This window comes from Dermacentor variabilis, chromosome 2, assembly GCF_050947875.1.
Source record: "Dermacentor variabilis isolate Ectoservices chromosome 2, ASM5094787v1, whole genome shotgun sequence".
NCBI lineage: Eukaryota > Metazoa > Arthropoda > Arachnida > Ixodida > Ixodidae > Dermacentor > Dermacentor variabilis.
Genome location: NC_134569.1, coordinates 137,009,536 through 137,081,624, shown reverse-complemented (window position 1 = coordinate 137,081,624; position 72,089 = coordinate 137,009,536). Strand labels below are relative to the sequence as shown.

Sequence of the window (72,089 nt, the reverse complement as noted above, 5' to 3'; positions counted from 1 at the left end):
GGCGCTTGGATGTTTCGGGGTCGCATTAGGTGGGCCGTGCACAAAGACTCGTGTGTTTTAGTTCTCACGCCAACTCCATTTACAATTCACGCTGGCAATTCAAAGACGTCGCTGCTCTTCATCGAGTAGAAACTGGCAGAGCCAAAAAATTTCACAACACAAACATAGACGCCACAGCTGATGATGCGCGTCGAATGCTTGCTAAGCCAAGAGAAATTTCCGCATACTATATAGTTACCGCTGCACCGACAGCTTACACAATGGTTGTTCGACAACCTCGTATGAACTGACATCACGTAAATTTCACAGAGAACGAGCTAAGACATCTTCAAATCGCTCCGCAGCGCACGCTGGCAACACATTAGAGAGTTTTCAGTTAGGGACGCAAACGGCTTGCGTACGCAAGAACTAGGGATGATGGTACTACGCATGCGCAGGCCCAGACGTAGGAGTCTGCGCATGCGCAGTACCGTGGCCCCTAGCTCTTGCGTACGCAAGCCGCTTGCGTCCCCTCATCTAAAACTATCTATTCAAGCAGCGCCGCGCCGTGACGAGATCTAGTGCTATAATAGGAAAAAATGTCTCACCTCTTCGCCCTTTCCTCCTGGCCCGATGAAAGATGCCTTTAACTGTTAGCGCAACACACTAAGAAACGCGACACGCCGCTGCCGCATTTATGTCAACGCGGCCTATCATCGGCTTAGCGTCACGTTTCCCGCGCGCCTTACCAGAAGTTAGAGTTACCAAACTTAGCGTTGCAAAACTGACGCGTTGGGCCTTGCGGGGTTTAACTGCTATAAGCCGCCGATTCAGTGCGTCCTTTTGTCCATGTGATATCCCTCGAGAAGTACTTCAACGCGTCTCTCGGCGCTCCCTGCTTCGGTGCCGCAGTGCGCCGACACCGTCGCCTCGTCCATAGCCGTGGTGGCGGACGCGGGCGGCGTGAGCGGCGCGGCGCGTGCGGCCAGCGGGGCGGCCATCTGCCTGTCCGCCTTCGCGTCCTCGTACCGCTGCTCGACGCCCGTGCGGCCCGAGCACTGCACGGCGCACGCGTTCCTCTCCTTCGGAACCACCTTGGCCACGGCGGGAGACCTCACGCCGCCCTGGCACCGCAGCGCGCTGGCGGGCAAGTCTCGATCGGCTCCGTTCCAAGCGGTATACGTTATACGGGCCGTGGAGGAAGGAAAAAAAAAAAGAACTAAGAGGGAGGCGTCACATGACAGTCCGGAAACGTATAGTGGGTATGCACGGATGTCATCGCGCGGTCGCCATGTTGTGGTGCAGCCCGCGCGGTCGTTAATTACCTATATGGTTCAACTTATCTCCTGCAGCACATTGGAAGGTGTGAAAATGGTTACAAAATGGCATATGGGCACGCCATGTGAATATTCTCTATAGTCATAAAAACGCAATATGAAGGAAAGGATCACGGAAAACAGACCCTCACCGCGTGATATACAAGCGGTAATTTCTAGCCGCCCACGCTTGAAAAGCACGAGTGAAAGCAGAGGCGAGAGAGCGCAGCGAGGGTTGATCTGGAAAATCTAACGGAAATGCTAAACAAATAAGGCAGTCGTCGAGGGCCCGGCAGCCAAGGCCTACATACCAAGAGTCAATGCGCAGATGGACCCCGAATAGAATGAAGGGCGGCGTCAGGGGAGATCGGCTTTGCTAGGTGCTTGAGAAAGCGATGAGTTGGGCTAGTTGGTGCGCATTCATTTTCCTGTTTTTACTTGCGCTATTTACTAAGACACCAACGGGGACGGAATAGGGTGCGGAGTGACACGGGGTAGCGCAAACTACCGGCTGATTCGTTGTCAGGACAAAGCACAGTTCTAAATGAACGCAACGCTTCCCCGCGTCACTCGGTGTCCCTTTTACAGACAGCGTTCGTTTCGTCCTTGTCTGTGACTTCTAGTACATAGCGCATGGAAAGTGATTGCTGCTTGAAGCTAGCTGCCGGACGTCCTGCACCCATCTGATATCTTTATTTTTTCCTTCCTTACAATATGTCGTGGACGCCATACCGGAGCCGGCAGTGGTCCGGAGGATAAGCGCATTCAGCTGAGGAGCAGCCTTTCGTCAAGTGTTGATTGCAGAAGCAATAATTATTCCTGAAATATTGTTCGTGAAGTCAGTAATCGTATATATTTATGACCGGGCTTGCAGACGGTTAGTCATGGATTACAGCATTTAAACTGCTCAAATTGTGGCATCTGAAATTCTTGAACGTGTAGAGCTATCGACAGCCCTGGGACGTAACAATATTGTTGGTTTATATACCTGAAAGACCAGCGCCATCTAGACAAAGCCTTTGCACTCTGATCTATGGGGTCACACAAATGATATCGTGCAAACAGCAGGGGTTCCACTTTGCCCCGCCGTAGGTTTTGTCACGCCATGTTCTAGTCACAACACGCTAGACCCGCTTGTGTAACCTTGCGCCTACGACAGGGTAGCATCTGCGCATATATCTATCAGGTGGCGTCAGAAAAACCGTTTTCGGGCGAGGCCGTACGTTCGGGGCAAGACACTGCCGGGGGAAGACACTGCCGGACAGACTACAGGATTTCCCGAACGGCCGTGTTGCTCGAAAACCCGCCTTTCTCGTGTGGTCGAGGCCGCAGAGTTTTAAACAATTAATACTAGGGGTAAATTTAGCGCTAGTGTCTGCTTGCGTTGCCAGTACAACAGCACGTCAAACGTGGGAACTATGCATTTGCTAAACATCGTCTCTTTTAGTTCGAGCAGAAGTTTTTATTTCTTAACCGAATTTGTGATCGCAGACTTGCTGTATGACAACGTTCACGTTAATTTAGCTTCTAATTTGAATTGTCTTATTGTTTTCGGAACATTACAAATGAAGATTATGTTAAGCGTTTTACAAATCAGGAATAATTACCAATTAAGGTTGAGTTACTACCCGAATGCCATCTGTGCCGCGCAACACGTAATTATGCTCTGGAACTTAAGTTAGGATGAATTAGTCGTGAACGTAAAATGCCTGACTGCTCTAAGGAAACAAATAAGTGTTACGTGGCTGCCACGCAGGATAGCTGAACCACAAGCAACAATAAAAGAAGCCGCAGTGTACCTTTTCAAGGAAGTCATGCCAAGGCGGAGATAAATACAGTCCTTATCATTACCATTATTATTACGGTGGTTGAACTACTGCGGCACCATATTTTCTTCTAGTGATCTTAGTATATGAATCTCCAATGCTCATGGTATGGCCTCTGCGATTGGACGAGGCGCGCCGCCGGATCTCGGATGAGACGTTCCCGGCCGTCTGTTGTGACAATGGATATGGAACGGGCAATGGATATGGTAATGCAGTACGCTGGTCAATAGACAGCAAATAACGCGACGTGTCACCATGTTACTTCAACCACTTTGGTTTGAACTGCACTGGAGAAAAACAAATCGAAGCTGCGGTTATGACATTTAGAACGAAAACCGCCCAAACTAGCACCCGGTTAGTTTGAGCTGTTTTAAAGCGAAGTGTTCTTTGTCTCAGCAGCAGCAGCAGCAGGTGCTGCTGCTGATACTGGTGGTATACTTGAAGATGATGCACCCCGTATATACTGCGGTTCTTATTGTTTACACGCAGGGCTGTTGGCGACAGGGATCCTGTTGTGGCCTCGCGACGACCCCGAGGCCGAGCTCGCCATAATCGTGGGTTGGATGTCATCCCTAACCGTCATGGCCTTCTCGATTGTGGTTACGGGCTTTGTGTTGTCCTACTGGTGTCCCACCATTGTTGATCGCAGGCCAAAACCTTTGTGGAGGCTATATTGACAGTTCTTAAGGACGCGCCTAACCCGTCAGTGACGTTGTTGACAAAAAGGGACCTGGTCGGGCGACGTCGATTGCTGTGAAGTTTCTTCATCTTTAAGGTTACTTGCTTAAGAAATAATTCAGGACCAACTTCGTTGCTTTTCTTTTTACAGTGTTGTTGACTTTCATTTCAGGAGGCGCATTTGCTATTTGATCATTCATCTTACCAGCACATCTTGTCTGAAGCAGGGCATGTTGAGGACGCCCTTGGCTTTGATTTCTCATAACTATATAGACAGACTTTCATTCGAACGAGTGTCACCAGCATTCAGGATTCTGCCTATCACCATATCCTTCAGGCTGGAAGCATTCAACAGTATATGCTGCCTCGTTGCTGAATAACTGCACATTCCTTCTGACTTGTAGGACTTTAGGCATATGTTACGAAATGCTAATGCCAAGAGGAGCGCGCAACGCAATCTACATTTACAGGAAGGATTTCAGCAACTGTATGGAGCTCGATCGCGCTACAACACCTACACAGACATTCAGAAAGTATCAATGCGTTAGCATTAGGAGTGCCACAGGGGGAAAAAGCGTATGTGCGTGAAGGGCGGCAAGCAGGTGTCGTGGTTTAGGTAGAGAGGGGCTGGGAGAGCTTAGAAGAGCGTGTATGCGTGTATATGTGTGTGTGTGTATAATATATAGTGCAGCTGACGGTAGTCTGCTCCGTACCACCCTCAGTTGCACTTTGTGCTCGTGGGTGTGTTCTGATAGGACTGCACAAAAGGCGAACCGAGCTATTTTTACTTTTCACCGAATTTTTTTTTCTGAGCTGGGAAAATGTCTTTGTAGCAAGGAATGAACCTTCACCTTGCGAAGCTTAGCGCGGATTTCTCGAAAAAAAATTCATATTCCACTAAAGGAAGAAAAGAGCGTTTTAACGACTTGCAGATTTTACGAATTCGATAGCCTATCACTATAAAATTAACGCATTGTATCACGCCAAACCTTTTTTTTGTCAAGCATGCACCACTAGCACTATCGACGCAGGGGAAGTTAAATTTGTGTCACCCACCGTATGTTATTTTTTGGAAAATTGCGAAACATTGTTTTTTGAGCAGCTGCCTCTGACTGACTCCCGAAATCGGGGGTCCTTTTGGGCAACTTTACCTATGGCGATGAAGCTGGAAAATATTTCTGACAAATATTCAAAAGGTTTCTCTGAAACTAACAAAACATATGCACCTACACGACGTACTTATTTCTTTACAACATCCCATAAATGCCAAAACTGCAGAAATAGCGAAAATTGCTACATTTTAAAGACGTTTTAAAAACACCATCATCTCGGATATTTTATCAATATTTAATAGAGTACCCACCCTGGACTGGTAAATGTAGTACTGCAAAAACATGTTGCGTTATTATTATTATTATTATTATTATTATTATTATTATTATTATTATTATTTTAAGTGAGAAAACTGAGCCTATTTTAAGACCCGTGTACTGGTCATCCCCAAAACGAGTCTCGTTATATTGATAAAATAAATACCTCACTCATATGGAATTCTGAACTCATTCTTTTTGTTGCAGTAAAGAAGAGTTACTCATGTTGTGTCTTTCTTCCCTCTTTTTAGCCATGAAATGAGTTGAGCTTGGATTTTCAGTGCACCTGCGCCCGTGTTTCGACGACGGTGTTGAGGTAGCGCGCACGGGAGAGCGCGTACAGCAACATTTTTGAGACTATTCGGGGGGAAACTACTTCTGGCATTTATATCTAATTACATCTGATATCTGAAATGCTTCTCGCGTAGATGAGGACAGGACGCATGTCGAGTGAACTCCCGAATAACACTTTTCAATTTTCTGAACCATATTCGCTCTCTAAAGGGCTCCATGTGTGAGACCGATCCCGTGCCGTGTCATGCGTAATAGACCATATATGAAGCAAACAGAAAATGAGACCAGGAATGATATATGGGAAATTAACTGGTATCTTAGCTGAAGTGTAGAAACAATCGTGAAAAGGGAATTGAAAGGGGTCTAAAGAAAACACAACCAGCCGCAGGTGGGAGCCGAGCCAACATCTTTCACATTACGCATGCGGTGCTTTACCAATATGAAGTAGGAGACCGCTTGCTTGCTTGCTTGTTTCTTCACTTGTGGCACTTGCCCAGTGCGGGAGATTGGCCTGGCAACCGGCTATAGTTTCTATATAAATGCCCTAGAGCTAAACGTAGTGGTATAGTAACAGAGCTGCTTGAGCTGGTTGGTGAAACACCCTTGAGCAACACTCTAAAAAGAGTGTCCCTTACTCCTTTCGAAGAGTCTGGACTCGTCGCTTGTACGACACACTTTGGGGGAGACAGCCAAACTATTTTTCGGCAGAGAGTCCTGAGACTATTATCTGTGTTGTATGCAAGGTGGTTACATAATTCCTTGCACAATAGTCATGCACTCTCTTTTCTAGTTGTCTCCTGGATCCTCTCAAAGGGGCTGCAAGACTACTGCTGAGTGAGCCTGTTAACTAGTCTAGATAAGTCATATGACCCAAGATAATTGGTCACATGACCAATGCTGATATATTCAGGTTACTATACTTGATGAATCTGATTACTCTAGCAGTGCGTGTCAAGTTACCCTGAGTGCGTGGGCCAGGATTCATGCAAAGGTAGTAAATTAGCTAATCCAAGTAAGTAATTAATCCATGGTGAACAGGAATGTATGGTGGCTGAATTTGTCCCAACCGTCTGTATGCGAATTCCAAGCTATTCCAACGGACACACGAGACGCGTTCGGGTCGTCGTCGCCGCCACCGTCGTGCTGCCCTGAGCGCGACGGCGCATGCGCGGGCGCGCGTCGTGTGTTGGAGGTCACGTGCTGAGGGTGCAAAGCCGACAATGAGGGCGAGCCAAGAAGGCTGGTGCTTTGATGCACGATGTGCTCGCAGGCGTCCTGTGTTTGATTTCGTGGGATGAGCTCAGCTTCGGAGTCACGGCATGGTGAAACGGTGAAGCGGCAGCGCGGAACGTTCGCTATGAGACGAGCGCGCGCTCTCTGCTGCCGGCGCTCCTCCTCGCGCCAGCATTGTGACCGCGAGTGCTCGCAGTCATCAAGGGAAATCTGTTCATTTGTGTGCATATGCGATTTTTCGCGCGGGACACCTTGCATGTTTAATGCGTTATCGAATGTTTGCTGCAATTTACACTTGGAGTAAAATTACGAGCCTTACTTCATGTAGAATTTGAATACCTCTCTATTACTGTGAATGCTTCACCCTTCGGGGCGATTATGATGATGGTGGTGATGATAATAATGATAATAAATTACGGTAGAAACCTATCTCGCGATCACTTTCGACGATAATGCGATTAGCATTCAACCGGTGTAGCGACACACTATGTTGTTAAAGAAGACGCCGTTATTGCGAATATGCAGTGGTCATTCTGACATTTATATTGCTTCTGCTATATGCGACATAAGCTGTCACCGGTATCGGCCCACTTTGTTATGGCACTTGCTTGCCAAGGTCGGTCATGAGTATGACGGCATGACGACGAAGGAATGACGTCAATGGAACGACAACGGCGGTATAACGATAACGGCATGACGACAATTAGACCACGATGGTTTAATAACGAAAGTGTGCACGGACAACGGCAGGATGACAAAGAGATGAAGGCGTGCATAACGATGATGGCGTTGCGACGACAGTATGACGATAATCGAAGGACAAAGCTGGAATGACAACGGTGGTACGAACACAGCGGCACGACGACGATGGTATGACAGGGGATGAATGACAACCAATGCCTGACGATGACGCACTGACGGCCATACGGAAACGAAATGCGAAAACACCCATGTACTTAGATTTACGTGCACAGTAAAGAACGCCTGGTGGTCCAGATTATTCCGGAGTGCCCCATTACGGAGTGCCTCATAATCAAATTATGGTTTCGGCAAGTGAAGTACCCCACAATTATTTTCTTCTATACCATGACAAAGGCGGCATAATCGCTATTTAATGACGAAGAAAGAATGACGTCGAAGAAATGACGAAGGCGGTATAACGACGATGGCATGACGATAATGAGATGACGCTTCTAAAGTGATGACTGTGCCATCAGCGGTAGCATGTGACATCAGTTGGTAGCAAATTGTCGTTATTGTCAAAAAGCGACCATTTCACAGTATCAAAGCCAGTCAGACGGTCGCGAAATTCCTGAACCAATCAGACGCGCAGGAACAGGACGTCTGTATACGCTGATACTTTACGTGGCGATGCAATTGTTAGCAGATGGCGACTGGCCTGTCGCACTTGCCAGTGGGAGCGTTGGACGCCTTCAGTCGCTTTTTTTCGTCAGTCGCAAATGGTCACGCGACCTCCTCAAGACGCCGGTGTGATTTAGCCATAAAGGGGGCTTTTAAATGCATAAACATTTCTATGCATACCCAGCGAGAAAAAAATTGGCTGAAGGCTTAGCTTGGTTAAGCCTGGAAGATTGCGAAAACAATACCCTTGGCTGCGCCTTGGTTCGGCTGATGGTGTAGACATGGTTGCCCTTTGTTAAACTTATGGCTATACATCACCCGACATAGCGCAAGGCAGCGCGCCAACCACTGCGAGGAGCCGAGCTGTAGCCCCATTTATCCTCCTAGCGTGACGTCACACCAGTGAGCGCCCTCTCTCGGTAGCGCCGCAGCAGCGGCGCGCAAGGCTTCGCCTCCACCATCGATGCCGCGAGCTGCGGCCCCGTCTCTCGGTCTAGTGTGACGTCACACGGTCACGTGACGCGCAGCTGTGGAAGGAGGCGCCACGACCACCGATGGGCCGGAAGTGCGAGCAGTATTGCTTTCGCAATAAAAGCGTCCGTCCGCCCGTCCGGCGGTCCCGTATAGGCCCGCAGCAGCGAGCGAATTCACCTTCGTGTTGCCTCTCGCTTCAGCGACGGGAACGCAGCGCTCGCGACGCTACCAGCACTCGCCGCACTCTCTGCCCCCATCGCAGAACGCTTTCCATGGGGGCGCTCGCGCGTCTGGCTTTAACGCGAACTATATTCCATTCCATACATAGCAGTCAACGCTGTGGAAGGTACGCAAGAAGTTCGGTCAAGAAAAGTTATCACTCCGCGCGTTCCGTCCCCCCATCGCTGCGCCGCCAACAGCGTTCGTTCGCCCGCGCGAGCATGCACGTGAGGTTCCTCGCGACGCATTGCACATGAAAAACCCGAAAAGAACAATAAAGATCTAAAACAGCGCATTAGCAGTCGTATTCCACAATGCGTTTCTTTCTAAAGATTAAAGCTTGTTTCATTCAATACTGAGCTTATATAAAAAACTGTTGCTTACATTGCGGTCAAAAAACATCTATATCGAAGTCGATGTTTTATATATCGTGATGACGTTCCGATATATATATCGGAACGTCGTCAGTGCACCTGGCGCCGCCGCCTTCAGTGGTTTGCTTGCGTCGATTCACCTTGCGCCACCGCCCGCAGCAGTTGTGTCGCCGCAGCGCTGTCGTTTATACTGGCCGCGGATCAAGTTCCATAACGTTCACAATGACACCGGGTGGCGTGGAGATGAGCAAGTGGCACAACGCTTACGCATACTTAGACAACTCCCAGAAGAGTTTCTGCCTGACTTTTTTTTTTTTTTTGGGGGGGGGGGGGCTACAGCTGCGTCGGTTCTTTGTGCGTGCTCGGCCGCCCAGGTGCGGATGCGACAATGACGACTGTAAGACTGCAGTGTGATGACGGTGGCGTGACGACAATGGGGTGAAGACGACTGTGTGACGATGTTGGTTTGACGACAGCCGGATGACGAAGCTATAAGGAAGACTGTGGAACGAAAACAGCGACACGACGGAAGCAGTATGATAACGAATGCATGACGATGACTGCATGACGACGACGCAATGACGACGGAGGCATGACTACGACTGTATCAGAATACTTTATGACGATGATGGCGTGACAACAACCGCGTGACGAGAATCCGATGACAAAGCTGACGTCACGACGATGGACCGATCACGATGGCATCACGACGGTGGTATGACAATGAATGACGACGACGGTGTGACGACGACGGCATGGCGAGAGTCAGATGACGACGATGCAAAGACCATGATGGTATCGCAAGCAAGAATGCATATGTAGTCAACATGGGCCACTGGATCGGAGTAGAAGGCGTGACGTAACGCCATGACGAGAGTCTTGTGATGAAACTCGAATGACGACTATGGAGCGACCACGACGGCAACACGACAACGGCACTTGGCCGGTGTAAGAGGATAGATAGATAGATAGATAGATAGATAGATAGATAGATAGATAGATAGATAGATACATAGATAGATAGATAGATAGATAGATAGATAGATAGATAGATAGATAGATAGATAGATAGATAGATAGATAGATAGATAGATTCAAGGCGCCAGAAGTAGGCAAAGAATGCTCACCGTAATAATAATGACACGTGTACTTGTTTATTCTCGTTTTGTTGCTGTGTTCTCGGGTGACCGCTTTTTCACCGGCTAGCAAAGGTTAAACGTTATCGTTCAGCGCAAAGCGCGCCTGCATGTATCGGACGTTTCTCTTATGTTATCGATGGTTGTCACTGAGCCTTGTGTAATCTGATTGTATGCGTGACGCCAGTTGTGTAGTACATTCCGGAAGACACGCGGGCACCAGCTATTATTCTGGAACCTTCGATGACTCATGTATAAAAGCCGACGCGCTCGCCCCGCAGATCAGATTCCGACGGTCGCCGACTGTGTTCACCGCTATAGCTGTACTTTGAGTGTAAGTTGCTTTTATGGGCATAAGTTCGCCCAATAAAAGTCAGTTTCGTTATGCAGTTTTGTTACTGCGTTCCTGATGGTTACTACCGCGTGACAACAACAACAACAACAACAACAACAACAACAACAACAACAACAACAACAACAACAACAACAACAACAACAACAACAACAACAACAACAACAACAACAATAATAATAATAATAATAATAATAATAATAATGCTGTTGCTCTTCGTAGCATTAATTAACGCATTTACCCTTATTTTTGTTGTACCACCTGCTTCTTGGCGAATTCCCAGTTGTGGACATGTGTTAGGGATCATCATCATCACCATAACAATAAAGATAATCATCAGCGCCACGGAAATCTAGTGCGAAGCGACAGCGAATAACGCGAAGCCTAAAGCCTTGACGGTCCGACAGGCAAGCAGACGGCGCAGCCTTGTTAGGCGCAAGCGTTGAGCGGAGGAAGGAAGCTTCGGCGGCGTCAAAGCTCCTTTGCGGCCATGGTCTGCTTAGCCATGTACGTGGTGATGGGCCTCATGGTCTTCTTCATATTGCTAGTCTTCCTCGGTTCCTTCACAGGATGGCCTGCCCCTTCTCCGATGGCAGCCATGCCAGTCGACAATAAGACTGCAGGTGCGAAGCGCCCACCGTATTACCTTCTCGTCGATGGCCAAGATGAAGCAGCTGCCCGACCGCCGATCTTCAGGCGTGCTGCGCGACGCCGTGGCGTTGGACCAGCGAAAGCCGCCTCCAAAGCCGGTGGTCACAGGGACGAGGAGGCGTCGTCAGGAGGTTGAAAACACGGATGTTCCATATAGAACGTTTTTAAGCACACTTCTAGATAGCATTATAAAAGGCAAAAAAGCGTTTGTTGTGTAGCTTCTAACATTTTCTATCTCTTTTATTTTTATTTTCGCACAGCAGTAGATGGTCTAGTTGCCGTGCTGCAACCTTTAGACCTTAAAACGCGACCGGTGTCGTGGTGCTGGCCTTTCGCAAGCTTTCCTTAAGCGGGTGTCGATCAATCTGCAGTGAATTAGGCTAGACTGTGGTGACCGTGCTGCTGATCGTCTCTCATCAACATGTATATCCAAGAAGTGGAAGAGGCGAAACATATATACACCACTTCCATACTCTGCACTACCTAATTTGCAAGGTTTTCTTGTTGCAAGGCGGCAACGATGCCTTCAACGCGAAACTAATTCATGGTTTTTATCAACAGCGTTAGGGTAACTTCACATTTTTAGTGCTATAGATTATTGTTTGTAAATAAATGTCGCATGTCAAAACTAAACTAATTGAAATTGCTCCCGTTTATGAAGTTGTATAGCCCGGTCGCGGATTTACGCCTTTTGAACGATTAACGTTTACAGTTTGTATAATTTTGTCGTGGAGTTCGAGAGGGAGGTAAATTGTCCACTAGTCATTAACGCTTATTGCGTCCGGCATAGATATATACATCTGCATGCTTATTCTTTCATATGTAAGCTGCAAACATATGCGACTTAAAGGGGTCGCGATTAAAAAAAATATATGAAAGAGAAAACCACGAAACTGATAGAAAACAATGTTTATGGTTACTCTCATCGAACTCGATCTCGAAGGAATACAGGTACTTGAATTGACGTTGCCGGAGATGTTATCGCCATTGTCGTTACCGACGATCATGTGTTTCCGGCTCTTCCACGTGTTTGTAGCCATAAATATACCAAGATGGTGATAATGCCACACCGTCGGTGGTCAGTTAACGGTGGCGGCCGGGACACGTCATACCCTTGCGAAGGTGCTTGCGCGTGTGTATAGATAAGGCCCACTCGGGTCCATCCGATAAGGTGTGTGTGCACAGTATACTCCGTATTTCTTCTGCACATAGTTTACGTCGGCGCCTCGTTCAAAATGCGCGGCACCGAAAGTGCTGAAATGTCGTGAAACGATGTCGCCTAAAGTGCGATTTAGTCTACCATCTTATCGTTGCGATAATTCGGTAGAACACAACTGCAACCTGTCAGCCGAATTTAAATATTTGAAGTGATACGAAGAGAAATCCGTTAATCTATTTGTGTGAGGTTTGTTATTTGGCCTGCACTCGGGAAGTGACAAATGATTACACAAGTGGCCGACATTTACTTCATGACATTTATTACACATACTTGAGAAGGACGATCACAATAGACAAGTCATGAAATACATGTAATTGACTTCCGCTTTCTTTGGCATTGTCTGGATTTATAATGAGAAACGGTGACATGACTGAAACGCGTGAACATAGATGACTGTCAATGCAAGCGCATTTTTGTGTGAAGACAAAACATCTGTCTGACCCTCCACGTTTCTTATGGACGCGTGCGCTTCCTTGGATCCACAGTAACGTGTGCGTCACACGATTTTTTTTTTCGTTTCTGGATTTTAGAGGATGCGTAACTACAAGTACAGCCTATTGTCAAAAGGTTCGAAGCATGGGCTCGTGTGACCACGCAGCTGTTCTTGGGTTGCGTACCGGAGCCCTTGCGAAACTTTCTTGCCTCCACACTCACGAAAATGAGAGCGGCAGTGCTTCTCACACTACCGAGTTTAGTGGGTCAGGTTGGACGGGCGTGCTCGGGCAGCCTCGCAACGGCGACGAGCGGCAGGTCGTCACTCGCGAAATCGCTTCGAAGCATTTAACAAAGACTGTGCGAAAAATTATAGACCGATCAGCTTACTGTCCGTTGCCTACAAACTATTTACTAAGGTAATAGCAAATAGAATCAGGAACACCTTCGACTTCTGTGAACCAAAGTACCAGGCAGGATTCCGTAAAGGCTACTCAACAATAGACCATATTCACACAGTCAATCAAGTGATAGAGAAATGTGCGGAATTTAACCAACCCTTATATATAGCTTTCATTGATTACGAAAAAGCGTTTGATTCAGTCGAAACCTCAGCAGTCATGGAGGCATTACGGAATCAGGGTGTAGACGAGCCGTATGTAAAAATACTGAAAGATATCTATAGCGGCTCCACAGCCACCGTAGTCCTCCATAAAGAAAGCAACAATATCCCAAAAAAGAAAGGAGTCAGGCAGGGAGATACGATCTCTCCAATGCTATTCACAGCGTGTTTACAGGAGGTATTCAGAGACCTGGAGTGAGAAGAATTGGGGATAAGAGTTAATGGAGAATACCTCAGTAACTTGCAATTCGCTGATGATATTGCCTTGCTTAGTAACTCAGGGAAGCAACTGCAATGCATGCTCACTGATCTGGACAGGCAAAGCAGAAGGGTGGGTCTAAAAATTAATCTGCAGAAAACTAATGTTTAACAGTCTCGGAAGAGAACAGCAATTTACGATAGGTAGCGATGCACTGGAAGTGTTAAGGGAATACATCTACTTAGGACAGGTAGTGACTGCGGATCCCGGATCATGAGACTGAAATAATCAGAAGAATAAGAATGGGCTGGGGTGCGTTTGGCAGGCATTCTCAGATCATGAACAGCAGGTTGCCATTATCCCTCAGGAGAAAAGTGTATAATAGCTGTGTCTTACCAGTACTCACGTATGGGGCAGAAGCCTGGAGGGTTACGAAAAGGGTTCTGCTTAAATTTAGGACGACGCAACGAGCTATGGAAAGAAGAATGATGGGTGCACGTTAAGGGATAAGAAAAGAGCAGATTGGGTGAGGGAACAAACGCGGATTAATGACATCTTAGTTGAAATCAAGAAAAAGAAATGGGCATGGGCAGGACATGTAATGAGGAGGGAAGATAACCGATGGTCATTAAGGGTTACGGATTGGATTCCAAGGGAAGGGAAGCGTAGCAGAGGGCGGCAGAAAGTTAGGGTGGGCGGATGACATTAAGAAGTTTGCAGGGACAACATGGCCACAATTAGTACATGACCGGGGTACTTGGAGAAGTATGGGAGAGGCCTTTGCCCTGCAGTGGGCGTAACCAGGCTGATGATGATGATGATGTGTGAATGTGCGCTTCGACCGAGCCTTACGAGCATATAGCATCGTAGGCAGCGAAGGTTACGTTGGTGTCGGTATAAATGCTAGGCCGAAGGCAGCTTGACCAAGTTCCAAGAAATCGTTTTTCGACAAACCGTCTGCAATTATCTAAACCTGCCGCACAGTGATGGCAACTTCATGAAAGAATAGACGCTGTAATGAAACTGAAGCGATAAACCTCACTAACGGACGCCGTTTACAATACCTCAGTGTAGTGAGCTGAAAACTCCTAAATATGAAGAGCGCCTCCCACGTTAATGATAAAATGCACAGTTTGCCCTGGTAAATGTCCAGTTAAATGTCATGCCTTCCTCGTTGTGCCCGGAGTTGTGTTTCACCACCACACCTTATCTGCTCGCTAACTTTGCCATATATCCTACCAATCAAATGCTTGATTTAACCTCAGGGATTTTTTTTTCTCTGTGTGTGTGTGATGCACGTGACCTTGGTGCAGCTGCTTCTACGTCGACATGCAAGTCTAAGGTCCATTGAAATATTGGGCAGCAAATGCAAATGTCCGCACAGTGGTTGGCACTTGACAGTAGGGAAGCAGGAGTAAATTGTATCCGGGTACCTAGCATACATGCAGGGTGTTCTCCGACATATGTACAATTTACACAAATGCAACGAATCTTGTGCTTACAATGTTGCACGTGTATCCTAGCGTCGCGACATGGATTTCTGCGATCATAACAATGAACATTTAGCCATGACAAAGTGGTGCATCTTTCAGCACAATTTCCGTTTCCACAGAATTTGCAGGAATAGCTCAATTGACCATTGAAGTAGCATAATTTGCACGAATATCGCGCGATTATGAATATAAAAAAAAGATGTCGTGAGGCGGCTCGGTGGGCGTTTGTCGCTGTTGTAGGTCGGGCTATTAGAGCTGAACTTGCGAGGACACCTTTCTTACTGTAGCCAGACCAATTCGTGCCATCCACACCATTCCTTTGCATAGCGCCGAGTTCCCCTGTCGCCGTTTGAAAACCTGTTCTCCGCAATATTGTTTGATGTTAGCTTTCGTGCAGAGTTCATTCGCCTAATGGCAGTTTGTTTCAGGCTTGAGCGACAGTATGGGGGGAGGGGGGGGCAAACGTAATATAGCGGTGTTTTCGAAGCATTGCTCTGAATTTAGGGTGAAGTTCATTTTTTTTGTTCTGAAATTCCGAAAAATAACAAGGAATTTACGTGATATTCGTGCAAATATGGTACATTCATGCGCCATCAAACAGCAGCGATACATCACTGAGCGCATCACGACCTCAGCCGAAACACTTGTGGTCCTTTTCGTGCCCCAATTCCCAGACGAGCGCAGTGCTAGGTAGACTTTTACTTTGTGTTCCTTTGCCTGCACTGGTCTGATATATACTGCAAGATCACTGAGGCCACTTTGTTCGACTCATTGTAACCATTTATCTATGACTAGCTTTTGTCTCTTTGTCAAAACCTTGAAACGCCGTCTCGTGAAAAAGAACAAAAAGAAAATGGCTGTGAACTATGAAAGTGGCGACGAGATGAAAAACGTACTCTTCTCCTTGGATCGAGATCGGTACAAAACAAAAGGGCAAGAATGACGCACCATAATACAGAAAATAATTAAACCGAACCAACGCTAGTACAAGGGAACAAATATGAGCACAGGTTGATCACAAGTTCCATCTTATAGACTAGGTGCAATGGCGAGGCACATAAGAAGGAAAACGACACTTGGCCGCCCCACAGACGACACCTGTGCGTCGTCTTATGTCATCCGTGTATTGCTGTTGGTTCTAGGCTCAGCCCTGCACCAACTCGCTCGGTAGAAACAGCCGTTGTCGGGCGCAACCTTTGTCGTAACCGCAAGACAACACCGGCCACACCTTGCCTTGCGGTTCCTGCTGGTCTCTCTTTGGCACTGAGAGCACGGTTCTCGCTCCTGCCGTGCTAACTAATGTGACACTCGTGACTTGTGTGGGAGACGGGCAACCCTCATAAATGCTCGCTGTCGCACGCGCGGAATGCTGAGTTGTGCGCGATGCGCTGAGCCGCGGTGGCCTCGAGCGAGCTGCGCATCAGCGGGTACTGGAGCAGCACCTCGTTGAAGTTCTCCACGGACAGAGAGAAGAGGTCGCAGTAGGTGTCCGCTATGACGCTCGCGTTCCTCGTCGTCTTCGTCAGCAGGCAGATCTCTGCGCGGACAGGACGAATGAAGTTAGAATTGTGTACAGCCGGAAAATAAATAATTAAGGTAAAACACCGTGGTTTGTCTATAGCATCCAGAGATTGATCTTTACGTCTATACTTCGCCTATAGCAAGTCGTTCCGATAAAGCAATTATTTTTTATTGTTATGAACTGCTCCTTTGCTGCAAATGTCGCGCCAGCGGCGCTCACACAAGGCATGCCGTCAAGAGGAGGGGAAAGCAAAATATTGTCAATCACATGTCCGTGTCCGAGGACACAAATCCGTTTTAATGGTCGACATGTACTTAAGAGGCTCTTCCGTGCACTTTGCTTTGATGAAATAACTTATACTATAGTGGTTTGCTACTTTCAAAGGAACCGAAGTAGTGCTATGTTATATTTAAAGAGGCCAAAGCAGATACATTGCCTGTCGTGAGTAAATAGTGCATATGGAAATACAGTAGTTATATAAAATGGTCTCATCCGCGTAACATTTTTATAACTTGCATGGTAATTTACGCAGTTACGTGCTTGGTGTCCTGGCGAGCTTTCAAACAATGGCCTTGTGCAAATTGTCTGCATAAACCCGTTAAGTCATACGAATAAGCACTTCAGTGATGAACTCGCCGAAAAAAAGGGAAAAAGCGAGGTTGGTATGCAGTTTCACAGTTTCAGAAACACGAAGTACAACCTTAGGGACAGTCACAATTTATTGTATGTACCCTGCTAGAATAGACCGCTTAAAAATTTTCAAGCCAAGAATTTCAGTGCACCCTCGTGTCAATGGCCCAAATCTAGTTCACGTCACCGTTAAGGTCCTCGTGTTCGCCGACAATTTTGCAACTATTTGTGGAACCGCTAATAAATTTCACGCAATTGGACATGCCGTACAATAAGAAGGGTACGAAAAACATGCATGAAATGGCAAGCAACGTATGACTCTGTTCTACAATGTGGACGGTATGCGTATGTCCTGTAGAGTATTTCCTTAAGTGCCACTCCCTTTCTGTGGCAAAAAAAAAATGAATAACAAAGGAAAGCAATCACGTAGCTCACTGTTCACTGTGCGCTATTTCTTAGAGTCTCTAGTGACTCGAGCAAAGCATAGGATTGCTACCGAAGTGATGGAGAGTTGTCCGACGTGAATGGCTTCGCTTCGCATGTACTAACGTGCATGTGGTACGCACGCGTGCGTCTTGCAGGATGTGTTCACACGCACCTCCGAAGTAGCTGCCCTCGGACAGTGTGCCGAGGAACCGCGAGCCGTCGAGAAGCAGCTTGACGGTGCCAGACTGGATGAAGTACATCTTGCGACCCACGGACCCCTGCTGTATGATGACGTCGCCAGGTTGGAAGAACTCATAGCGCAGCCTCGTCACCAGGTCACTCACAAAGCCCGGGTCCACATGCGACAGGAACGGCACCGCTCGAAGCGTGGCCCGGCAGTTGTGCTTCATCACGTCCTGTGCCACGGAGAGTCACGTTATACACGAACACGAACGTGGACAGCACAGTGATCGTCCGAGCAAGCAATTCCTTTGCCCTGAATAATTTTCAGCATTCTAGCCCCACAGAACGTTGCCGTACATCAGATGCATTTTAGAGCGGAGCACTTAGGCACCCACTCCTGCGAAGAGCGTCGGCGTCGGCGGCGTAACCGAGCGAACGAGCACAGCGGAAGATGAAAGCGAACCTGGAGCACAGCGGGGGATGAAAGAGGCGAGGAGGAAAGTGGAGAGGAGGGTGCAGTGGAACCGTGAGGCAGAAAGTGGAGGAGGTTATGGTGAAAGCGTGAGAAGAAAAGCGTAGTGCGGCGACGATGTCTAAGAGATGCGCCAGAGGAGCGCGCGTCGCCTGGGAGGTCTGTCGATGGCGGCTGCTGTGAATCGCGCCCACGCGTCACCCGCGTGCTGACTCTCGCGACTTCCAGGTTAGCGATGCAGTGGCACCGCAATTCGCTCCATTCGCAACGTGCCGCACGAGACAGATTGTCCGCGCCGCCAAAATATCGCGGAAAAAAGATACGTATAGAGCTGCACTGAAATTTCGCATTAGGGAGTATCGTTATCGTCGGCGAATTCTTTTATCACGTGTAAAGCAGCAGAACATGACGTCACTTAAGAGTGCTGACATTTGAAGGGTGCAAATCTGCTCGACATAGCGAAGTCATACAAGACCGTTTTATAATAGCACGAGGCTTGCGTCGCGCAACAGCAGTCACACAGCGTGCATTCGCGGAATGTATTCGCGCATTGCAACCCGCTGTTTTACTGCGTGCACAAGACTACTGCACACGTTGTGCGAACTGTTGCTCTCCTACTCTCCAAAGGTGGGGGGCGAAGCAAGCGATGATAGCAGTGGGGAGACGAAAAAAAAAGAATCGAAACAGGCGAAATATTTGAGATGAAGTAGGTGGGAAAAATCGTATAATGCAGCAGGAAGAGTTTCGCTGAAAATTAACAGAAGATCAGGCCTTTGATGTCCCCAGAAAAACGTAAAGCACGTCTACCTCCATTTAATGAGCTCTTGTACTCAAACGAATACGTTGTGCAAGTGTGCACTGGCACTCTACGTGTAAAGCAGTGCTCACCTCTTTGAGGGGCTGCGAAAGTTCAGCCAGTATGGCATCTTCGTCGAAAGCCTTTCCTTCGTGCCGATGCTCGAAGTAATTGCGCACGCGGAAACGAAGCTCCTTGGGCATGCGCCGGTACTGCATGTACTCTTCCACGCGCTCCATCTGCGTGGAAACGACAGAAGATAATGCATCAGCTGGAGGACACTGATAGCGACGTTATCGCCTTCGTCATCCTTTAACATGCTATTCACATCACCAAATATGCACGCAACATTCGACACTTCGTGTAAGCCAAGAGGCATATCTCTTTAGACGTTTACATTCCGCCACTTTACCATCATTTCCCTTCCACACGCGCATTATAAAACTTGACAGAACGGGACGAGTGCTCAAAGACTTGTCATACCGGTATAGAAAGTGTTGTCGTGCGTTAAAAAAAACGGTTATAATGCCTGGTTTCAATATAGAAAGTTAAGAGCGCTTTAAACACACAGGGACGTAGAAAAAGCAACACACCCCATACGTGCCCGCGCGTGTGGTGTCTGTTTCTTTTTCTACGTCCTTCTGTTTTTATAGCGCTCTAAGTTTCTATATAAATTCGTTACCAACTAGCTCACCTATCCATCCTTCTGCAATGTCTGGCTTCGTCGTTCGCTTACATCCGCATCTCTCTAAGCATAAGGATGCATCGATATCCAAAAGACATTTGCCCCATTGCAGCTCTAAGCCTACTTGTCCTTTGAAATTTCGCAAGACTGTCGAGAACTTCAGCAAAGCACGCGTATACAGACTCGATGCTTTGAACACAGACTACTTGCGAATGTTTACAGCTCATTTGGTATCCCTTGAATCAGCGAAGTGGCGTTGTCGATGCCTTATTGTGCGCACAGTTGAGACAATAGCTATGCTCCAGTAATCGCTATAGATCTCTAAACGGACAGCTGAGTGGACAGCGACCATTTTAAGTTCAATATTTACAAAGACCGCAAAAGATACAGCTTCGCGTAGGCAGCATTAAAGTGGGAAATAAAAGACGTGCAGCCTACTTCGTGGTCCAACCAAGATGATGATCGAGCAGAATGCTTGCGAACTCCCCGGTAATGTCCGCTGCGCGCAAGAAAACCTATTCACGCTCTTTTTTATGCGGTTAATGTAAGCCCATGTTTTGTTTTTCATATTCTCGCACACGAAAAGCTTCAAAACACAGCGATAACATGTGCTCCTATGGCGAGGTGGCGTCAAGTCCCAGAAACTTCTTCCAAATATGTTCTGTTACTTTGGCTTAAAGCTGTATTCTTAGCAGTCAAAGCAGATTGTCCTCAATGCTGACCAGAATTAGAACGCACCCGATGACACACGGTTAAAGACGAGCTAAGTAGGCTTGATGGCTTTGCTGAACACCATGCAAGTGAAGCTCTCGCGTTTATGCCTTCATACATATATTAAGTGAGGTCGCACCTTCTCCCGGTGCAACCGCTTGGTGTAATCCAGGCTCTGGATGAGCGTTGTGGCGTGGCCAATCAGGAGCGCGTAGCCAGTGGCACCGGTGACCATGCCAACAGTGACGAGCCACATATCGACGACTGTGGCCGGTGCGTTCTGTCCATACCCGATGGATAGCATTTGAGACAGCGCATTGAACAGGGACCAGGAGTACTGCTCAAATATAGGTCGGTGCTGCAAAACAAATGTAAACACACATATTAGTTTGCACTTTACCGATAACTGGGTTCAGTATGGACAGTCTTTAGAGGAATAACACAGAGTCAGGCAGATTGATACGTTATGAAATGGTTATGATTGAGTGTGCAAGAAAGTTTACCCGTTTTGAAGCACGGGATAGAATATATCCTTCTCAATAACTCAATTAATTGCATCGAAAGCAACGCGTCAGGGAAAGGAGGGCTCGCCTATCACCTGCCAATTCATCTGTGATTATTCCATTGAAATGGTGTCCTGGACAGGAGGATAGGCAGCACAGCCCTTAGCATGGGCGTAACCGACACACACACACACACACACACACACACACACACACACACACACACACACACACACACACACACACACACACACACACACACACACACACACACACACACACACACACACACACACACACACACACACACACACACACACACACACACACACACACACACACACACACACACACACACACACACACACACACACACACACACACACACACACACACACACACACACACACACACACACACACACACACACACACACACACACACACACACACACACACACACACACACACATGCACACGCACACACGCATGCACACGCACGCACGCGCGCACACACACACACACGCACACACACACACACATGCACACACATTCACGCACGCATGCACACGCACGCACACACATGCACGCACGCACACACACACACATGCACGCACGCATGCACACTCACGCACACGCGCGCACACACACACGTACGCACACACGCACACACATGCACACACACATGCACGCACATACACACACATGCACACATGCACGCACGCACGCGCGCACACACACACACACACACACACACACACACACACACACACACACACACACACACACACACACACACACGCACGCACGCACGCACGCACGCATGCACGCACACACACACATGCACGCACGCATGCACACGCACACATACACATGCGCGCACGCATGTACACGCACGCACGCACACGCACACGCATGCACACATGCACGCACGCACACGCACGCACACGCACACACACACACACACAGGCCATGTGCCCTATTTCCTAATTGGTCACATTTCCTATTTTGTCATCATTTCTAACGCTGTCGTTAGATCTGTGTTAGTTATCTGGTATAATGCATTGATCTTACTTATGTAAGCATGTTGTTTCGAAGAAGGGCTGAAAGTAAGCCCCGAGTGTACCCCACACGGGTACACTCGGGGCTTTTCTCTCTGTTTCTTTTCTTTCTGTTCTTCGTATCTATTGGTGATGTTCAAATCAATATGCTTCATAACTATCCCACGTCCTAACGTTTTCAATACCCTGTTATAGGTGGGCTCTATGAACAGAGCTGTACCATTGTATTGCTCCCCAAAACACGTACCTGGATGCCATTTCTCTGTACCCAGCTGCCCTCGGGAAATCCCTGCATCATGGCTACGAAGAACTGCAGGCAGCCGTTCCAGTGGGCAATGAGCAGCATCAGGCCGACCATGTTTGTCAGGCTCAGGTATACCGTTGAGCAGAACGAAAACTGCGCATTCAGGCACACATGTGGATGCGGTTGCTGCGTGACGCATAATTCCCGAGCAAGAAACAAGCTGGTTCCGCGTCAGCGCTCATCTAATCAACCTGAATCAATGATACGTTGATTTAACTGCGAGCGACGAGCGATGACACAAAACATGCGTCTATAGGTGGGCTATATGAAGTAAAATGTGGACGCACTTCGCAAGTCTGACTTGTTGGCAGACGAGCAGTGTATGGTTCCGCAAAAGCCAGCGCTGAAATTCAGTAAACATTCTGATGGCTCGTAATTTCTCAGCAGCCGTTAGGCTGGAAGCACATTTTAAAGGGCACATGGATTGCTATTTCACCATAAGACAATACTGTATATCAAATGCTGCTATACCCCTGAATACTGTTACATATAATGAATAAACGGCAGCTTGTGACGCTCAAGCTATAGCAATAGCTTTTGCGTTTTCTGCTAACCTGACCGCGCACTAACGTGCTCAGCGGGAGGAACGCGTGCTTTGTGCGGATTGGCCTAAATAGAGAGAGAAATAGAAGACAGGAAAAGTAGGGAGGTTAACCAGACGCACGTCCGGTTTGCTACCCTGCCCTGGGGGAAGGGAGTATGGGGATGAAGAGAGAGAGAGGATAGAGAGAACACAGTTTCGCGCACAGTAGAAGGTTCGCACCGACTCAGGATAGGCCTAAAGGCATTGCTTATACGCACCGTGTGCTCTTGGAGACTGCTGATGTACCTGCACAGTCTGGACAGCCTGAGCAGCTTGAGCAAGCACAGCAGTTTGGCGAGGTGCAGCAGACGGATGGCGGACAGGGCACCCGGCTGCCGCAGGCTTTTGAACGTGCTCTCCACCAGCACGCAGATGTAGTCGAACGGCACCGTGCTTAGGAAGTCTAGCAGGAACCAGGTCCGAAGGTAATGACGCGCAATGTACTTCGGGTCCAGGTTCACTCGCTCTACGCCTTCGGTGGTGATCACGCCTGCACCAGCAAGCCTCCGTCAATGTTGTCGCGAGTGACAACCGTCCGACTCCGATTTGGGTTTAAAGCTACGAATCAGCTATGACGGACGCCGAGGGGGCTCGTTTATATGTGCGTATGGAGGGTTCATGCTGAGGGGCCACGAATTAAATTTGCCCCCTCGTTGTTTCATGCGAGTTGAAATATCAATACCCTATCGTTTCCGTAATCCTATGTTGGAACAAGGTCACTGCGGTAAGGGATCGATTCTGCGGTTTCTTCATATGCATACCCGCACGTCCGACCACACTGCACGCGATTCACACTTGGTTGTTTCTAAACGCCCACCGCTAGCATTTGAGAGGTGCAGTATATTTGAGCATTGCGCGCGTACCGGTGCGAAAGTTGAAGACGATGTCCACGAAGAAGATTGCGTCTGACGTCAGGTGAAAAGCCATCCAGTAGAGATCGCCGGGGTCGGCAAAGAATGCCACGTCCACAGGAATGAGCACCAGGTTGGCCACCAGAAGTACCGTCAGGCACAGGTCCCAATACATCCTGCACATGCGCACATGGTTTCTCTAATACTCGTTCATTCATTCTTTGAGTTCATCTACAACAAATGGATGACGCCGAGGTTAAAGTTGCTGTAACGCAGCTCTAAAAGCCCTCGGGGTCGTTTTACAACGTTATCACTATGCAGCGCGCATAAAGAAAGTGGAAAGAAGGAAAAGAAAAAAAGAACCCAGTGGTAATTTCATACAGGCGAAATCGCTGTTAACTACAACTTGCACAGAAACATGCACTGCTAAAGTAAATAAGAAAATTACAACTTTCATAGACATATGATTCCCATTACCGAAGTGGGAAACACTGGCTATGATACAAAAGTGAAACCAGCTCCACTTCTGTCATGGCCTTAGCGTCAATACCAAATTCAAGGGACGAGCTTACTAACTAGAATCTGATCATTTGGTGTCCGTAGCCAGTTCTAGAGCAAGGTATGCACCAACGCTCAGGTGTCGTTTGTTGCATATACGTATGTTTTGTAGTAAGTTTGCCGTTTCAATCACTAAATTATCCCACATTCCATGAGAGATTGTCGACGAGGGTTCAGATAGGAATATGGGTGTCGTATTCACGTTTTTTACCTGTTTTTCGTTTGTATATTTTTAAAATTTACTAAGGTAGCTTTAGAATGTTTCTTAGTCACTCGTTCGCGCTGTCACATCATCAAGGGGAAAATATACCCGTTTAGATTGCAGTGGCAAAGGTATCTGCAAGTTAGCCATCGAGTATAAACATTCTCACTCAATTTTTTTATGCGCTTTTATATCTGCTTGCTGTAGTGCTCATTAGCTTCGATTACAATATAATCTGTCACTGATGAGATTCACTTAGGCAACGATGGTCTATATGACGTCGTTCCAGTGGTTACCAGCAGAAAAATAGAAGAATAATAATGGGGTCAATTCACAAGCATTAAAGCGCGCATGCGGTTGAACATATACTTGATTTATCCAGGTGTCATACTTAATTGACATCCAAACTACCGTGTTGATACACTGATAAATATCTAACGTTTCGTAGAGTTATCATAGCTGCTTGATGCTAAACGTAAGATTTTCCGCTGTAGTATCCCGACAGCAAAAGGGATAGCGACGGAGAGATATTTATTTTTAATGGGTGGCGAAGGACTTTTGCCTGGAAATACGCCTAACACGTCACTCCAGATGACAAAATGGCCCACTCGTACATAAAGCGCCTAACACACAAGCACATGCAAAGACACAAACACGCAATACGACATTGTGTGGCTGCAGCACCTGATCCATGCTGAGCCTGTGCGCACCTGAAGACGCTGCAGGGGTGTATGACGCAGTGGCCCGATGACTCCTGGCGGCTGCGCTCGCGGTTGAGCTCTTCGGTGCTGCCAAAGAAGCTGGCATTGCGGCGCCTTCTGGACGGCAGGCACACCGAGCTGGGGTCGCAGCAGTCGGACCAAGTGCTGGCCCGCCGGTCGGGCTCCCCCGCTTCCTTCACTGACTCGTGCGTGTACAGCCATGGATCCGGGTGTGTGACGGTGGCGCCGTTTTGTTGGTTGGACGGCGACTTGCCGTTTGACACGGCTTGCACCGGCTCCACTGCATGCAAGAGAGGATGCGAGTGAGCGCTATATGCTCCCGGGGGGCCGCACTCACTCACTCACTCACTCACTCACTCACTCACTCACTCACTCACTCACTCACTCACTCACTCACTCACTCACTCACTCACTCACTCACTCACTCACTCACTCACTCACTCACTCACTCACTCACTCACTCACTCACTCACTCACTCAGTAACGGCAGCGGTGGCTGACCATCTGCATCACATGCTGTAGGTACTGGGCTCAAATCCCGGAGCCGTCGGAATCCCACCGGTTTTTCTAATTAGGAGAGGTGTCCCCTGGCCTTGTGCTCGGCTGCTTTGTTTATTTACAGTACATGTGCACCCTGCAGCGCCGAAGCATTATAGCAGGGAGTGGGTACAACATGTACAACATATAACTTGCGGGGGTACCGTCTGCCTTTCGGAGCCATAGATTTCTAGGCGTGGCCTCTGGGCGTCCCTAGTCGAACCACAAACGGCCTTGCGCAGAGCACCCGTTGCAGCTGTGGGAAGCAGACTACAGTTGCCGCCGGGCAACTGCCGGTAAAGTAGGCGCAAGTGCGTTCCTGGCTAGATGGTCAACCATTACATGACCTCAACGCTATGGATCGAAGCAGTGTATTTCCCCAACCGGAGGGCGTCCTCCATATAGTTACCGGTATACTGGTCATGACTGATCATGGAACACGTGTTTCATCAGGTGCACATCAAAATAAGTTGATCCCGAGGAATAACTGGCCGTAATCAGTTGAACGTCCTTAAGATGTAGCTTCGACTCACTTTCCTGTCGAGTACTGTTATCGTAAGGCAAAGTTAGCAGACTTTAACCAAACCAGCTAATCCCTGTTGGCCACACATGGTTGTTTGTACGATGCTTCTTCCGAGGCTCATCTTATTTATACTTCCTGAGAGTCGCACCTGAAAAGCAAGTCGTTAATTGCTGTACTTCGCTGTGATCCATACGCCCAAGTTAAATACACCCGCACTTGCCTCCTTAGGTCTTTATTGATAGGCCGATGCTAATTCATTAACAAGAGCACACGCTCTTGGTCCGACGCATCTTCAAATTCTCTATATAAAAAGGTTCGCCTTCTTAGACACAAAATAACAAGGGCAGTCGACGCCAACTAATCGAATATAATCGAACCAAACCAAAAGCAGACGTGTATAACTAAGCAAGACAAAGCACAAATGGATCTGAATGTAGACGGAAGTAACGCAATGTTCAACGATTTAACTGATGCGTCATCCTGTAGGCATTAGGCGCCATCATCTGCTCATGAACGGCAACGTTAATGCTATAGGATAGCCTACACCCATTAACACTCCCAGCCAACATAATACAACTTAAACAGACCAAAAGGACACGTAGCGAAGAAAATGCAGAAGTATATAAATCGGAATGTAAACGCAATTGATTTAAGCCTTAACGAACGTGGCTGGTGCTATGATCCTTAGAAAATGAGGGGCGAGAATTAGTCCACGAACGGCTGTGCCAGTGCAACCAGCCAATCTAACACAAACGAGCCAGACCAAACCCAGACGTTACGAAGTAATAGGAGACGCAAATAGGTTGGAATGTAAGCGAGACTGATATAAACGTCAACGACCGCACCGACGTGCGATGAGCGGTTGGGTCGGTGCAGTAGGACTCCGCACGAGCGTAACATAGCTCAGCGTTTTGTTTAGTCAGATTTTTTCTACAATTTATAACGCGACAGGCACGTGTGAGTATTTTACCCTTTCTTTTTTCTTTTCGAAGTCAATCCCATTTCGTTTGAGCTATTCCCTCAGTGACACGATGGGCGCCTATCGAAAAGCAGGATTCCTGATGCCGCGCTCCCCCTATTTAGCTGGGATCATTGACCACTCCGTCAGTCTGGTAGCCGAAGCCTCGATTCGATGCGCAATAGGAGCAGCTCGATTAAGATTTTGGTGGTATTTCCTTGCATGTGATTAGAGAGCAAGCACGTTCTGTCTTTCTGTAGCTTGTGGCGTAATAAATGATGAAGCGGAGCAGAAGATAGAATTGGGGAAAGCATTTACCCTGCATTAAGGCACTAGTTTGGACAGATCACGTGGCTATAGCACTTTTAACGCTTTTTTCGTACGCTGCCAACAGCGCTGTGCGAGTGGCCATGTTGGTAGAATACTGTATACAGACGGCCAAAGTGACATCCTCCGAATATGCGCAGGACACCTCGTGCGCGAAGCGCGCGTAAGAGCTTCGAAACGTCCTCGCCTCGCGGGCTCAGCTACGAGCTGAGAACGGCTGATTGAGGAAGTAGATGCCCAACAGCATTACTAAAGCACCGAATCGGTGGCGGTAAAACAGCCACTCACATTCTTCCTTCCGAGGAAAAGGGGCGATGGCAGAGCTCCAGTCACGCATGCAAGTGAACGCCCAGCGTTTTCTATCACCGGCCAGCTTGCGCTCGTCGGTCACCTGGTACAGCATTGTAACGTCCGTGAGCACCCCTATCCTTCGTCCAGGAACAAACGCCGCCGCGGGGGCCACCGGTGTGGACGGAGATCGCTATGGCCCGCAAGTGGAGTGACAGACCTGCAGTGCAGCTGAACGAGGATGTATAAGCCCCATTAAATCAACCCTGCACTATACGCATTCTTGGAGCGTGTAGCTCATCGTACCGTCACATTCTTGCGCGCAGTTTGACATACGCGACGGGTGACAGCGCAGCTGGCACGCGTGGCCGCGCTGGAGCGTCGAACGGCCTCCGTCCATTGCCAAGTGGCAGCCGGCGCAAATGGGGAGACGCACGCGAGCTGCCGCTCAATTTTCAAGAGCGCATACCACGCACGGGTTGGCATTATGTACGCGTCATATTATGCAATGTCAGTGCACGGGCGATGTGCGGCACAGGAATTGTGGAGCTCACGTGACTGCCCATATGGGCCGCGGCTCTGCTGGGTTTGAGAGCAATGCTTGAGCAAAGTCAACAGTCTCACGGAGAAATTCTTCGCTCTGTAATTCAGTTTTCAAGAAGGACTAGCGATGATCAGCGATGCAAAATAAATGTTACCGGTTAAGATAACATCGATTTCTGCGTGTTCGCTTCTTTTTTCTGTTACGGATTGCGTCGTTCCGTTCAAGTTTCATCTAGCAGGTGTGCATGAGACAACGTTCAATCGATGCAGTTGCTGTCAGCTTTGTCAGCTGTTTCCCTTTAGAATTCTCTCTAGTCAGCGTGCCAGAACCATCCGCCCGTCAGGACATTACCCGCTTTATTTTTTTTTTTCAATTAGGACGTCGCTTCTTCGTTCCGAACGCGCCCTTGCAATATTTAATTTAAGTTTATTTATTATTTCGTTACATCATTGAAGAACTGCAAACAGTTTTGCCTATTTATGATTATGATCTTTAAGGCTTCTTATGATATGACTAATAAAAATCATCACCACTCTGTTTCCTTTCTTCACGTTCGATAAATAGCGAGGGCCTCGAATCCCGCAGCTTTCACGCCTTGAGGTAGCGTGTGTGGGCTTATTGAGCCATTGCCTTCATCCAAAAAGTTCCCGTACTACGTGACACGTGCGGTAGATAGGATGTTCTACACCCACTGCAATGGCAGTGAGTGGTGGCGCTGTCTAACGCTCCCAGGGTTAGTTCTAGTAGACAAACATAAATACCCCAGAAAGCGGATGGGAAAACTGGGCCCCGGTAAATCTGTTGGTAATAGCATCGCACGCGTAACGCGAAGACGTAGGTTCGTATCCCACCTCCGGTCAGTTGTTTCTTCATCTATCTTTATTTATTTATCATTGCTTCACTTCAATTAAAAACTATAAAAAATTTCGCCTATGCTGTCCGTGTGATTGTTTGTTATCTTCTTATGATCTGACTATATATATATATATATATATATATATATATATATATATATATATATATATATATATATATATATATATATATATATATATATATATATATATGTTTATTGTAGGTCACTGTCAGTGGCTTAATGAGCAGGTTGCCTCAGTCCAGGCCAGCGCTGTGAGAGCGTACTTGACGGCGCATAATATGTGCGCTGCCAAGTAAACTCTTGCTCCTGGATTGCCGTATAGCCGTATACGGTGTCCGTATAGCCAGCCGAATGACGTGTCGCGGAGGAATGCAAGTTGGCGTAAGAGCTCGTTTAGCACTAACGTGGCGCCCTTCTGAGAGCACGATTCGTACACCGTAAAGGAAAGCGTCCGCCAGATACCAAACAAGTAGCGTCTCTATTTCCGCACTGAATAAGCACAGCGCGAGCGAATGAGCCGTTTCGCCATTTGCCCGGCTCTTGCATTCTGTACGGAAAGGGAACAAGCGTGCGCTGACCGATCAAGCTGTATAATATGAGCTGAATCGTTTTTCACATCCGGGACAAAGTAGGGAGGCTTATGCGCGAGTTTGCCCTGTGACCTTCGACCTATGAGGGCTCATTCGCAGTCGTTCGAAGCGAGTGAAGATAAAAGAGATCTCGCGATCGACCACTTCGAGTCCTACTCCGGCTACCAGCGCTGGATTAAAACGAAGGTATTTCCTCTGATCTCAGGGGAACATAACACACTTCATATCATACCAACGAGGCATGGATCATACTGACCGCAAGTAAAGACGGGGACAGCGGACGAGAACACATAAACGACACGGGCGGTAACTTTTACTTCCTGCAGAAGGTGAAAGGATCCAGGAGCAAAGCAAGGGTGAGGACGACTACTATGGCCGTAAGACCTGAAGTGGAACCGTATATGCACAGGGTCACTCAAAACCTAAGGAAGGTGGCAGGCAGGTTTTGAGTCCCCCTTGTCTTTTCAGCCCCTTTTAAGCTGGCGCGGCTCTGCCCCCGCACCTCCTGTGACACTAAAGGAAGGCAAGGCTGTGGCAAGAACCCTACCAAGCCGTATGCAAAATGCAATGTAGGAGTTGTGTACGAAATCCCCCTGGCGTGTGGCAAGTCCTACGTAGGGCAGACAGGACGGTGCCTGAATGATCTGACCAGGGAACACGAACAAAAGTTAACGAAAGATGAATTGGCGCACTTGCCTGCGCACTGTGCACCTCTTTTTAAGGAGATAAAGATTCTGGGGAGAAGCCAGGACCAGACTGCACGCGAGCTGATGGAGGCTTATCACATAAAAGGAAAGGCCAAGACTGTGTTAGTGACACTTCCATTAGGTCGTTTCAATCGAAAATAATTTTTTTTTGATAATTGGTTGCCCCGCTAGGCTGATGAGTGTTCTTGTTTGCAGCATTCTGCGCATGTTCTGTTTGTGCACATATGCTTATGGGCTGCCGTGAATAAACCAGTTGACAGTTGAAAGTTACCGCCCGTGTCGTTTATGTGTTCTGTTCCGCTGTCCCCGTCATTATTTGCGGTCAATATGATATGCAGTAAACACGAACTAGGCCAAACTGAAATTTTTATAACGCACTTGTCTTGAAGCGCTTTGAACACTCTCTACAGACGAAGTATGCAATGTAGAAAAGACCTAATGATGCGGAAAAAACCGAGAAACAATAAAAACTTCCTTGTAATGCTCTAAGCGAATGATCTTGTTAACAAACCGATTTTAAACAGAAACCGCGGAATTGATGCTCAGAGAAAGTGCGCCAATCACTGTCGCCGCCTCTAGAATTCGCTTTGTTCTGCCATCCGCAGCAGTGTACTCAGTGTCTGTGAAGTCGTGCTACTGAGCTTGAGGTCGGGGGTTCGAATCCGCTTACGACGGCCGCATTTCGACCAGGGCGAAATGCGCCCCCCCCCCGCCCACACACGCACGCTCTCTCTCTCTCTCTCTCTCACTCTCTCTCGTGTGCTTATAATAGACTTGCGTTTACGTTAAAGAAGATAAGGTGGTCAGAATTAATACGGAGTATCCGGCTAATGCGCGCCTTATAATGCAATTGTGGTGTTGGCACGTAAAACCCCACAATTTCATTTTAATCTGTTTTCATGTAGTCTTCAGTTTTCCGAGTCTCCTCGTCATCACCATCCGAATACATTTATATCCAGTGCAGGGCGAAGGCCTTCCCCAGCGGCCTCCAGTTACCCCTGCTTTGTGTTGGTTGACTCCATCGTGCATGCTTGTAAACTTCATAATCTCATTACACATCACCTAATCCTCTGTCATCACCAGCTATGTTTCCTTTTCCTTGCCATCTCTATTCTGCTAGGCCCGATTCAAGCAGCCGTCATCCGCCCCGCTCCGTCACGCGTCACTGCAGCCTCCGTGACGAGATAGGTTTTTCTCGGTGCTTTCTGTCCAGAAACAGGATGCTGGCGACGCTGGCCGATGTTGTTAAGCTCGCCGGTGTCCCGTTTGGGGAACAAAGCGGTGAGGAAACACTCTCCTGACGGACGCCCATGCCGTGACGGTGACGGGACGGTGTGGATGATGGCCGTGTGAGTCAGGCGTAATAGATTACTAGTTACGTGCTCTACGAATTTCTAAACTCCACTAATACGTACTAATAGCTTACTGTTCCTTAATGTTGTGCCTAGTGCTTTTCCGTTCCATCGATCATTTCACGCTCCGTATATCTTCCTCTCAAGCTACTTTCTTATCCTCCAAGTTTCGGCGCCATAGGTCACCGCTGGTGGCTTATACTATTTGTACACTTTTCAAAGATATCAGTAATCTGCCGTTCACTACCTGAGAATGTCTGTCATATGCTCCCCGATACTTTCTTCATCCGCAGGTTTTCCCTTGATAATACCTTGTGACTGTACTAGACGAATAAGTAAGCGTACCCCTTCCCAGCTTCAAGAGGATAATAATTATTAACTCGCAATTGTCGCACCACTTTCGCACCTGTCAGACCACTGCGGATGCGTCTCCCACGTTTGCCAACGCCACCATATTGTAAGTCACAGCTAGGTGCCGAGGCAACGGGATATTGTTGAAGCAGCTTGGATGGGCAAACTATCCGCAGCATGCGTAGCGCAGTCTTCGATTGCCTTGCATTCTAAGAAACTTGAGTACCTAAAAAGGCGTTGAAATACCTATATCTTTTCATGCTGGTCATTTCCGGGCACGCTCCAGGGTGTATGCGTATTGCATGGATTTGACATTAAAGCTTTAGTTCGAATTAAGTCAGCGCTCCTACTGTGTTTTTTTTTCTCTTCTTTTCGCTGTGTTTCATCTGTCGCGCTGTCACACACCGGTGAAACCATACCCACTAGTCCAACTTGCCACCGTACTGAGGGTAATAACTCTTGTTCTCTTGTCAGGCTACTGAACGTCACTTCAGTTTACCCTGTTCAGTTTATGAATAAAGGGAAAATCAGACATCCACCCGTCAGTAGCAATTGCTACAAAGGAAACCCATACGGGTTCCTCGAAAGAAAAGCCTCATAGTTAAAGAAAAATTCGTCCTAGTCCGGGACTCGAACCCGGGACCACCGCCTTTCCGGGGCAGCCGCTCTGCCATCTGAGCTAACCAGGCGGCTAGCAGATGGCAGGGCGAAGTCGAATTTGTCGACAACACGAAGCAGATGCTAGAGATGGTAGATGGTAGAGCGGCTGCCCTGGAAAGGCGGTGGTCCCGGGTTCGAGTCCCGGACCAGGACGAATTTTAACGCGATAGCGTTAAGGAGCTCGTGTCGCAGAAAAGCCGGTGTCGTCGGCGTCGGTGTCGGTGTCGGCGTCGGCGTCCGCGGCGTTGGCCGTGAGCGATAAATCACGGCAGGCACTTCATAAATAAAAAGCAACTTCCAAGATGGGCTGGGTGGGAATCGAACCAGGGTCTCCGGAGTGTGAGACGGAGACGTTACCACTGAGCCACGAGTTCGATGCTTCAAAGCGGTACAAAAGCGCCTCTAGTGAACGCGGTGTTGCCTTAGAAACGAGCTGTTTCTAAGGCTCAGGCGTGCGTCACTTGCTCAGGCGCACATTTCGTTGTCGCGCCGAACGCTGCGTTGCTCGACGCTCACCGCGTCCGATGCGGGGCGCGTAGTCGCTGTGCCGTAGCCCATTGTCTTACACCCCTTGGCGGGTCGACGGGAACGCTGTCGCATTCCACTCTTGAAGGCGAAGCTTAAGCGTCCTCCAATTTTTTCTTCAACTATGAGGCTTTTCTTTCGAGGAACCCGTATGGGTTTCCTGTTCAGTTTAATTTGCAAATGTTTACCCTTAGAGTTTGCCATTTCAAGTCCTCAGTCACTTGTAGTAAATCATCTCCAGCGTTGCCGAACATGTCAAAGTGCTATTAAAAGAACATCGCCGTTCCCCACGAAGGGCGAAGCATTGTCAGCGATTGCAATAGTATTGCCTATAATATTGCACGAATGCGCGTAGCTCTACGGGCCGTACGAATTGCAGTAAACATTCCCTTACTAGCGAAACGCGTGCGCGTAGTGTCACATGCATAAAGATGCACGTGAAAATCACTCGACGACCGCGAGTGTTCGCAGTCATAACGACAACGTGATGACTAGTGCCTGCAGCGTGGAGCCTGCGTGCTTGTCTCGAAGTGAAAGTTCCGAGCGGCCACTTCCTTTGTCATTTCATTGTACCAGCTGGTGGCGTTGCTGGTGGCGAAACTAAGATCCCGTTATCTCCAAAACTAGGCCCATTATGGGGAAATCTTTCCTTCATGGATAAGCATATTCTAATACCCTATATAGACGGCGCGCACCAAGGCCCTAGCCTTCTCGCCTTAAGAGCTCGACAGCCCCTAAGTACCTGATAACGGAGAAGTCGCGCTTACCTATACAACCACGGCACCGATCTTGATGAGGGTTGCTGGATTTAAAAGAAGTTAAAATTTTGTAACTGCAGAAGTAAATCTTAATTTATGCCATAATTCTGTTTCATTCTTAAGAACTGCAAAACTTGGAGTGCTCATGCATCAAGTTTACAACTCCGTAGCTAAGCAATAAAGCGCGATATCACAATTCTGTAAGCGCGGCACCTAATAACACATCTAAAACGTACAAATTTTCACATTATACACAGCTCTAAAATATGCCACTAATTTGTGAGCAGAATTTCCCAAAACCATCGCTAACATAGTAAGCTTCACCTACGCTGTAAACCAATCTATCAAATTTGTCCGCTTTAAATGCCCAGGTGCAGGTTACGGAACTGTGATATCACTTTTTTTTTTAGTTTTTACGTGTCAAAACCGCGATAAAGTTATGAGGCACGCCGTAGTGGCGGACCCCAGAATAATTTTGACCACCTGGAATTTTTGAACGCGTACACACGCACGGTACACAGGCGTTCTTCGCATTTCGCCCCCATCAAAATGCGGCCGCCGCGGCCGGAATTTGATCCCACGCCCTATATAGGGCTTAGCGACTGCGATATTTGGTTTGCTGGGGAGTTACGGATTTGTAAACTTCGCGTTTCAGTTTTCTTTTCAGGCCTACCAATTCTATAAACGTTTGTAAAAAAAACGAGGTCTTACTTAAATCAAAATTCTGCTACCTATACAGTTGCTGGAATTTACCTTTCAATATCGAATGCAGCGAGTTTTATTGAAATCGCTCATCGGTCGTCAAATGTGGAAAGCATTTCTGAGTTTCACACGTATGCACATTTCAATAGGGAAAGAAAAGCTGGCTTCTTAACAGCTCGCTCTTGCGCCTGAAGCAGATCACGCAACTTTCAACATTCGGCGAGTCGGCACGTAGACCACGCATGCGCAGTCGCACTCAGCACAGCACGCACAGCAGCCTTCCAAAGCGAGGTCACGAAGGGAACCCACAGGCGGTCTCCAAGACATCCAGCATCTTACTGCTCAAAATTCATGCTGTAACCAATTCTCTATGCTGCCAGGTTGTAGTGACGGTCAAGCACATATAGTACAGCTGTGAACAACGAAATGAACTCTTTATTGGGCGAACTTTTGCCCCTATAAGGGCAAGTGACATTCAAAGCACAACGATAGCGGCGAACGCAGTCGGCGATGGCCGAAATCTGAGCTGCAGGTCAAGCGCGTCGGCTCTTATGAATGATCATATGCGTGATGGGATTCGTCGGACGTTCCAGCGTAATCGCTGGTGCCCGCGTGCCTTCCAGGAAGTACTGCACAATTCGGGTCGCGCATACAGCCTGACTGCACAAAGTTCGGCAAGGACACATGCACACACCAGATAGAATCAACGGTAACATTCGAGTAAGTTCCAAATCATTCAGGCGCGCCTTGCGCTGAGAGATAAATTTAGGTTGGCGGGTGAAATAGGCCGCCAGAACAAAAAATCAAAAAAGATAAAAAAAGAATTGGAGGACGCTTAAGCTTCGCCTTCAAGAGTGGAACGCGACAGCGTTCCCGTCGACCCGCCAAGGGGTGTAAGACAATGGGCTACGGCACAGCGACTACGCGCCCCGCATCGGACGCGGTGAGCGTCGAGCAACGCAGCGTTCGGCGCGACAACGAAATGTGCGCCTGAGCAAGTGACGCACGCCTGAGCCTTAGAAACAGCTCGTTTCTAAGGCAACACCGCGTTCACTAGAGGCGCTTTTGTACCGCTTTGAAGCATCGAACTCGTGGCTCAGTGGTAACGTCTCCGTCTCACACTCCGGAGACCCTGGTTCGATTCCCACCCAGCCCATCTTGGAAGTTGCTTTTTATTTATGAAGTGCCTGCCGTGATTTATCGCTCACGGCCAACGCCGCGGACGCCGACGCCGACACCGACACCGACGCCGACGACACCGGCTTTTCTGCGACACGAGCTCCTTAACGCTATCGCGTTAAAATAAGTACGCCTGTCAATACGTTGGCATTGGAAAGTGGCTGAACACGGACGTGAAAGTGTATTTGTGGGAAAGAAGTTTGGGTAAGAGTGCAGAACTGAGGAGAAGATTATTTCCGAAGGTTTGCAAATCGCAGTGTTGCAAGAAAAGATCAATTGCGAAATCAGCAATTGTGAAGCGGAATATATATATATATATATATATATATGTGTGTGTGTGTGTGTGTGTGTGTGTGTGTGTGTGTGTGTGTGTGTGTGTGTCCCGCATCTAATGTTAGTCTAACAGCTCAAAAAAAGATTTAGAAAAAACCTAGCTGCCAGATCCAATTTTAAGACCTATATGGTGTTCAGTCGTCAGAGCTCAGGCACGCTGCTAAGCACGAGGTCGCGGGAACAAATCCTGATCCAGGGCGCGCCCGCATTTCGATGGGGGCGAAATGCAAAAGCTCGAGTACTTACATTTAGGTGCTCGTCAAAGAATATATCAGGCGGTCAAAATTAATCCGGAGTACCTCACTACGGCGTGCCTGATAATTAGATCGTGGTTTTGGTGCGTAAAAACCCCCGAAAAAACAAAAATAGAGCTCAGGCAACCACTCACCGCACGTCTTATATTCGTATCTTGCGCAGTGTTTTTTTTTTAACTTCCTTTCTTTTTTTCCACAGCTTGGGTAACGTTAGCTGCGACACGCGGTATACTCAAACGCATTTTACAAACTCGGGCCGCTACGTCAGCGGATAGCACAATCGGACCTGTTAAATTACACATCCATCACCCCCTCAAACCTAGCAGCTGGTCAAATCTGAACCGCAAGTATATCGCCTCGTTTTTGCAAAGCATGCCAGCATATACCGTTTCCCCGAAATATACGCTGCATTTTTTTTTTATTGTTTCACCAGCGCGACAGACGTCCCGCGACACCGCGCGAGTTTTCTAATTAGTCGCATTTCTCGCACGCTGTATAATCAGCGTGGTGGTGATAGTAGTAAAAGGTGGTCTGAAGCCACAACGACTTGAACAAATCACGAAACGCTCGAGGCAAGTCCCAAGCTCATCGACCCTCACAGGAATGTGAAAACTGTGGTCGTGCGTGGAACGTCGTCCTAATGTTACAGTAGGCAAAAAAAAAAAGAACGTTTATTTCGTATGCCCACATTTTCAGTGCCCGAGTTCACCAGTGTCAGTGGTTGGGGTAAAGGGTTATAGAAAGGGGGTCATCAATTCTCGCACGTAATGAGAAAATAACCACGAGCGCCTCCTAAAGCATGGCACTTGCACGGTGCGCTTCGTAGCAGGAAAGCTGCCTGGTGGAGGACGTGCAAGATGTCCGGCTTTTTCTCATCTAGAGAATAAGTTTCGTAGTGGAGGAGCGCTACACGCGGTGAGTTTGTCGTGCACGTGATTACGAGCCGCAGTGCGTATCGTTCATGGACAGTGCCGCCAAGCGAATGCAGGTCGTCTGAGGGTGGAAACCGTCGCAGTGCGCTCGCATTGTAGAGATATCCGCGCTGACCCACATCTGCGGAGAAGGTACCGGGGGCAAACAGCCGTTACGGCGATGGCCAAGAAAGAAATCCATTTTGCCAAACGTGCTGCACGTTGTCGCTGGAAGCGGACATGGAATGTAATGTACATACAAGCAGACGACATGCGACCGTTAGTTTCTGCTTTGTAGGATATACCTTGCTAGCGATTTAGTACCAGCTATTCTGAGCAGTGCCATCGCATTGGTAGCTCTAAGCTGTGCTAAAACAATAAATTGGAGTCCTACGCTTTTCTTTAAAAAACACTGCATGCCAAGCACATCAGCATCTGCGCCATTAAACTATTACAATCTACACATGTATTCAGTAGGGTGGTTTGCTGGGCTAGCTGGTCCATGGTAAGGGTAAAATGAAGGAGAATGGACACCATTTCTCGCGTCCTTCCTTTTACTTGTGCTCGTGTTTTCTCACCTGCTGCAACCATGTTGCCCTATACATGTATTTGCGTCAGTGTCAACGCCGGTGTCGCGTGCAGCGGCAGCTTTCGACAATAATGAAAAGAAAAAAGAAAAGAAAAGACGCTGACGACGAGCCACTCGATCGTCACATGTACGCGTAATAAGATGCCACATCTTAAAGCTCGTAGGGCTTGGAGAAATAAATCTCAAAGTGCTCAGCAATGTCACAGCTGCGGCATATGTGAAATAACTTGTAGTTTCGTACCATAGTAAATGCGCTAATGCATTCGGATGGCTTACTCGATCTGGTCTCGATGCAACCGTAGTAAAACGGCTGGTGAGCTTGAGTAGACGGAACACTCACGAGTTTTCGATCGACAAATACAAGAGTAATAATAAAAGAACTGGCTGGCAATACCGGAACGGATCTATATGTAATAGACATGAAGTGGAAGAGCGTAGACTGCCAGCGCACAAATGTGCGTCCAGATGGACAAACAAACAAAGAAAAAATAGTTTGTTTTCAGACCTTTGACCCAGCCTCTAGCGACGATGACGTGATTTGCAGCGCGTGGCACGTTTAGCTATCCGAGGCGGAACGGCGCAGCCCACCGCTACAGCTTCCACCAACGTCCGTTCCGAGCGCTCAGTACGTTTGCATCTATTTATCCGCTATATGACGAACCGCACTGTGTCGCTCCCTCCTCGGACCAGTGCGACAGCGAATACACGTTGGGCTGGCTAGCGGGTATGAAATGGAATAACATCCTCCTTTTCTTTCGCCCTCTCTCTATCACACCGGGGCATCGCGGAGTCTCTGCATACTTACAGCTGCACTCTCTCGCGGAATTTCAAGCCTCTCTGAGTGAAAAAAAGCACTGCAGCTCCTGTCACATACAATACAGACACGCTAAACCTGCCCTGGTATATGACGGCCGTTGCAAGAAAATAATTTAAAATAAAGAAATCTTAAGTTAATATATTACATATATGCTACGCCATGAAAATGCAGCGACGTTACTGTCACTACTGGGGCAGGCAGTCGCCATCGATTTTTGACGATAAGTCAGCGCAGAAATCGAAGACAGAGGGAAAGAATAAGCACGCACCACAAAGTGCTACGGCGTACCCCGGCTGAGTTCGCGCTTGCTCCCCTGAGCTCGTGGGCGGGATTAGAGCAATTTCGACAAATTTTGGCAGCGTGAATTTTCTCTATAAAGACGGCATTGGCAATCAAGGGCAAATTCTTACTTGATTCCTGTGGAATATTATTCTTCGCAGCAAGAATTACAGCTAGATTGTAGGATTTATAGCATCCCAAAGCAAAATTAACGAGCCTTAGACGACGTGGTGGGGACTGCGCAACAATTTCGAACGCCTAAGGTTCTTTATAACGAGCGGCCAATATACAACACACAGGTGTTTTGCCTTCGAAGCCGGGGGTGTGCCAAGAAGGATGAGGAGAGTGTACTTGTTTACGTCCTTCGCCTACGCATATGCTATACACCGAGCTACAGGCGCCTTATTTTTATTTTAATGCATTAACAGTAGTAGTATCAATGCAGAAAAAGAGTGCATGTGGGAGAAGTGTGGGAAACCGGTCACGTGGTAGAGGTGGAGGGGGATGGGAGTGCTTAGAAGAGCTCGTATGTATGTATGTATGTATGTATGTATGTATGTATGTATGTATGTATGTATGTATGTATGTATGTATGTATGTATGTATGTAGCGAACGAGAATATATATAGATACACACTCTGGTAAACGCGGTTTAAGTCATGGATACGGGACCTCAAAGAGGTGCGCATAATGTTGACTCATTTCTTTCGCATTTACAGCTAAATCGCCACTGATTCTTTTTAAATGGGAAGCTCTTACGAAAAAAGAAACGGAATTTGCCTGTTTTTATTAGACATGGACAGGTTGTTAACGTCTTGTCCATATAGGGGCACCTCTAAACCAGGAGGTGTCCCAGATGCAGGCAAGAAAACGTCGCGTTCACGAGGAGCTATAGCTCGTTGCGAGTCCATGAACCCATACGAGAATATATGCGAGAGGTCCGCCAGAGAGCCACCGAGCAACTGTACGAATGGCAGATATGAAACTGGAGGCCATAAATATGTCGGCGCTGGCGTGAGGGCTGCACGCGCGCGGGGCCTTCCAAGTACAATCTTCTTGCGGGCGGGACCCGACTGTGGGGCTTCCCTGTACGCTTTACTGGCTAACGCCATTGCATCATGCGACGCAGCGCCTCCTTTATTTACAAACATTGTTTATCTTATCCTACGGGGCTTATTTCGGGCCTGCGCACGTATGCACCGTCCTATTTGTTTATAGCGTGTGCAGATGTCGTGCTCCGGAGAGCGATGGCGACATCTGCAGGGTCGCTGTGGGCTCGAACCAGCTTTCAGGCACAGCATGCGAAGCATATATGGACAGTGGCTTACGGAGGAGCCTTGCTTCGAAGAATCGGTACTCGACCTCACTCACATTTCTGTTCAGCCCCGAATCAGTGTCCTCAGCTTTTAACTACTTAAGCGGAGTCAGCGAATCGCGCCATGCTGCATGATTATTACGTGCAACCTCACTGTTCCAGGGCTATACTTTCCAAGCGATCTGTTACTTAACTGAAGGGGCTAGGCCCTCGGTGATGACACCTTTGGAAGCGACATACCGGAACCACAACTCAGAACCACGGACGGGTATGTCTGCGTAGATGTAGGTAGTTGCGCTGCTGAATTCTTAGTTCCGTCCCATGACTCTAGCCGGCTCTAGCCGGCTCTAGCCGGCACTGCAAATAAGTGCCGGTCGTTTACGCGAAATCAAGTCAGTCTAGCCTTATCTCCCCGTTAGGAGTCTTCGAGGCCATTGCTCGAAGCACGTAGTGCTGAGTTTAGGTGTCTGTGTACGGACATCCGAAAAGGCCGTGCATTCGCTATATATGTATACGTACAACATCCGTTTTCCTGTTTCCGGCCGCAGCATTCTCAGCGTACTTGCGGCGCCTTTGTCTCCCAGCGTTTCGGCAATACTCCTATTGTCCTTTTTTCTCTTGCACATCGACATCATTTCGTGACACTCCTCGGTGTCATGGATGAACTTGCACAACGAGCTCCTCGGCGCAACGTCAAGGCTTTGCGGGCGAGGTCACACCCTCGTGCTCGCCGGCAGCCAGCACTGCTTCCCCGTGCACCTCGCCGTCTCAATGCATCTTGTTCAGCCAGCAAAGCCCTTTATTGTTTAAGACTCGACAAATTAAGGCACATAAACATCACTGCAGGCTACGCCATTTAATATTAAAGTGTGTAATAATGAAGGCGTACAAGACGTCTGCACCTTCCGTCAAGAGCACCCGATATGACGTGCTCAGAAGAAAAGGAAGCGATACGTTAACGTAGTTGCTTAGTTTGAGAGACGACGCTTGTGCACGAGGCAGCCGCGCGGACACACGCGCGGGGCAGCTGTCTAATTACGGCTTCTTTAATTGTTTTGCAAGGTGCCGCACGGGGTGCCACACGTTGCTTACTGTTTTATAGCATGCACTAAAGATAGCGTCGTGCGTATAATTATATGCCAGAAGACTTGTATCGCCTCTTTCTACAAGAGCACGCATACGCTTGCGAAAATTTGTCGATTCGCGCATGTCGTATATGCGTCATCGTGGGCCAGTCCACAGATTACCTGGCTCAGACAAAGAGTGACGAAATTAAATATACGCGTGTATGTGTGCATAACCGTCGGCTGAGTCTCAGATAGCGCAGGTCGCTTGCTCGCTCTCTGACGGCGACTTATCTGGGCTTTCCATGCCAACAACTGATAGAAAGCCCGCGCACAGGCGGGCAATGTTCACATCAGGCACGCATGCTTCAGATTTCTAGAACGTTACACTGCTCGGTTTTCAAGGAAGCGTAGACTTCAGCGATTCTTGAAGCTTCTGTCTGAGGATAATAAATGCGTCGAATGCTCCTTTCCGTTTCGTAAGAACTAAATAAGAGCGTAATGAAGAGCATAATGAAGAGCCCACTTCGTCCTCTGACAACATTCGGGCGAGAAAGTTTGTTCTTCGTCTAAGCAGCAGCGGCCATACATTCCTTGGGTGGGGGGGGGGGGGATGGAATCTGTAAAATGTTGCTGCTCACGCGATACGTCACGCCTTCGCCACCCCAGCAGAGAGATGTAAAGAGCGGTAACATTGTCTGGGACCTTGCCGTCGGGAGGGAAAGAAAACGTGCATAACAACCAGCGAATTACCTAGGATCGAGTGTTCCTATCGAAACGCTGCGGCCAGAATTGCAAAGCTTCCACCACTTTCATTACTGAAGGCCTCCTCATTCAGGACCTCTTTGGCCTGTTCTCGATGTGGGATTTTATGGTGAGTTCATCTATCTTTTGGTGGTGAATCTATAATACCACCAGACAAATAGTTTGCTAAATAAGAAGCTTCGATTGACTTATGACGTTTAACCTCCGTAAGCAACTCAGCCACTGCTAGATGCACCGTGGTGGAGGTCTTGCACTGTCGCACTCGGGGCTCTTTAACGTACACGCAAAGCGCGTTAGACGAGTGCCTTCTCATTACGCCTCCATAATTCGAATGCGGCTGCCCCAGGTTGGATTCGAACCCGCCACACGGTTCTCAGCAGCAGAACGTCATAATTATTTGGCCATTGCGGCAGCTGGGCTAATTAAGCCCTAGCACGTTCATCTAAACCTCGCGGTTATCGACAGCAACACAAAATGAATTCGCGTAGCCCTGCAAGTGCGCGCAGAGCAGGCCCAGCATGAGCTTATGCGCTACGTGCTCTTCCGAAAGTGACGATGAACATTTCCCTCACTCCTGCCCAGATCGGGGTAGGTTCATGCATCACAGGCAGCTTTGTCACTCTGCCACAAAGACGGCGTTGTGTGCTCCAGAATGAAGGTGGCTACAACAAGAAAGCGCGTGGCAAAGCGCTCGCGCGTTGTGTAGCTCATACTTTGTGCCATAGTACGTTGGTGCAAATTCACAGCGCAGAAACTAAACAAGGACAGCATGAACATAAACAACATGAGAAGTGCAGAGTTCCGACTGAACGTTATTTCAACTAGACCGGTCCCACAACATGTACAGTGCTCAGCGATTGAAACGCGATACTCAGACAACATGGCGGCCGGCGCTTTTTGCACCGGTGATCGCTGGGTGATCGCTGAGGAGGCCGAATGCAGCTACGACGCATCAGAAAGATTATCGCTTTCATGTGACACAAAAATGCATTATCTCAGTGTCACCAGGGCTTACCAGTGGCGCAAGAAAGTACCGGCTGCCATGTTGTCCGAGTATCGCGTTTCAGTCGTTGACCAATGCATATTATTGCTTCCGAGAAAAAAATAATGAAAAGCCGTGTTACTGAAAAGGGCGAAAGACAGAAAATGGTGCTGATGCATGCATAAATCGAGGCGAATTATAGCGCGGTGCCTTGTAAGCGAGACCGCAAATCTGTTGTAAAAGTTGTGTTTCATACATTTTTGTAATCGAAAGCGTCTTTACATACGAAATTGTCAGTCACGGGGTCTTCTGCGTATTGCGGCGCTATTAGTACTTATGGTATAGAATACACACTCGTCGCAGTATACAAGCTGACCCAACGTTTGGCTGACCAGTGGCGATCGTACTGAATGTTCGCTCGAACCATAACTCACAGTCCTAGCTGATGGCGTGGCCGCTGCCTCAGGCTAGTACGGTTTTCAGCCTTAGGCGAAATGAGGGGGGGAGAAAGACTGGCTCAGAACCACATCCTTCCGCCATATATTGCGTAGCTTAGAGGGCAGTGCCTAATAGAGTCGTCAGGAGAGGAGAGGCTGCTTTGTTGCGGGCTGCACGAACTGCTCGCGAGCTCGGCAGATGAGGGTCGGTTAATGCGCCTTTTTCACCGACACGGCGCAGCATTGAATCATAGAGCGGGTACATGAAGATAAAATCCAACTGATGTCTGTCTACAGAAACAGCTGTCTGCGACCGAGGTTACTGGCATCCCGTTCCGTGGCACTTGAGAACCCACTGGCCTATGTTATACGCAACCCGCAGAGATCACTCACCGACAACAGCGGCGGGCCCACGGTCCTGGACAGCCTTCAGGAAGTTCCTGTGCAGCGGGTCGTCAATGTCGAACGTCATGAGGCGCTTGCGGTACGTGCTCGTCCTGTGCTCAGCGCAACCCTCGTCGTCTCCGTTGCCGCTGCGATGTAGGCCACCCTCGTCGGTACTGGCCACGTGGCCCGACCGCCGCGGGGACGAGCGCTGTGCCGCTTTGCCTGTCAGTGAGGCGACCAGCTTCCTGCACGTCGTCCGACGCAACAATGAGCGAGACGCCTGCACGCGTTGACAAATCTCCACGTGTTCTCTCTGTCTCCCCCTCAATATTACTCTCACGCGACGTCGCAGTCACCACGAAGCCAGTGGCGTTAAGCGGATTAGATAGAGGCGTCTTTTCCCCTCAGTTCAGGCCCTTTAGCACGACGGCGGTGACGACATCGTCAGCGGCCTGCAGAGGCGTCACTGACTCCAATCTGTGTTGCTATTACGCAGAGTCTACAGTACTTCTGAAGGAAATAAAGGAATAGCTTTGACCGTAATACAGGGGCACCCAGTGTGATGGCATTGAAAGACGGTATGACGTGCAGCATGTAGACATTGCGCCGGCATCATGGTCCGTTACAAAAAATTGAAGCGGGGGCCGACGAAGGCACTCTTACAGTTTTTAAAGACCACGGGACGACAAACATATAGACCATTTTATCTGCTATGTGGCAGCAGTGTTTTCTTGTACCACAAAAAACTTCCGGTCATGCATTTTTGAGTGCCAAGTTAGCCAATGAAAACTAAGCACTTTGTCCCATATCTGTATCGTAAAATAAGGGTGTAAATGTGTCTATAACTCACACCCTTAGGGTGTTATTTATATAACTGATCCCTGAGGCTGTGAGTTATAGACACATTTACACCCCTTTTTACTTCTAACGGTGTAAATTATTTTACAGCGATAGATTACTATAGATTCATGTTCTTGATGTGGTAAAATATAAGGACTGTGCCTCTTGCGTCCAGCTCATGTATGTAGCTTTCTTGTTATATCTAGCAGTGAAATTTATTTATCAAACATTCTAGCTCTACAGAAGAACTCAATATACTTGCAGACTAATGTAGTTTGCGTTGTTCTAGATGGCTTAACCGAAAGTCTTTTGGCAGCTGTGTGTACAAACATAAAAAAAGAAAACGGATTCATCCTAATTCGTGTGGCACGTGATCCTGTACAATGTTAGTGTGCAGTCATCGTTATGGGCTGTAATCGAGCGTCAGTGCTCTCGGTCTCTCGCTCTCCTTACCTTTCTGCCTTCATCTCTCCCGTTTCACAGTGTAGACTAGCTATCCAACTTTTCGGCCTCGGTTAGTTTCCTTGACTTTCACTTTCTTTCGTCTGTCTTTTGATCCGTTAGCACACAATCTGACTGCAGTTCTCGCACGGTCTTGTCGAAAATACTACGTATAAACATCAAGAAGTCATGTAGGCAAGTTTGCAGAACAATGAACCGAATTCACTGGTCTAATAATGCGAATATCTAAAGCTAAGTAGGTGTACGGACCACTTTGTTTTCAATCGACGGGAGCCATCATGTTGGAAAAACTCTGGTCAGCTGCACCATCCTTTATTCATTCGTGCAGGCGATGTTGCAAAGTCAAGTTACTAGTATTGCGCAAAACAGGCCTGCGTGACTCGCCTCCAAATGAATACCGCCTGACGTAATAGTTCTGCCGAAACCCGCCAGGTGGAGGGAAGCAAGAAATAAAGGGAGAATGAGACATCCATCCAATCGTAGCAATTGCTACAGAGGAAACCCATACGGGTTCCTCGAAAGAAAAAGCTTCGAAGTTGAAGAAAAATTCGTCCTGGTCCGGGGCTCGAACGCGTGACTACCGCTTTCCCGGGGCAGCCGCTCTACCATCTGAGCTAACCAGGTGGTTAAAAGACGATAGGGCGAAGCCGAACACATCCACAACTTACTTCCCTCCATCTTCCGGGTTTCCGCAGAACTATTACGTCAATCTCTTGCCTTTGCTTCAGAGTTGTTGATGAGTTCGACTTCGCCCTATCATCGGCTAGCCGCCTGGTTAGCTCAGATGGTAGAGCAGCCGCCCCGGAAAAGCGGTAGCCCGCGTACGAGCCCCGGACCAGGACGAATTTTTCTTCAACTGCGAAGCTTTTTCTTTCGAGGAACCCGTATGGGTTTCTTTGTAGCAATTGTTATGATTGGGTAGATGTCTCATTTTCCCTTTATTACTGAATACCACCTATACATATACCAGGCTTGCCTGCTCTTATTGTGACGTCACTTAGGACTTTTATGTTTTTAGCGCACGAAAAGGGACGAGAGACAGAAGAATGATGCGGACACAGCGATGGAGATAGCATTTTAATCTTGCAGTTACAAAAAAAAATTTTTTTTGGCCGCCTGGTCGCCTTTTTCATCGTCGATATCATCTTAACTTTCCATAACACATGTCTCGTTGCTGTCTTATTTGTTCAAAACCAGTACATGTGCGCATGCGTGCGCTGCTGTCTGTTCCCTATATATATGTGTGTGTGTATCGCTTCGTAGAATAAAAAGCAATTGTTGGAAGTTAGCTCTTTGTCCGCGTCGTTCTTCTGCCTCTCGTCCCTTTTCGTGCGCTAAATACGTAAAGGTTACGGAATACAAACATGCCCAGACTTACGCTCTTTCAATCACTTAGGAAGGACGACACTCCCACTGAAAACCATGCCAACAACAACAACAACAACAACAACAACAACAACAACAACAACAACAACAACAACAACAACAACAACAACAACAACAACAACAACAACAACAACAACAACAACAACAACAACAACAACAACAACAACAACAACAACGAACATGGAAAAAATATATAACTAAAAAAGTAAGGGACACTGCAGCGCTAAGCGTCACTGGCGTCCACCTATTGAAATACGTGGTATCTCTACCTCCTCGCCTGACCTCAGTTCCCAAAGTGCGTATTCCTTTACGTAAAATGAAGGTGCGTGCGGGCTAAATGCACTAACGTGATAACACATCGTCACCATTTCCACCTCCCATTCGTGCAAAAAGCCACATTTGTTTGCTAAATTATTTCAAAAGACATTGTTTCGAGGCGTTGGCGGCCTGCATGCCCTCTTTATCTTCCCTCTCACCTATTTGCCAAATGATTGGCGCCCATTTGGGCTTGTACAGCCCATTTTCCCACTCGCTATAAGCACTACCAACGCCTCGGGCCTCCCGCGCCGCATATTATACAGACGTGCAACCTTTTGAAGTTCACCTGGTGGCTTAACATTCGAATACAAAGCCAACGGAAAAATATTCTAGGTGTATTGTCAGCTAGAGTTGGAACGTCGTCACTTGGCTGTCACATCGCGAATGGTATTTCCGTCATCTTCGCCTAGATCAGCGAAGGCATCTCGCGGTCTAAAAAGCTTTCTTTTTCTCTTTTCTCTTCTTGCGCGTGCGACGGCAGTAGCTCGTTATCTCAACGTCAGGGAAAGAAAAACGAAGAAAAAAAGGCGGATGGATGCAGATCAGACCGGCGCCACCTATCAGGAAAGCGTGCTGTTCACGTGCAAAAGGAAGCAAAGACGTGAGCCATGTGGCATCTCACAGCGTCTTCTGAACGAAAACAATGGCAGCAAAAGCGCACCTGCGCTGCTTCCGCAATTTAGTCTGCCGTATCCGGCGTGGTGGCGTGAAATGTTTACGGCCTCCTACTTCCATCTTGCCTTCTCACCTGAGGCGCAACTAGTGCTTTTGTATGCGGTTCTTCAGGGCGACAGGTTTGCGCCAACGTCCGCCATCTTGTGCTTCAAAGGAGCGCGGTAAAGCCACTCCTTGCCCGAACAGGATCGCCGCTCAGTGCGGCGCAAAAAGCGTATGCAGTTGTTCTATGTTCCTTTGAGGCTGCGAAATCCGAAATTGTCCTTGCAGCTACTTAGAAGAAAGAGAGAGAGAGAAAGAAAGAGAGGGCCAACAAAGAAAGAAAGCAGGGTTGTAAACCGAAAAGGCGTCTGGTTGACTACCCTACAGTGGGACAAGGGAAAATCGGAATATAAAGAAGCCAGAGAGAGAGAGAACAATTCTACTTAGAGATGTAATAAAGGAAGCCCCCTACACAGTGTCGGCTCTTCGCACTGCCAAGCGGCACACTCTAGCGAAAGAGAACGCAAAGCAAATTCTTGGTCACTGTGATGCACGTTGCAAGGAACTGCCCGATACCGAAGCGAAGAAAGCGCCCGAAGACTCCGTCACTGCTTATAATTCCATTTGCAATAGCGGACTCCGACTGTCTTCTCGCAAGTCTTATACGAAAAGTGACAGAAAATCACACGGACCATCCGGAAAATAGTCACAACTGCCTTCAAAGACTACACCTTAACAAAACATTTAGGATACCACCAAAAATTTGGCGCAGCTGTGCCAGTCTTCCGCACAGGTTTGGGCTGCAAGCGGTGATTACGCGTGGTCATGTGCACTTAATGAGACACCGTGAGTCCCCAGACTGAGCTGTGCCATGAGCATGAGTCTATAAAGCGTTCGCCATGTGACTGCCCTCAGTGCGTGGAAGTGCGACAGATGTTGATTGACGAGCTTGCCCGCCTCGACAGCCACCCGCTGTCAGAGGAAATTATATTGCACCCTTGGAGTGACTGCACGTCTGGTTATCAGGCCATCCAGGACCTAAATAATTTTTTTGAAACGTACGGGATTGAACTCTTACCTTGTAATTGAAGTAGTAAGTTAGCGCAATAAAAACACGGAACAAGAAAGGTAGACAAAGACAAGCGCTACTCACAAATGTTTAATGGAAGGAAAGACAGAACATATATATCCTCTTGTCACGCATGCGTATACCCAGCAGAACAGAACAGAACAGGCACATGCACATCAAAGGCTGGTGCGCAAGAAGTCAAATTCGGCATCCAGTAACGAGATAGAAGGCTCACATATCTGTATTCTTTTTGATAAAAAAGGCCTCAAGAGCGAGCCTGGAGGAGTTGTAGACTTGGCCATTATATGTTTGCCCTCTTTTCTCTGTCGTCATCGTCACCCATCGTGCTAGTCTTTCTTTCCCTATTCCCCAGCGCAGAGTAGGTGGCCAGAGGATGCACTTTAGGAACACCTCCCTGCCTTTCATATTATTACGATATCATCGAGCGATGCTCAAGAAACGAGCAAACGCCGCCTATCGACTCCCGGATCCAACCGGACAACTAGGCACTGCAGCTTCTGGAGGTGAAGCTGCGTTGTCGACCCTGCCCTCAAATCCCCTGCTCACGTTACCCACGAACCAAAACTTTCTTGACGTTGACGTTGACGGCTATCCTGTCACGGCACTCATCGATACAGGAGCACATCTTTCAATTATGAGTGCTGCCTTCCGACGACGACTGAACAAGCTCCTCACCCCAGCGTCGGCACGCGTCGTCCGCGTTGCGGATGGCGGTACTGTGCCTATCATTGGCATGTGTACGGCACGCGTCAGCATCGCCGGCCGCCACACTCCTGTCCTCTTCACCGTAATTGCTCATTGCCCCCACGACCTCATTCTCGGCCTCGATTTTCTCTCCGCCCATTCTGCTCATATTGACTGCTCTTCCAGTACCCTTCGCCTTGAGTTGCCGATGCTCGCAGAACCTTCTGACGCACCCCACTGACGCTTACCTCCCACCGGCTTTCTTCGCCTGCAGCCAAAGTCACTTGCCTACATTGAACTGTTGTCTTTCCCACCAGTTCCTGCTGGCGAGTACCTCGTCACTCCTCTGCCCGACATTCCAATAAGGTATGACGTTACAGTGCCTCACAGTATAATTAATATTACTGGGAACCGCACTCGCGTGCCTGTCTGTAACTTTGGATTGGCAAAGCAAATTCTACCGCAAGGTATTTGCCTTGCCACCGTTGATTGTCTCGGCGACCAATACGTGTCAGCGTTATCGACCGATGGTTCTCGCGAGCTTAGCAGGCCTCTCGCGCCAGCCTCGGGTGCCGATCCCAATATAAAAAAAATGGTTGTGACGGACCTGTCCTCGGCGCAGGCTGAAGAGCTTTGCCAAGTATTATCGTCCTACCGAGATATTTTCGACATCGACAATCGCCCTTTAGGCCAGACGCTCGCAGCCAAGCATCGGATTCTTACTGGCGATGCTACGCCTATTCACCGACGACCGTATCGAGTTTCTGCGTCGGAACGCCAAGTAATCCAAAACGAAGTCAACATATAGATAAAAACATCATTGAGCCTTCTTCGAGTCCTTGGGCGTCACCTGTGGTGTTGGTTAGGAAGAAGGATGGCACGTGGCGCTTCTCCGTAGACTTCCGTCATCTGAACAACATTACTAAGAAGGACGTCTACCCGCTCCTACGTATAGACGACGCCCTTGACTGCCTGCACGGTTCCAGCTAATTCTCGTCTATTGATCTTCGTTTGGGATACTGGCAGATTGCTGTTGACGATATGGACCGAGAAAAAACCGCGTTCATCACACCTGATGGCCTATACCAATTTAAAGTAATGCCGTTTAGATTATGCAACGCCCCTGACACCTTCGAGCGTATGATGGACTCCTTGCTCTAAGATTTCAAATGGTCCACATGCCTCTGCTACCTCGACGACGTCATCGTCTTCTCGCCAACGTTCGACACTCACCTTGAACGTCTCACAACTATACTTCATGTATTTCGAAAGGCGAAGCTGCAACTTAACTCGTCCAAATGTCGTATTGGCCACCGGGAAATTACTTTTTTGGGCCATCTGGTTGACGCTTCCGGAGTACAGCCTGATCCCGACAAAACTCGCGCTGTCAGAGAGTTTGCGGTTCCGAAGACAGCCGCAGACATTCGAAGTATTGTAGGGCTACGCTTGTACTTTCGTCGTTTTATTCAAGATTTTGCGGTAATTGTTAGACCCCTCACTAATCTTTTGAAGAAAGGCGTACAATTCTCGTGGGGTACTGCAGAAGCCACCGCCTTCTCTCGTCTCGTTACTCTTCTCTCCTCACCACCCTTTCTTGCCCACTTCGACCCTGATGCCTCTACAGAATTGCGTACAGATGCCAGCGGTCATGGCGTAGGTGCCGTCTTAGCCCAGCGTCAGCGTGGCCAGGATTGCGTTATTGCGTATGCAAGCCGCCTCCTCACACCATCGGAGCGCAACTATTCCATTACGGAACGAGAATGCCTTGCTGTAGTCTGGGCGGTTGCGAAGTTCCGTCCTTACCTTTACGGTCGCCCTTTTTCCGTAGTCACTCACCATCATGCTCTCTGCTGGCTCTCTTCGCTAAACAATCCTACAGGCCGGCTTGGTCGATGGGCTTTGAGGCTACAAGAATTTTCATAATCCATGGTGTACAAGTCTGGCCGCCTGCACCAAGACGCTGACAGCTTGTCGCGTTACCCTGTTGACGACTCCGACTCCTCTAATATTGCCAGTGCTTCTTGCGTATTCTCTGTACCACAGCTGCTTCATTTCGCCGACGAGCAACGCCATGACGCCTACATCAGAGCACTCATCGACCGTTTTGAGCACTCTCCGGCCGATGCTCCTCTACGCCTCTTCGTCCTCCGCGACGGTACTCTGTACCGTTAACCTTCATCCGGACAGCTCTGAGTTCCTACTTGTAATACCTAAACACCTCCGCTCCACCGTTATAGAAGAGCTCCACGACGCACCGACGGCAGGACATCTCGGCGTATCTTGAACCTATGACCGTGTACGTCGCCGTTTTTTCTGGTCGGGTCTTGCCCGTTCCGTACGACGTTACGTCGCCGCTTGTGGAGTTTGCCAACGACGCAAGAAGCCTTCCCAGCTCCCCGCTGGTTACCTGCAGCCGCTCGACATTCCTGCCGAGCCCTTTCATCGTGTCGGCTTAGACCTTCTCGGCCCATTTCCGGAATCTACATAAGGGAACAAGTGGGTTGCAGTCGCGGTGGACTACGCGACCCGCTACGCCGTAACACGTGCTCTTCCGACCAGTTGCGCAACTGATGTTGCGGACTTCCTCCTACATGATATTATTTTGATACATGGTGCTCCGCGTCAATTGCTAACAGACCGTGGCCGTACGTTTTTGACCAAAGTCATCGACGACATCATGAGTGCCTGCTCAATACGGCATAAATTTACCACCTCCTACTATCCCCAAACGAACGGCCTCACTGAGCGCTTGAACCACACCCTTACAGACATGCTATCCAAACACGTTTCCGACGACCACCGTGACTGGGACCTGGCCCTACCTTACATTACCTTTGCATACAACTCTTCCCGTCTCGAAACTGCTGGCTTTTCCCCGTTTTACCTCTTGTATGGCCGCGAACCAACGCTACCCCTGGACACTGTGCTTCCCTCCGCCACAGCTTCAACTAGCGATTATGCCCGTGGTGCAATCGCCCATGCTGACCACGCTCGCCAACTTGCGCGCGCTGGTCTACAAGTGTCTCAAGACAAGCAGAAGCAACGCTACGACCTCCGTCACCGTGATGTGCATTTTGTCACCAGCAGCCTTGCGTTGCTTTGGTCACCTTCGCGTAAAGTTGGCCTATGTGAAAAACTACTTTCTTGTTACACAGGTCCATATCGCATGCTCCGCAAAGTGACCGATGTCACCAATGAAATCGTTCTAGCCACGCCCACTACGTCCTCCGCTGTGACAACCAGTGACATTGTCCACGTCGCCCGATTCAAGCCCTACAACTATCCACGCGCCTTGGATATTTAACAGCACCGTGACGGTGCTTTTGCCGCCGGGGGGGTAGTATTACGATATTGTCACGTGGAAGTGACGTTAAAGAACACAGTAGCAGTACTGTGAAAGACAAAACTAGCTTTTATTGGGCGAACCTGTGCCCACAAAACAGGCTACACTTAAAGCAAAACGATAGCGGCGAACACAGAGCGATGCTCCAAAGACGAGCCGCCGCGAGAACGACGATGAAGTTGGTCGGTGCGCTTGGCGCTAGCGAGTGTCGGCCTGCAGGCTGCCTGGCTCCAGTGTAAATAGCCTGTAAATAGCCTCTTCTGTCTGTGTCTTTTCACACGCAACAATATCCTTAAAATTCTTTCTCTCTCTCTTTCTTTCTTTCTCTTTTAGGCTGCTAGTTGTGCTCGACGATGTGCCAGACACATTTTTTGCTCGTGATTAGCATGTGCACCGTCACGAGTACAAATAACCTCAACATACTTTCGTGTATGGCGGTTGCTTGAACCTTACCGCGATGAACTGGTGTGTTGAATGTCTTATTAATAAGGGAAGGGGTGAGTTGGGAGGCGGGGGCGGAGGCTTTATTCGTCATGTATACCTGTGTTAGTGTTCTTAAGAACTTGGAGAACAAACTCGGCGCACTCAGTGTGCCTAATTTCACCGTATTTCACCAGGCAAGATGGCCGACACGAATGACTTGCGCGAGTAAGTACTGTACATGTAACCATGCATACTGTTGCCCGTGCTACTATAACCTTCACCAACACACATTGCATTTCCCAGTTAAAGCGAAATGTTAAGGCAAAAGCATCAAATGGCTCATGGGTCAAAAATTTTCTTGTCCGGCGTTATCGAAAAATTGACAGTCCGGCGTTATAGCACCAAAATTCAATGGCGCCGAAATTGGGGGTCGAACCCGCGACCTTTGGTGGGAGTCAAACCTATCACGTTTGGTATTAATTACGGCAATGTGAATTAAGGCGCAGTTCATTTAAGATAGAGTTAACTAAGGCACTCGTACCCACGTCTTTTGGTGGGAGTCGAACACACGACCTTTAGTGTTGATTAAGGCAAAGTTAATTATGATATAGTTAATTAAGGCACCCGAACCGGCGACCTTTGCTGGGAGTCTAACTCTCGACCTTTGGTGTTAATTGAGGCCAAGTTAATTATGACACGGTTAATTAATATAGAGTTAAAGTACTCGAACCCACGACCTTTCGTGTTAATTAAGATGGTGTTGTCAATCTATGCCCATGACAACTGCGTCAGGGGATCTGGTGCGACGCATCCTCAAGTACGTGCAAGGCTGCAGAAATCGGCGACGTTGATATCGACGTAACTCAGGGCACAAGGCCTCAGGATTTCTCCAGAAAAATGTGCACATGCAGCCGGAAGCCAATGACTTCGTACGCCATATCCATCGATGGACAAAATGTCTCTTATATGTAAAGACGTATAGGTTTTTGGAGGGTAATCATCGACCGTGACCTCTGTTGGAGTTCCCATGCGGCCTACCTGATTAAAGAAGCGCCTGACAGCCATCTCTCATCTTTTCAAGCTTCTTGGAGGAAAAGCCTGGGTCCTTCAGTACACGTGATGATGCAGCTGTACCGGACGCTGTTTCTCAAATATCTGCGGTACAGCTTGGCAGTGCTGACCAATACCTGCACAACTAACATCCGTACACTTCAAGGTGCCCAGGCCCAGGCGGTAAGGGTTTGCCTATAGGCCTCGTGGTTCTGGCACGTAAAACCCCAGAATTCAATTCAATTCAAATCACGAGTCATTAAAAAAAATATTTCAATTGGTCGCGCTTTCCAAGAAATTATGATCAGGCTTCGAAAAGTAGGAGACTGCGCTTTGAGTTGTCAGAACATTTTCGTTTCCGATTTCTTTCTACTGCTGGTCCACATTGTGCCATAACTGGCTTCATCTGCATTTCTCCTATCCGGTAGACACTGTCTCTGCATACCTGACATTTAGCACGCTTTCTCTGCCGCTGTCCACAGCAAGTGTAATATTTAGGGGCTGAGTGTTATCGTTGGTGTTTTTTTTTTCCTCCAATGTGAGTCAACATTTCTTTCTACGCAGGCTCGATTTCTTTACGTTAAAGCAGAATCCCAGAGATTTGCCGTCCTTTCCACATATATTTCCAAGAGGCTGACTATGTATCTACAAACAGAACAATGTCATCCACGTTCATTAAACCCGCAATACGCCGCTACACCGCCACAGCATATCTCTTATACGAAATATTATGGACAATTTAGCGTGTGTTGCCATTCCAAACGAACTTGCCCACCTCGACACCTTGCTTCTGCATATTGTAAGCAACCCCATTTTCCTCTAGCGTAATTTCTATGCTTGTCACGTATATCACGGAGAGGAGTGGTGACAAACGACTAACCCTGGCGCTGGCACTTCCGGATATCTACTGTCATGTCATTGGCTATAGACCATCGCAACTTAGCATAACTGGATTATTATATGGTGTATCTTCTTCAAAAGCTGTGTGGCTTTCCCGCAAGCATTCCTTCCTAAACATGCTACACAAGATCTCCCTAGGTATCCAAAATGTCAAACACTATCTATCGACGTTGCAGCAAAGCGCCATCCACCTTCTTGTCGATGACACGGCAAAGCGACAGTGCTGACTGGACAGCATATATCTACACATACAGCCTGGTGCATCCTCGTTTGTTCACTCACGTTCCACCATTGATGTGCGTGGCCATAAGCAAAGCAAAGGATCCATGGTAACGTTGGCAACAAGTTGGGACAACCTTCTTTTTTTTTTTCAGCAATGGCGCCTCCTTCAAACCAATACGCATCCAGATCCGGTGACTTATAATCACTATCATCCAGAACAACATTCAGCCAGATGAAAATTTTGTCAAGAAAGGGCGGACCTTGATCACATTATCCAGGCCTGCCCTCGGGCGCCCCGAAAGTGCCGAAAAATTAAGGAAAATTAAGACCGTGCTGTTCAGCTTGGCCACCGAAGACCAACTTTTGGCCCTTCAGCAGGCCGAGGATGCCGCCAGAGCCCAAGGGCTTCTCGCCGCCATCTAGGCGGGGTTGGCCCGCCACCAATCTGCCGGCTACCTAAATAAAAGTTATTTCTCGCTCGCTCTCTCAGCGATTGGCCCAAAAGAATGAAGGAATAAAAACCAAACCCACGTGCGAAACAGTGGTCGGTCTAACGTACTGGCCGGGTGCAATTCTTATCACGTAAAAGTAGCATTTAATTTCGGATCTCGTACTCTCGAGTCCTGTTGCTAACAGTGACATGTATAATAGTTCTCTCAAGTATTCCTGTTGGATTATCTTCCATTACGTGAGCTTCGTTTTAATTTGAGCTCTTCCGTACGAAAAATCTTTTGATAAAAGTCATATTATTATACGACCGCGCGCACGCGTGTGTGTGTGTGCAACGATATAAATATATATAATGTTGAGGTACTGCTCTGTTGTAACTACGCAGTTTCCAGCTTTTGTCTTTTTCCTTTCTTCATAAATCAAAAGCACGAAAGCCTCCCATTCCCGCGCTTAAAAGAATATGTTTTGTGAGTGGAAAAAAAAAAAAAGAAGAACACGTCACAAGTTTCCGCGCCACATATTTGAGCCTACATATTTTTTTACAGTCTGAATAAATATATAAAAATACAGAAGACACCCGAAAGGCAAGATCAGTGTTAACAAAAGTTATACTTTGATTCACTCTGAAACACAAAATGCGTTCTATAGCTTTTTTTTTATTATTGCCACTTATTCACTTAAAGTATAAGAGGGCTCGGGAGAATTCATCCTTACAGCAGATATTGCCAAGCGAAATAAAAAGCAAAAGAAAGGAAGAGCAGCCATATACGACCGCTGGTGTACGTTCCTATATGATATACCAAAAGAAAAAAAAATCACACGCTTTGGGGCTTATCTCGTGTCAAAGAATAATCGCCACTCCACTTGTTTGACTTTACTTTCTCTAACACTCTCCGCTCTCTACTTTCCTCTCAGGGACGTTAGCCACTATGATTTGGAAACAAGATAAGCCTCATATGGCGCAGTTTTTTTTTTCTAAGAGTGTTCTGCACACACTCGCGTCAGCGCATTGGCAGTATAGCTGAACACGGCTGGCTCCGCGCTCTCTCTCGCCAATAAGCTGTCGCCGTTTCACAACGCTAACGCGTCCTTGAATCGCACGTGCGTCCATTTCCCGCACTTTGGCTTCTATTTACACGTCGGCTGTGGTATTCAGACGCAACGCTTTTAGAAGTCGCCTATATACAGTCGCAATGCAGTGCTTTCCAGCCAGAGCCTCCTGAAACAATGAAGTCATCCGTACTTACCACGGAAGCACACTCGCAGCACAATGCAAAGGAAACGCGAGGGAGTGAAAACACGCTCAGCGCGCAGGTGCCGCATTGCGCGTTTGCGTGGCGAGAAAGCAGAGCATAGTTTTGCGACCCGTCGCGCACACGCTTGACACCTTCTGTCAGCGCGGTGAAAGAATAAATAAAGCGACACTCGGAATCGAATGCTGACCACCAGCTTGCCGATGACCTTTGTTTCGCACTTTGTGTTCGCAGCGAGTGCCATGCCGGTGCGCAGTTTCAGTTCACACACTCGAAGCGAAAGCCCAGCGCAAACAAAGCAGCTGTATAGTGTCCATTATTTTCGTGCACGAAACCTTATTACCACATTTGATGCGAACACTGTGTAGTGCCAGACCTTCAATTCCGACAGACATATATGGCACGTCTTCCTGAAGGCGCAACGAATCTGAGACATAGTAGCGCAAGTTCTCGTTTTTTTTTTAGAAGCTTGACGAATTACCATTCTTTTTTTCAAAGCACACATAGCTCAAGTCAGAAGCCTGCATCACTGCGAAAGGATGCTAAGCGTTGGTTTCGGTTGCAAGGCAGCGTAAACGCTTATGGGCGTGACGGACTACACCGCGGGCGGCGCTGCGAAAGCGCCGGCCGACAGCGCCCTCTGTGCCGCGCTGATCGGTTTCGGGTAGTACAAGCCACGGAGCCCGCAGCGGTGTATCTGCTCACCTGAGCTTCGCTGCGGCGGAAATTTCGGAGAATTTCGTGCATGGGAGGCTTCGTAGCATACCTTCTATCACCGAAAAAGACAAACAACTGTGCCGAATGCGAACACTAGCTGCACCGCATGACAAGTCGCAGGCGCAGTTTCGCTGCGCTGCTGCTTTCGAGTATGTGTACCGCTCAAGTCACGCGATGTCAAGCTGCAACGGCAGACTGTTGCGATGCGTGTGTATTCGCTTAAACGCGCATCAACTCCGAATCGTGACCCCTTAACAGTGAAATAATCGAAGTAACGTAAGAATCATCAAACTGCTGGCGTTAGTACCGTGGCTGAGCTTGACCGGTTCTGATACTTGTTGACGCCGAGACCGCCGGCAAACATACATACCTTTGCTTCAAAAGCACATTTGCAAACATGGCCATCGGTAAAAACTGCGATTGAGCGTCTGCAGCAGAGTTGCGGAGTGGCAACTCTGGATTTCGAATGATTCCGGAATCATTCTTTATTTTCAAACACCTGGAATGGAATGGGAATGAAATCATGGCGCCAGTCGGACAGATGGAATGGGAATGGAATGAAAGCCCGAGATTCCAGAATGGAATTGGAATAGAATAGGCATATAGTCCCGGGGCGCTAAGTATTTATTTTAAACGAGATTACAAAATTGACAAATTTGCCGATTAGATTTTGAGTAGACTTGGCCCGTTTTTCTTTTATTTCTCGCTTTTTACTCAATGCTGATCTTTCGGTATCCGCCTAAGGCTGACTTCCTCTGCCGCGGTAATTATAAACAGCATGGTATTCAACACATTGTACATTTCTGATGACCTGGAAACCTTTTTTCGTTAACGTTTAAGTGCATTTAAAGACAGCAGCTCTTAGTTACACCAAGCTCGAACTCTTAGTTGAGGAGTTACATATGTTGCTTATATAGGTAATTCCTTAGTCTCTGTGAACTTCTTAACATTATCGCTCCATTCAGCAAGAGCATGCTTGACCTACGACAAATGCATGCTGGCCAAAGACAGCCACGTCGCAGACGGTTGCACCTTGCGCGAGTCTAGGGTGATTTCAAAAACACGCTGTCTTTTCGCACGCTGCCGAGTATCCAGAACGCGCGATAGCAGGCGGTCAGCAAAGTGTGCTGAAAGATGGCGACCGATAGTATTCCAGTAAGTGTGAGACAAGAGCATGCCGCTGGCTTTCATCGATTCCCACGGTTCTAAACTCGTTCAATGCGACAGCAGCATTTTTGAACACCGCCATCTTAACCTTGCTCGCTTGTCTGTTTGTCAAATAGTAGCGTTTGTCCATTACGGGTTCTTGGCATAAGCTTCCGTTGTACTTTGTTTTACTCGAATGATTAATAATTAGAGAAATTACAGGTAGCAACGCCCTGAAGAAATTAGAAGCCACAAAGCATGCTTGTTCTTGTGCGACATGATAGTACGTAGCATTAATTATTACGTTCTTAAGACTTCAAAACACTTTTTTTTCTCGCTATATATATAGCAATTCCGGAGGAAATGTTCAATTTACTGGAATTTGAGGAATGGAATGAACCAACTCGGACACTCCAGGAGTGAGAATTGTCCAACTCTCACCATTCCGGGAGTTAAAAGGAGTGGAATCACGTGAATTTCCGCTCTCTGGAATTCAATGGGAATGAAATGGAGGGCTCCACTCCGCAACTCTGGTCTCTGGCCAAGCTTAGCGGGCGCTGCAATGTTGCTTACGTAGAAAGAACGATGCAGCAGCAATAGTTCCGTTTGTTATCGTTCATTTGTTTGCAACAAGATATAATGTGACAACGGATGTTTAAACATTACTTTCTATGTACAACCCACTACGTACTGTAACTGACGGTCTGCCAAATCTGTACAGCAACAGCGTTCAATAAATACATAAATTATGTGCTTTCATATGGCAAAATCATGATACGATAATTAGGCACGCCGTAGTGCGGGTACTCCGGTTTAACTCCATCCTGTCAGCCCCATAAGGACGCAACAAGTTGTTCGCATGGCCTCGTTTACTCGTGAGACCGCGCTGAAGTTTACCGTTCGTTAATCGATGGAAGATGAAGGCGATTGTTTAACTTTCGCAGTATGAATAGCTGCATGGCGACGATCTCCGAGCCTGTCAACATATCAGCGCCAAAATGCAGCAGCTTCGCAACTGCGCCGCGAAGAGATGGCGCACGCGGCCGTTTCGTTCATAGCACTTTTCATTTTGAATACCATCCGTTGCAGTACCTTGGTTTAAAAAAAAATCACCGATGTTTACCGACATGGGACTAGCCAACGGCTGGGTAGGGACGTTCCTAGCAGGCCCGCTGCCTAGCTCCTCGGGACCCCAATAAAGTCATTTACTACTACTACTAACGACGATTACGGTACTCCCTAATGCGAAATTTTAGCGCAGTTCTATACGTGTTTTCATTTTGCGATATATTGGCTGGCTCGGACAATCTGTCTCGTGCGGTACGTTGCAAACGGAGCGAAGTGTGGCGCGACTGCCTCGCTAATCTGGAGATCACGAGAGGCAGCGCGTCGGTGATGCCTGGGCGCGAGTCAGCAGCCGACGCAAAAGACCTCACAGACGACGCGCGCTACTCTGGCGCCATCTCATAGCCATCGTCGCCGCTCTACGCTCTCACCATACCCTCCTCCTCCACTTTCCTCATCGTGTCTCAAAACGGCAACGGGCATTCCTTACGTACTTGCTACAAGGCAGCTCCTTCATCAGCACCCGCCCAGACGGCAATCGACGGGGCCCGACATAGACTGTGACGCGCAAACAAAGGAACTCACTTCGAAGCGACAACAGCCGCCGCCCTCCGTGGATGCGGTAGCTACCGCGAAGGCCAGTCTCCTGACCCTAACAACCTTGACCCTGACAATTAATGGGAGAGCCCACTAATTGATGCAATGGGCCAACGTCGAGGATTTCCGTGGGAACATATGCGTCGACTTCGGTTTCCCAGATTGCCACGTGGTTGCCTCGAACGCGGGCGTGATTGCAAAACATTAGAGTGGTTTAGCTTGTCCGGTGTTTGGATAAACGCAGGCGGAATTCGTGTGCTTGCTAACGCAACGCAAATCTCGCAACGCAAATTTTCGGCACTGGCGTAATCGTGTTGTTGCCAAAAATTTACACCCGCAGCAAAGTAAAATACACTTGGTTACTGCAATGTTAGCTGTTTTTGTCTGTTTGAGCTCTGCGACGCAGGTTGCTGCACCATGCAGGCCGCTCCCGTTTGTGCCTCCGCCCATATTTACCACCTGCGTTTCCTGAATCCACCTGCGTTTACCTGAATACCGGACACGCTAAACCTCTCTATTGGAGGCTGAGTCCGGCGGAACGGTGCGACGTCATGGGTGGGATTTTTCGAATGATTGGACGTTTGCGATTGGCCGAGACACAGTCATCAGAGTCCCTAGTCTATACACCTTGGGAAACGAACTGCTTTAAATGCGGACACCTTTCGTGCAGTGACGTGTCCTGACCTGTTCCGATGTGTGCCGAGACATGTAGTGAGCTCAGACGTTTAAAGTACTCCTACAGGGAGTGGGCTTCCATACCCGGAGTCAGTGTAAATAATATAAAATAAACCCTTTTCTTTAGCCCCTACTGCCGGACGCACTCATACCTGTGCCTGGAGTATTCCTGGCGATTCCCGAGTTGCGACAATGTCGAGCGAATTCCGATAACTGACGCGAACGTTTAATCCTGTCACGCCTACTTCGATACATACACACTGTAGTGTCGGGCTCATTAACAGAAGAATTTCGACATTTCAAGCAAGGCCAAGCATAAATAACGGACGTCTAGAGCAAACAGGTTACTACAAATTATGAAGGGGACTTATTCACCGCTGTGCTAAAAATGTCAGGGCGACACAGGAAGATGGGTATATACTCGAACTGATCAGAACAACGCTTTGACAAGAAAACATACCTTGGCCGCCGAGGCGGCTGACCGGCTATGGCGTTGCGCTGCTAAGCAGCAGGTCGCGAGATCGAATTCCGGCTGCGTTTCGATGGGGGCAAAATACAAGTGCCCGCGTAGCGTGAATTGGGTGCACGTTAAAGAACTCCAGGTGGTCGAAATTGATCCGGAGTCTCCCACTATGGCGTTCCTCATAATCCGACCGTGGTTTTGGCACGTTTAATCCGATAATTTAATTTGATTCATCTTTATCTACATCGGGACCACTATTATACGACGATGCGTCCACCACCAGAGTCACGTGCATGCACAGTGAGGCACTGCGAGAACTGAAGACAAACTTAGTCGGCAAGCTGAACGGCAAGTCCTCATGACATGCGACCGTCTGAGTGCCTCCTTCCTGCAAAACGCGCCGCGTGTATACCTCCGCTTCCTCCATACAGGGCAAAAAGTATACAACTACCTTTATTTCAACATCAGGGATGTTAGGGGTGCATCCAAAAAGCCTATGACTGGCTTGACAGAGGGGCGCACCCCCGTACATAAAAACCGGCAGCAACGGAACACGGACATAACAATAATAATAAAAAAAGACTACAGTGCATAGGCTTTATGCGTACGCTTTAGGCTTTTATATATGCATTTCTCCACTCACGTTCTTGGCATCACGTTCGAAACGCGTCCGACCGAAATAGGTTCTCCCAGTGCATCTCATAGGTTTGTTTTTTTACCGCCTGCCAAGCCTACAAACCAGCGCTCGCTTGCGCAGGTGCGCGCGATGGATTACGCTGTTGACTCGCGTCACGGTTGTAAACAACGCCACCTGCACTTGATAGCTCTCTCGGCGCAAGAGCCGACGAGCGAGAATCAGAGAATAAACGAATGACTTGTGGGAATGTGCGCAAAAATGTATGCACGTGCGATTCAGCCGCAGAGCTATTATATGTAGCGTGGCGAACTGGCGAGAGCGTGGTCACGCTACATATAACATATATATAAACACATAACATATAACATATAAACAAATGAACTGCGCCCTTGAGAGCGTGGAGAGAATCCATCATAGGTAAGATATATATATATATATATATATATATATATATATATATATATATATATACTGTGCAGGTTCAACGCACGTGTTTGAATCTGTGTGAAGCGAAGCTTTCGCCATCGATTTATCAAATATGGCATTTATCTAAATATGGTGGGTATAGAGCTGTCTTTAGTTTGATCTTACGCAACGTTGTAACCTCATGCGAAGTTTGCTCATGCGCCGCACAGGTCACAAATGCATTGTCATATGCAATGTTTATGCACTATACATCATGCGCAAGTTATGTCAAAATGCGAGCAGCAGTTCACGCGTATGCACACTGCGAAGGCACGGGCGAGAATCCCGACTTTCAATGGCAAATTAGCTTACTGAGCGTTTAATTTGATGATGACTATCTCGCAACGCAAATGTTTTAGTTTATAAATGTCGGAGAAAATTGTGTCACCGTCGAATGTGCGATTGTGTTCAACTTTGACATAGGGCGCATATATATATATATATATATATATATATATATATATATATATATATATATATATATATATATATATATATATATATATATATATATATATATATATGTGTGTGTGTGTGTGTGTGTGTGTGTGTGTGTGTGTGTGTGTGTGCGTGCGTGCGTGCGTGCGTGCGTGCGTGCGTGCGTGCGTGTGTGTGTGTGTGTGTGTGTGTGTGTGTGTGTGTGTGTGTGTGTGTGTGTGTGTGTGTGTGTGTGTGTGTGTGTGTGTGTGTGTGTGTGTGTGTGTGTGTGTGTGTGTGTGTGTGTGTGTGTGTGTGTGTGTGTGTGTGTGTGTGTGTGTGTGTGCGCGCGCGTTCTTAAACCCTTAAACCATAACCACTGAATTTAGGAAGTCAACAAGTTTCGGTTAATCATGTGTCTGCCGACTCTGCTTATTCGCGAAAATTGTGTCCGCCAAGGCGCACAAGCCACCTGTGCAAGCAATTATTTGCGTAGATAGCAATTTTTTCGGGGCGGTATATTCCTATTTTAACTTTGACGGCCCAGGCATCATTTCGTATTAAAATTTCGGATTATTATACCCGCTTCCATCAGGCTTCACCCCGCAAATAAGCCATCGATTCCTCCATGGTGTTTGGCTCGACCTGCAGTGCTCCTCACCGTACCAGGAATCAGAAAAAAAAAATCTGAGCTATCATCTCCTACTCTTAAACAACTAACTCTGCCCCTTTTGCACGAACGGTACGCCGATCACGTACATGTTTATACAGATGGGTCAACAACTCACCAGTGTTCCTCTGGAGCAGTGGTTTTCCAAGCGAGTATCACTACTATAATTTTCAAGATGCGTCAAACAATGACATCGACGGCTGCGGAACTCGCAGCTCTTCGCGCTGCACTTCGTCTCGTCAGCCAAGTACAACCTCGAAAATGGTCCATATTCATTGACTCGAAGGCAGCACTGCAGCCTTTACTATCATCCCTGCGGCGCGGACCACGCGAACAACTGCTTTTCGAGATCTTGCGTGAGAAAGGACACAGAGTGACATTTATGTGACTTCCAAGTCATTGCAGCGTCATAGGCAACGAGCACGCCGATAACGCGTGCTCGGTCGGCTCTTCAAGGTGACAAAGAGGAGTCAATACTGTTATCAAGGACAGATGCCGCTAGAAAACTTCGAATGCTCACCCAGGATATCACGTTCTCCATATGAAACACATGAAGTTTTAAAAGCAACCGCTGCATCCCTTAGACTCTTCTCTTCGCTTTCGCATTCCAGCTGGATTCTGCCGACGCGAAGCTATCCTGCTTTGTCGAATTTGGCTAGGAGCGGCCTTTACGAAGTCTTTTGCTTTCCGAATCGAATGGGCCGTCGACGCCTCGTGTGATGACTGTGCTGGCGAGGGGACTCTTCAACACCTTCTCTGTGACTGTCCTCGCTACAATTTACAGAGACGATCGCTCGTATTCGCGCTGGCGCGCTTGGACCAAAGACCATTAAAAGGGGAAACCATTTTAGAATGCCGACACCACAAGCCATCGCAGTTGAGGGTGACGAAGGATCTGCTGCAGTTTTTAAGGACAACAGAACTGGACAAGTCGCTGTAGCCTGAACTGATGTTTACAGTGCTACAAGTGCTAATGTGCTGTGCGATGATTGTGCTCGCTTTCATTCTCTATCTCTTCTTTCGTGTCACCTTGCCTCCCCCTCTCCTCTCTTCCAAGCGTGGGGTGGCAAACCGGACTCTCCCTTCTATTTAACCTCCCTGCCTTTCCCCTTTCTCTCTCTCTCTTGACAACCCTGCATGTAGCAATAGGGGCGTCGGACGCTCTTCAGCTGTGCCGTGCGTCTCTTCTGTGTTCCGCCGAGCAGCATGGCGGGAACTTCAATGTCATTAGGTTGGCTATATTCCGTTGGACGGAGTTTGCACAATAATATCAGCGACTTCCGTCGCCAAGTGTCTCTCGAATTCCCGTTAACCCCGTTAACTTTCAATACCTTTCCTAGAAAACAGTAAGACAAATTCCAGAATTTCATTTTACTTCTCCGAGAGTCTGCACATATAGTGTGCTTATTCAAATATATATATATATATATATATATATATACGCCCTATTTCTCGTACTCAATAACGACGTCGAATAACAAACGATGTTTTGAGGAAGAGTTTTTTCTAACTATATCCCCTTATATTCCCGTTATTATTAGGTTCTCTTTAAAAATTTCTACGGGAATATATTAATTGAAAGGCATCATATACTCTTCCTACAGTGTGTTCTCAGTATTGAAGAAACGGCCCCGAAGGGAAACTGCCGGACCAGTTTTTATTAAAGTTTATTCTCTCTCTTGCCCTGAACCGTGCTTAGCCTGTCCTACCGCGCGAGCGGTACAGTGCCGATTCTTACAACAAGTGACCGGTTTATAAGAAAGGATTTTCGAGGTCTCAAGCGCTTCGTCATAGTCGCGTTTGACTGCACACGCATCTAAGGGTGTCACATCAGAAGTTTATGGCGCTTCTGATTATATCATCGGACAAACTGGTTGTTTCCTTTTTCGTCTATTGCTATCACATTGTACAGCGATCGTTTATGTTATTAAGCACGCACAATTCCCAATCGAGTGTCGGCCAACAGCCCTCCGGCCGGTGCTCGAGGCTTCTTACCCTGATCCAATGGCCATGATCCTGTGCTGTCCAACGTCTTTCCCGCGTGTTCAAGTGGTGGCCTTGTGTCACGGTGCCTTGTGTATACGGAGGAATCTCGCTACGGCGATGTTTGGGCAAAATGCACTGCCGGCTGCTACATCTCGCTTCCGCGGCGCGGCGACTGACCTTAGTAGCGGCGCGTCTACGACTGTCACGGCGGAGAAGGGGGAGGCTTATATGGAAGGCGTAAAACAAACGCGTGCTCCGTCTACGGGAAGCGCTTCCCTCCCTGCGCTGATAAGCAGTACGAGTTTGGAATGGGCGCGTAAAATCTCCGCGAGTAAAACACGCGCACAGAGAGTGACACCGGGAAGCGTATCTGAGCCCACGTGACGCAGCTAACGAGACACTTGATGCTCGAAGCGCGAATCACAGCTGTAGAAGAGCAAACGCAGCCGCTGGCAAAAGAAAGTTCACTCTTGGTGCGGTGTTCAGAAAGAAAGAAAGAAAAAAAAAAGGAATTCCAAACTGGGCTCGCGTGTGTCCAGACTTTGTCGTTTCTGGAGGCGGCTTATGTATTGTTTCGTGACTGACTGACTTTTTTTTTTTTCTTGCTTTCGACCGCAGTAAAGAACGCGTAGAAAATGGGAGAAGCGAATATGAAACAAAGGAAATGTCGTCGCAGCAATACAACCATACTTCGGCGAGTATAATGTAAATCAATAAATCAAAAGAATGCTTATTATTCACAAAAGTGGGTTGAATATACACGAGGCCCCATTGCTCAGTACTGCAAGGGGACCTCCTGTGTTGAAGTACGTGGACAGAAGAGAATGAACAACAGTGAGTGTACATTAGCAGCAACTAGAAAGTACAACTATGAAAATGTATTCAGATACAACAAAATGGCATAGTAGTAAACATGGGGAGTATCAACTTTTTATTAGAAACAGGATTAGTCTTTTTTTTTAAATTCGAACAAAGAATATGCTTCGTTTGAAATCGTTAGAAAATTAATCCAAAATGCTACAGCTGCAAATTGGGCCATCTGTTTTCCTTAGTTACTGCGTCCTTCTGGTACCAAAAAGCTGTCATTCAAGACAAACCTGGTGTTATTAGAATTATAAAGGGGGACAGACCTTGTAAAATACGTAAGTGTAAATGAGGTTGTTTACAGTCTTGAACAGCGTGATGACTAGGGGGTAGTTAACCATAATCGTTACTGGAAGGATTTTATATTCTCGAAGGAGTGTAAGGACGTTGGCGCGGAAAGCATTGAATATGATAAATCGGATGGCTTGGTTCTATAAATGATGTAATGGAAGTAAATGTGCGGGTTACGTGTTACGCCGAGATGATATACAAGTAAAATGGCTGTGAAGGCGTAGTTTAAACATAGCGTAATGTAGAAGAGGACAATCCAGGCGTAAGCAGGATCGCCAACACAGTGTGCGAGACAGTACGAGATCTTAACAAGTGCTCTTCTCCGCGGAACTTTCAGGATGCGCGGCCCACGTCCAATAAACCTATTTTCAATAACCTCTATTGTTATTGCAAAAGTATCGTCGCGCTTTTGTTAGGATTTTTATTCCAGAGGTCAATTTATTGCTTTAAGTGCAAAATGGATTTGTAATACTTTCGAATGGCGTCTAAAATAACACCTATAAGAAGAAGCATCGCTTAACAGCATATGATTTCAGTGAATAAAACGTAATTTCTAGATAGCATGCAAGCTGAAGCTTATGAGGTAAAGAACACAAATGTAGCTTCTACACAAATCTACACAAATGTAGATCACAAATGTAGACAGATTAACTTGGAGAAAGCTGAGTTCGCACCATTTTGTTACATTCTTAAGGTGATTAATAAGCTTTGTAATTAAGAATATAATTGATTAGTCTATTGCTACTATTGTCGTGTCATATCTGCGTACAGAAATGGCATGAAGTTACGAACTTAGCGATATCGTTAGCGTAAGTCAAAAGTAGAAGCAGTCCAGTTATAGCACCCTGTGTGTGCGCCTTTTGTCGTAACTTCGAAGTTTCGGCACCACGCACTACAGTCATCGCGGCGAAGTATCTTCGCGTCATTTTCACGAGAACGATCTGAACTGTCCCCGCGGCGTCGGAGGCGAGCTGCGGCTTGTCCTGCTCTCTGCACAGCGGTCTACTGAGCCCGATGTTGCCTGGTTGTAGCTGCGCGCGTAGCTCTACGAATCGCTTCTTAAGGTTCGTCGCTTGCGAGTACGCGCCATAACGTGTACCGAAGAGTAAGCGCAGGTATCCAGACTTGACCCGCGGCACGCTACGTTGCTGTTGATGATAGTGATGATAATGATGACGTCCCCTTCGAAACGAGAAGGTGACAAATAGTCACCTGGCCTGCTGCATCCAGGATCAACTACATGCAGCACGCAACTGCTACATGTGAGGACACCTTGTGGAACATAACGGAACCGCAAGGCAAAGCTTGTACGTATCGACGCTACGCTGCGCGCACGTCAAGTGGCACAATACGATGGTAATGATGATGCTGATTTCATGGCGTTCCCTTTGAAACGGGACGGTGAAGAACGATCACTAGCCTGCTTGAATTAATAAGGTATGTCATACATGTTTTTTCATTACATCAATATTTATTCATCTCCATAATCTTCTCCTCTTTCCTCAAGACTTCTCTATCTACCTTGCACCACTGCCTATGCAGAAGCTACGTGGCGTGCCACCTGGTGTAATAATATGCAACTGCAATGCGAAGGGTGTACGTATTGACGCTGCGTGGCACGAATCTCACATTGCAAAGCAAGTGGCACGATACAATGCTAATGATGATGATGATGATGATGATGATGACGATGATGATGATGATGATGATGATCTAACGGCACCCTCATTGAAACGCGGCGGTGACGTAGTCACCTAGCCAGCTTCATTCATTCATCTATTAAACTTTATTTGCAGAAAGAAGTTGGAGTCGATGTGGTCGGGGCCCTCAGTCCAGGGCTCCGCTGGTCTTTGCTGCCCACCGGACCAGCTGGATGAGAGCTAGTCGCTCTCTTGCATCCGAGCTGGCGAGCAGTACCTCCCACTGCTCCTCATTAAGGGTGCAGATGTGCGGGTGTTTGCCTACCTCGACGGGTTTGTTGGGGCAATCCCGTGAGATATGAAACAGAGTTGGATTTCCATCACACCATGGGCACTGGGTCTTTCATGCTCCGGGAAAAAATTTGTTTAATAAGTTAAGATTAGGGAATAATGATCGTTTGTATTTTACGTACATCGTTTACGTACTGCTGAGCGATTGGTGAGGTGGTCCAAATGTCTGTCGGTCGTGTCTCTGTGACGATGTCTCTGCTGGAAGCGGAGATATCAGTGTGTGAATGTGCGATCACCTGCCCCGCTCGGTTGGAAACGTCTCGAGCGAGGGCGTTGGCTCTCTCGTTGCCCGGATAGCCGACGTGGCCGAGGCACCATATGACTTACCGGTGATGTTTGAAGTTATACTGGTGATGTCTGAGGTTAATAGGGAGCAGGTTCCTTATGTTTTTGGGAACCATGCCTTTCAAGAAGAGTCTACAGGCATCCTATGAGTCTGACAAGATCAAGGATCCATTGTCAGCTTCTTCTTGCAGTCTAATGACGTTGGCAATATGTGCCGCTTCCGCATCGGCCTTAGAAGTGGTGACGATTTGATTGCTGTGGATGAGGTCTAAGTTGTGATCAACCACTGTGTGGATGAATCCTCTCTTGGCGGATAATTGTGCTGCGTCTACGTATATGAATGACGTCGGGATTATCCTTGTACATGTTGGTGAGCGCCTTGACTCTGGCCTCTCTTCTATCCAGTTGTCTGGTGTCATGCATGTTCTTTGGAATGGGTGCGACAGAGATATGTTCTCTAATGAGGAGAGGTAGCTCCTTTGTGTCCTTGTTAACACATGCTGGATGTTGGGGGTAGCCCGCTCTCTTGAGGATCGCCCTTCGTTCCGCCGAGGCTTTCGTGTTGACATAGTAGTACTGCAGCTTTTAGCTGCAGCTCCAGAGACAGGAGTTTGTCCGCGGCCATATGTTTGGGAAGGCCAAGAGCAGCTTTGTAGGCATTCCCGATAATGACTTCGGTGTTCTCCTCTTCCGCCTTGCTTATGTTGTGGTATTTTATTTATTTATTCACTTCAGTACCCTAAAGGCCCTATGCGGGCATTACATATGGGGTGTATCATATCAGTTCAACGAGCACAAGCTATCTCGGCACGCTGGAACGACACGTGCCTTTCCTTACCCTCTATTTCCACTACCCCCTTTCCCTCGCTCTGGTATAAAATGCCCAGCGCAAGAAACATAAGGGTTCACTGTTGTCTTGACACGCCTGCTGTTGGTTTCTTCGACCGGGACTAGGTCGATACAGGGGGGGATTCATCAAAGAAAACTTAATAGACAACACAGAATATAAACGGCTGAAGACAGAAATAAACGAGTTAAGAAGCCAGGTACAAGTTAATGGGGAAAAAGAAAAGGCTAGGAACAGGTACTGAAAAAATGCACATGTAGCAAATCCCACAAAACATAACAAAAAGCGCACCTTCAAAAGTTACAAAACATGGCATCTAACATTTCACGGAACGTTACGGCCGACACGCACACACTGAACCAAAATCATTCATCACATCATTCTACATTAGAATTTTCTAAGTATTACCGAAGGGCTGTTTGAAATGTTGATGTTCCAGCTATATCCGCAATGCTAGAAGGAAGCGAATTCCACTCTTCAATAGCCAGGACCAAATGTGAGTATTTGTATCGTTCTGTCCGAGCTATACTGGGTTTAGTCTTCTTCATAGGACCTACACGAGCCCATGTGTGCGGCGCCGGGAGATGTGAACTTGCAAATGGTGTGTTGCTGTGGTATAGAGTAAGGAAAAAAGATAAACGGCTAAATTTTCTACGCATGAGCAGAGGCGGGAGATGGAGCGATATTTTTAATGCTGTTATCACAGGCCTGATTAGCATGTTGAATGCGTGTAGTTTTGTATCCTGGTTGGCTTGGTGTAGTCGGCGTTTAAGAAGACTAAGTTTTTTTTAAGGCTTTGGTAACCTGTTTCGTGATTGTGTCTAGCGTGCCTAGAGTGTCTGGCGCATCCACTGCTCGGGATCCAGAAAGCCAGGTATCAAACCCATTTCCTTGACTGTGTGTCCGTCTACTTGGATATTGATGGGATCGTTGGTTATGGGTGCGAATCACTTACGACTTCTCTGGTGTGCATTGGAGCCCGCTACTTTTGGCGAAGGCGGACACTGCATTTGCTGCTTGTTGAAGAGTGTCCTCCTTGTACACGAGAGAGCCCTTCGTCCAGAGAGTGATATGGTCAACGTAAAGCGTGTAGCCTAGATATTCTATTTGGTCCAGGTGTCTGGTGTTGCGTTTCGCCTGCGACACGCGGTTTTGCCGGCGCGACTGCGGCGGGGCGGCAGACATTTTGGCCCGTTCGGCGTCGCCGCAACGCTCCCCGCCAGGCGTTTCCAGGCGTTTCCAGGCGCGACTGCGGCGGGGCGGCAGACATTTTGGCCCGTTCGGCGTCGCCGCAACGCTCCCCGCCAGGCGTTTCCAGGCGTTTCCAGGCGCGACAGCGGCGGGGCGGCAGACATTTTGGCCCGTTCGGCGTCGCCGCAACGCTCCCCGCCAGGCGTTTCCAGGCGTTTCCAGGCATGTTCCGATGCCACGTGTCTTCATGTGCGTG

General features: G+C 47.9%; 1 protein-coding gene across 3 annotated transcripts; it reads right to left on the bottom strand.

Annotated features, from left to right (window-relative positions):
* Positions 1-12,721: 12,721 nt before the first annotated feature.
* Positions 12,722-66,550, bottom strand: LOC142572754 (potassium/sodium hyperpolarization-activated cyclic nucleotide-gated channel 2-like). Of its 3 annotated transcripts, none has more exons than XM_075682086.1 (10): positions 66,374-66,550; positions 44,455-44,693; positions 25,426-25,717; positions 23,968-24,131; positions 23,323-23,594; positions 22,465-22,614; positions 20,794-21,012; positions 19,351-19,497; positions 17,980-18,223; positions 12,722-16,766 (listed from the first exon to the last, which is right to left on the bottom strand). In XM_075682086.1, exons 1-10 carry the CDS (start codon positions 66,388-66,390, stop codon positions 16,567-16,569), a joined length of 1,944 nt encoding a protein of 647 aa, XP_075538201.1. In that variant the 5' UTR covers positions 66,391-66,550; the 3' UTR covers positions 12,722-16,566. The 3 variants fall into 3 exon arrangements, with proteins under 3 accessions (XP_075538201.1, XP_075538202.1, XP_075538203.1); XM_075682087.1 differs by lacking the exon at positions 66,374-66,550 and adding an exon at positions 62,833-62,914; XM_075682088.1 differs by lacking the exons at positions 44,455-44,693; positions 66,374-66,550 and adding an exon at positions 28,071-28,295.
* Positions 66,551-72,089: the final 5,539 nt, after the last annotated feature.

What these genes read in the sequence shown, in the direction of transcription:
- LOC142572754 (XM_075682086.1), bottom strand. An exon ending in TACAGAGAAATGGCATCCAG is followed by an intron (nt 21,013 to 22,464) that starts GTACGTGTTTTG and finishes TTTGTTTTGCAG; the next exon opens with CACCGACCTATATTTGAGCA. An exon ending in AGCGGTTGCACCGGGAGAAG is followed by an intron (nt 19,498 to 20,793) that starts GTGCGACCTCAC and finishes GTTTCCACGCAG; the next exon opens with ATGGAGCGCGTGGAAGAGTA.